Genomic DNA, 63,943 nt, shown 5'->3' with positions numbered 1-63,943 from the left:
TGCCTTGGGTGTGCCCATTGTTGTGTTAACGTAAAATCAACCCCAGCTGCCAAGTATGTCACCCCGTGCTAGATCAAGGTTTCAAATCTTTTCCCCATCCTTATTTCAGGTGGACCACACGATTGGAAACAGTATACATAGAAAGGTCCACCCTTTAAACTATTTCCCTTAATGTGGCCCGTATGAATAATGCATGGACCTGATTTTTGGGACCCAAGATTACTTCTGGTGTGATGGGTCGGTAAAAATCAAGGGTGGATGTTTCTTTCCTAATTATTCCCATAGGTGTGTCGCATCTGAATCACAGGTTGGCTTGATTTCTTAGCTATAAGCATAACACCGAATTACACATCTAACGGTGGAAGTCGATCTTACATACATGTTAGATTGTGTCGGTAAGAAAAAATCAGAGGGGAGTGTCTGTGTGACACGTGTTCCGAAAACTCTACCCTTTGGCGTAATTTAAGATGGTAATTAATGCACATAGCTGGCAGAGTAGTAGCATTATTTTGGTAATTAATCCTCATAATGTCCCAATCCATAGCTAAACTCACTTAGTGGAGATACCTCATTTCAACACTGGAGGTAACACGGAGCACTGACGTGGGCGTGTACTAACAAGCTAACTCAAAAAAGGAAAAAATCCTCGTACTATCTGTAGTGGATTGATTTATGCTCACTTTGGAAAAGAGTGGCCAGATTGAGTCAGCCCAACATGGTATTAATTTTAAATCTACTCCAAATATCTAGTGGGTCACCTCACAATACACCTAGGGCCCAAAAATCAGGCCCATCCATGCTTCAGGTGGACCACACGACTGGAAATAGTTGATAAAGAAAATCTCACCCTCTAAACTATTTATGTTGGTGTGGCCTCTTGAGATAAAGATGGTCCTGAATTTTGGGATGTAAGCCTAAGTTTTAGTGTGGCATCTAGTGATTGGAATGGATTTGGTATAATCTCCATGGTGGCCCTATAAAAATCAAAGGTTCACGTCTCTATTCCAACTATTTTCCTTGGTGTACCCCACCTGAATAAGAGGTAGGCTTGATTTTTGTGTTTTGTACCCAACATAAGATTATACATCTAATTGTTGGAGTGGATCACACATAAACATCAAGGTGAGCCCCATAAAAAACAAGATAGCGCATCCACTTTTTTTTTTTTAATTATTATAAAAAGTCCAAGTTCAGCCATTTAATGTCCAGCCAACACATGTCATCCAACCCTCTACGTAAATATGGCATCCAACCCGTCTAATAGGTTGGCCCATCACAAGCATTACCTTTTGTAAAACACCACAACAACCATATATACACGTCAGTAGGCCACACACAATTTGGATTATTTTAATGGTGGGACTTTCTATCTTAACTATTTACCATGGTGTAGCCCAATCGAGTGTTGAATCGGCCTTGTGGCCCACATGATGGACGGGGTGGATTTACTTCACCTGAACTCTTTCCTTCTAAGTCTAGGAAAGCAATGCTCCGAAGGTAATGCCAAGTTTATTTGAGGAGAAATATACAATTGTACGACCCATTTATGGCCCCTTTACCTGTTTAAGCCCACTTCTTTTTAGCTTTCAAGAATACTCCCCGAACGTAAGGATAGCTTTTCACATTACAAAAATGCCCCCGTTTCCCTATGGCTACGGATTATAACCATAGCCCTTCTTTTTCGATATGTCCTTCGATATGTATTGAAGGTCTTTTGATATGTACTTCGGTATGTATCGAAGGTATTTCGATATGATCGACAAAGGTCCAGAATTGTCCAGCGAGTTTGCCTAAAAAATCCTGCAATTTTCAATACATATCGAAGGGTATTTGATATGATCGAAGATATTTACCTATGGCTACGGATTATAACCGTAGTCGTAGCTGTATTGCCGTGGCAATATGTGCAATTTTTATTTTATTTTTACATGGAGAACTTTATTCTACCTACATTTTTCTCTAATACACATTTATATATATATATATATATATATCATTTCACAGTTAATTACCTTTACTTCACAGTCAATTCCTACGATTTCCCTTAACTTCACGGTCAATTCAATTCATTTCACGGTCAACTCCCTTTACTTCACAGTCAATTCAATTCATTTCATAGTCCATGTACTCGATTGAAATTCTGGACAGTTTTTTCACTTATAAGATCATATCGAATTTCATGAAATGCATGGAAATGACTGTGAAGTGAAGGGAATTGACCGTGAAGTAAAGGGTTTTAACCATGAAAGGCATGAAATTGACCGTGAAGTAAAGGGAATTGACCATGAAATACATGGAAATGACCGTGAAGTAAAGAGAATTGACCGTGAAGTGAAGGGAACTGACTGTGAAATGAATTAAATTGACCGTGAAATGAAGGGAATTGACTGTGAAATGAATTAAATTGACCGTGAAGTGAAGGGAAATCGCCAGAATTGATCGTGAAATGCATGAATTGACGTAAGTGAAGGGAATTGACCGTGATATGAATTGAATTGACCGTGAAGTGAAGGAAATTGACCGTGAAATGCACGGAATTGACCGTGAAGTGAAGGGAATTGACTGTGAAATGCATGGAATTGACCGTGAAGTGAAGGGGAATCGCCAGAATTTACCATAAAATGAATGGAAATGATCGTGAAGTGAAGGAAATTGACCGTGAAATGCATGAAAATGATCATGAAGTGAAGGGAATTGACCGTGAAGTGAAGGAAATTGACTGTGAAATGCATGGAATTGACCGTGAAGTGAAGCGAATTGACCGTGAAATCCATGGAATTGACCATGAAGGGAATTGACTATGAAATGCATGGAATTGACCCGAAGTGAAGTAAATTAACCGTGAAGTGAAAGGAATTGACCGTGAAATGAATTGAATTGACCATAAAGTGCAGGGGAATCGTCAGAATTGATCGTGAAATGCATGGAATTGACCATGAAATGAAGGGAATTGACCATGAAATGCACGGAATTGATCATGAAGTGAAGGGAATTGACTGTTAAATGCATTGAATTGACCATGAAGTGAAGGGGAATCGCCGGGATTGACTGTGAAATGCATGAAATTGACCATGAAGTGAAGGGAATTAACCATGAAATGATTGAAATTGACTGCGAAATGAATGAAATTGACCGCGAAGTTAATGAAATTCACCGCAAACTGATTGAAATTGACCGCGAAGTGAATGAAATTGACCGCGAACTGATTGAAATTGAACGTGAAGTGAATGAAAGGAATTTTCGACCATCGACTTGATGGAATCTTGGAAAATAACTAGGTTGGTTGGCTAAAGTAGCTTATCCTACCCCAAAATCATATACGGTACGTCAAGTAACTAATTTTGGTTTAAAAGATATTCTTGTTAAATGAATAAAGAAATAAATGAAAAAATCAGAGAATTTTTTTTTATATGCTTATATATACATATTTATATAAATATGTACTGAAGAAAAATGTATGTAGAATAAAGTTCTCCATGTAAGAGAGAGAGAGAGAGAGAGAGAGAGAGAGAGAGAGGTGCATAGATTGTCGTGGCACTACACTACGGTTATAATCCATAGCCATAGGGTGTTGGCTTCTTCTTCTTTTTTTCCAGTTGTAATCCCCACCGCTTTTTGTGGGTCCTATTATGAGGTATGTGTTATATCCAAACTGTCCATCTATTTGGTGAACTCGTATTAAGGCTTGAGATGAAAAATAAGACAAATCTAGCTATCAAGTGGACCACACTGTAAAGGGCAGTGAATGATTAAACGTTTACCATTGAAACCCTTTTAGGGGTCACAGAAGTTTTGGATCATTATGAAATTTGTTTTTCCTCTTCATTCAGGTCTTTGTGACCTTATGAATAGATTGGATGAAAAATAAATGTTATGGTGGGCCCTATAAAATTTTTAACGGTGAAAATCAATTTTCACACTGCTCTTTGTGGTGTGGTCCAGTTGATCTTTGGATATGATTTTTTTTTTATTTTTTTATTTTTTTTAAATGCTCTGAAATGATCTTGAAATATGGATGAACGTTGTGGATATAATAAATACATATCTGTGGGGCCCTTGTAACTTTGATCTCTTGAACCGTTCGTACAGCTCGGAGTTTGAGGAGCGTCAACGCTTGTCTTTGAGCACCAGCCGATCCTCTTGCAGAAGGAAATGCAGGGGCATTTTCGACCTTTGGCAGGTCATTCGTATGTATGGGGATTATTCTGGAGAGGTGAAAAGAAGTGGGCTTAAAAAGGTAAATGGGCCATAAATGGGTCGTACGTTTGTTAATTTCTCTTATTTCAGATATCTGGAAAGTGGAGACATGTGAAGGGAGAGTAAATGTATGATGGGCTACACACCTATTATAGATTTGGACCACCTAGCTTAAAATCAGATCTGTACATCAGATCGATTACATTGTCAACTTGTCAAGGACGAAAAAAGTTGATGATCTTATAATCAAGTATGTCAAATACTTATGAAAAGAGTAGGTTGTTAATAAAACAGTCCAATGATCCAGATTTAACATGCATACATACTTTCCTTAGAAGTGTAGTTTTTTAATTTCTAGCACAGAACTTCTTCTTAGTGGGTCTTAACTGATGAATGGCCTAGATCTTTGACACGTGTGTTACTTTACATAACTATGACACGTATTCTAAAATCCCTCAATATAAGTGTATGTATTGTATAAATTAAAGAGGAAATTTTCTCATTAAATGTACAAGTAGTTGGACAAAATTTTGTCCAACTAGTTGTATGTGAGTATATATATACATATATGGAAAAGGTTCTATGTGGTCGAGTTGTGTGGGCCCATTGTGATGCGTGTCGAACATTTAACCCATTAGTTAGAAGCACCATTCCATGGTGGGCCTAGGGCTTAAAAATCAAGTCAATCTGTGACTTGTGTGGGCCATACCACATACAAAAGTTGAGAGGGATTTCCCTCAATTAAAACATTCATAATCATTTGTTGGACCCACCGAGATGTGGTTCACAAATCCAGCCCATCCATTGTGTGTGTCCCACTTGGATGAGGGGTGAGACCAAGTTTCAGACGCATCCACATTCAATTGGGACCCACCAAGTGCCTTTATATGTTTTAGTCATGTATTCACATGATTTTAGATGGTATGGGCCACCTGAGTTCCATATATGGTTGATTTTTGGGATATCCCATAATTTAAATGGGATCCATCAAATGCATAGTGTTGATGTTCAACATACATCATGGTGGGACCCACACAGCTCGACCTCATGGGAAGTTCCCATGAGCTGGACTGCATAGAACTTTTTCATATATATATATATATAACAACAATAGTGTCTTTGCTTTCATTCGAGATAAGACTATTTCCCTGTGGATGCATACATTTACCCATCAATTAAAATATGTTATATAACACATGGGTATTAGTAACATGAGTTATAGAGTTCTTATATTATACCATTGAGAACTTTGATGCTTTTGTATACATCGGCACTTTCAATTGTATATAGCATTTTTGCATTATTTATTTAAGCCCATGCATATGGTGAATAATTGTGTGGGACACATTCTTGTTGATGAATAATCTTCTTTGACATAAGTATGTTGCATAAAAGCTTTTATTATCTTGAAGAGTATGATGAATTATAAATACATACTCATCAATTGTACACCAATCATATATGCAGCATACATATCGTTTATCTTGAACATAAAAGTATTGGTCCTAACCTTAGTCCAGCCCTAGCCTGACACTCTAATGTGAGGGCCAAGGTATATGGATTGCGATTGTGTGGTTGGGTTCGGGCCAACTTTGGCCTGACTCTAGTATTGCCTATTGCCACCCCTAGTTATAATGGTTCAACCAATTGAATACTAGTTTTAAGATTGGGCGACAGTAGGTTTTCTATCCCGCCTAAATGTTTTGTAGCTCCACTTTATATCGTAGCTGTTGCTTAGGGCTCGTTTGGATCCTAAGTTGCTTAAGGTAAGTTACTTATGCCATAAGTAACTTATCTTAGTTTCTACTTATTGAGAAGATAAATATATTTAGTAAACAACCTACTTATCAACGTCTCCTCTCTTTTGTCTCTCCTTTGCTTCTCTTCAATAACTAATGAAAAGTAAAAAAAGCTAATTTTTTTTTACTAAAATAATTAAATACTTTAAAGTCTTATAACTAATCACAAATCAAATTTATTTTATCTACTGCTGTAAACATAAGAGGTAACTTATTTGGTGGTATCCAAAATGGGCCTTTAATTTGATTTCCAATGTAATGCCGGCCATATAGAGAAGACATGTTAGTGATAATGTTTTAAAACTCACTGTGTGAGGAACTCTTTGGGATGAGGGATTTGGAGCAAGGATTCATCTAATTCACGGATTTCAAATTTCCACCATTTATTTTTTATTTGGGATTTCCTAAATCCATGATTTTTCCAACAACTCCATAAATATGTGGATTTGGGCAAATCTAAATTTTCAAAATTTAAAGACTAGATAAATTTTGAAAATGAAAGACTAATAAAAGCAAAATGCATAATTCTTTTGCATTGAATGCTTACCATTATACTAAATGCTTTCCATGTCTATAGATGTGTAGTTTGATCCCAAGTAAACTTTGAAATTTGTTAAACTTAAATCCAATGAAAATCCATGACTTTGATGAGTCTATAGAGTTATCAAATTCATATTCTTAATCTTCAATGAGTATTAATAAAATTATTTGGCTCTAATCTTGAACTTGAGACTTTTTCTAGTTAACAAGGGCCCATTTGAATACCACTAAATAAGTTAATTTTCTGCTTACAATAGTAGATAAGTGACTTATTTTAAATAAGTAAATTTGGTTTATGGTGGATTATAAGTAGTTTTTTTTTAAAATTAAAAGTACATAATTAATTTAATTATTTTTTTTTAGCTTTTTTACTTTTCATGAGTTGCTGAAGAGAGGCATTAAAAGATACGAAAGAGAGAAGAAGCTAATAAGTATTTTGTTTGCCAAACATATCATATTAATAAGTAGAACAAGTAGCTTATCTTAAGCAACTTAAGATCTAATCACCTCCTAAAAGATTTAATTACACCAACCAATTCTGCCTCAACATGACTGAAGACTTACAAAGTCGAGGGTGAATCATCTAGACAACTTGTGGTGTCAAATCATGGGTCAGTTGAATTTGAGATGACTTAGACAAGCTGTGGGCAACTTATTTGAGCCTTAAATCATGTGAGTTTTACTCGCCGAAACACAACTTCATGAAAGAAAAGTTGTATGGGCAAACGCTGTCTAGGTGGGTATTGTCTTGGATAAACTACACGTAATCTTGAGCAAAAGGCTCTCTAAGCAATGTCAAGTGATTGCAGATGGATTGTGGCATATTTGGATGTAACATGGATGAACCAATTTTACATCCATAGTGGGAAAATGCATAATTTAGGGTGAAGATTGGTAGATAACTTTGTTTATTCTCCAATAAAGAAGTGTGAAACTATGCTTTCCACACACATGCACTCACATTTTTTAAAGAAAAAGAAGAAGAAGAAGCAAACCTAAGGCTTAACAAATAAAGAAGCTTAATAGGAAATATATTTTCTTTTCATTTCTTTCCCTGAATCTAAATAGGCTTTCAAAGATTTTGCAGCTAGGATGTACATCCTGACTATTAGAAGGTGAAACATTGTTCCGACCTATAACTTAGTAGTCGATAGTGTGCGTTGTAACAATGAAGTTGGTAATCATCATCTGCATGTTTCATGCCTAATATTAGGTGTGATCAAGTGGGTGTGAAATTTCATTTGGTCATATGCAAATTTTATTAAATGTATAGAAATGGAAAAGATTGAATTAATTCCTCATCTGTAGCCAACAGTAAATACTATATGATTTTGGTAGATTTTGAAATCCATTGCATTGGTGAGCCTTACATTGATGCATGTGCTTTATTCATACCATCCATCCATAGGTAGCCTTTACATATCACATTAAAAGTGCATATTTGTATAGGTGAGCCGCATCAGTTTATGAATCTGGTATATTAATTACAATTTCACGGTCCATCAAATGCAGCCTTTCACACGTGTAATTACCATGTGAAGATGGTATTAAGTGCCGGTGGACTCACAGACATGGTATTTACCTGCGGTACATACGGGCCCTCCCTGTACTTATAGTCTGTACAGGTGGGGGTGGAGGTTCATTGATCCAAACCGTTGATATCATGGAAAGACCCAAACACTTCAATTGGTGGCTCATCATATGGAAGGTTAAGAACGAAAAAAAAGCCACCGCTGTCATTCAACCAAAGTAAAATGAATATTCTACGGTCAGGATCTTCTAATGAGTGAAAAGACAGGTAGAATATCAGACGTACAGGCGATCCCGGAAGGGGCCCATTGTATCAAACCTTAGATTACTGAGCCACGCAAACAGGAACGTACTGAACGATTCCCGCACTCCATTGAGAACGAAAGGGAAGCTTTTGTACTTTGGCAGAGTATGGTGGATGATACGCAGGCACTTATAAATTACTTAGAAATTGTAACGTGGAATAAAATTAGTTAAAGTAAACCGTCAAAAATCTGGCAACCAATGTATACATATCATGAACGAAAAAATAAGTTCATTTCATCACTATCGGTTTGGTGGGCATTTATTGGACGGTTGAAAAATATCCATAGGTCCTATTTGCATAAACGTCCACAACTCAGAGGTTAGGATTGTTCAGAAATCTTATATTGGGACTATGACTTGGAAACAATAATATACACAATCTAGACGGTATTTATATTGATTTAATATATTCCACGTGTACACTCTAGGGGTTGTTGCGTATCAAGCATCATTTACGTAGCCCGAGTATCATATACCTCTTCCAAACGAAATGGAATCCCAGTGCGTAATGCGCACAGGGCGTACGGGTGAAGCGACCACAATGAATGAGGTAACAGAGGCGCCAGCCACCCCAGAGTGTAAAATTACATTCTCCATCCTGAAATCAAAAGAGAATCTCGTTCGACTCAGAAGGGTGGAGGGGTAGTTCGGTCATAAAAAATGGAGGAAAGTTCGATGAAGCCTGGAGACTGGCTCCTGCTTAAAGTTCACGAGGAAAGTTCGATGCGGCCTGGAGAGTGGCTCCTTGCTTAAAGTTCACTTCAGGATCTAACTCATCAAACTCCTGCCCTAGCTTCGTTCTTCACATCTCCCGTTTCTGAGAAATCGTAAAACCAAGAACCCTCAATTAAAAAAACCCATTTCTCCTCCCCCTTTTTTTTTTTCGTTGATTTCGGTCCTTTTTCTCCTATTTCGATCGAAAGAAAAATCAGACAAGGGATCGTCTCTCTCTCTCTCTCTCTCTCTCTCTCTTCCTGAAGTAGAGGGCAAATTTTAGGTATGAGTAGCGGGGATCTTCTCAACATCCATCCTACAGAGCTCAAATTCCCTTGTAAGTTCTCTCTCTCTCTCTCTCTCTCTCTCTCTCTCTGCTGTTTTCTTCCTCTTTTTTTTTTTTTTTTCAATTATGTGTTTTATTTACTACTTTCTCACGAATTACGTGTACTGTAGACCAATCATCCTTCGCCCGAGGATGACTGGTGGGAATTCCAACACACATTTCAAAAATAGGATGCAAAAATCCTTATTTTGAAATATGAGAGGGACGAGTCGTGCCTGCTATGCGCGTGACACACATTAAACTAATTTTGAATCGTTTCAAATCGTGGTGTCCCTTGTTGATTGGTCTTGCTCTGGAGAGCACTGCTGATGAAGCCAACTGTTCGATTGGAGCCGATAAAATGGATGGTTGAAATGAGATAAAAGGTCATTTTGTTTGAATTTGACGAACAGATGTCCATTAATTGGAGGTCAGGTTGCCTGATCTTTACCTGGTTTTGGGTATGTGGTCCATCTGCAGCGGCCCACAGCTCGGAGAGTTTGGATTGATGCACGTGCATGCCATGTGGATGGTATTTGTTCGTGTGCTTTTGGGTTGTAATACTTTGACAGTATCAGTGATTTGTTCATTTTTGAAATGCTTGTTGGAATACTGCATGCTGTCCTTGGACTGTGGGTGATTAAACGTACACTGAAGTCAGGCTCTTCTTTTTTCTCTGTCTGTATTTCACTTCTGATTATTTTTTCGTGGACTGTGTTGTATGGGTCGAGAAGTTGAATTGAAGAAGCAAAGCACATGTTCTCTGCAATTGACCAACAAGACAGATCAGTATGTGGCTTTTAAGGTAACTACTCCTCTACCCCTGCACTCCCCGCTCTCTCTCTCTCTCTCTCTCTCTCTCTCTCTCTCTCTCTCTCTCTTCATCCGTGCTTGATTTCACATTCAAGAAGTTTACATTATTTTCTTTCATTTCGCATTACAGAGTGGTAATATATAGACATGGAAGGTTACATTTTATTTATTAATTTATTAATTATTATTATTATTATTTTTTGTGCCTTATTGTTTTCAGGTTAAAACAACCAATCCAAAGAAATACTGCGTGCGTCCTAACACAGGCATTGTTTTGCCTGGGACGACATGCAACATTACAGGTGATCCTCTAGTTTTAGTTGTTGAATAGTCGCTCTTTTCCATGTTTGATTTTTGAATATTTATGTTGTTTTTTGGCTAATCAAATTGCTTCTGGTCTTTGTTTTGATTTTAATAGTTACAATGCAAGCCCAAAAAGAAGCTCCGCCTGATATGCAATGCAAAGACAAGTTCCTCCTTCAGAGTGTCATTGCGAGTCATGGTGCAACCACAAAGGACATAACTTCAGAAATGGTGGGACCTTGTATTTTCTCTTCTTATATTGACTTCTTGTTATGATTTGTGTTGCTTGGGAATAAAGACTGACATGCATGGTTCTGAATATTGGTATTGGCGAGTGTATTGGCCTGGCCAAAAACCGATACTATACACACCTTTTATTGGCTTGTATCACACCATATGGATATAATTTTTTTTGAGAAAAAATACAGAAATATTAGAAAAAAAGGAAAAATGAGATATCCAAGAATCCGTGTGTATTTTTTTAGTGGTTTGAATATGTATTCAGTGGTGTATGTATCCATTCTTTGGTAAGAATGCTGTATGCTAGGTTGACTTACAGTAGGTTCTGATGTTGAAGTCTTTTGGTTATAAATTGTCGATGTATGTCAGAAATTGATATGATATATTATTAATATGGCTATCTGTCAAGTATTGGACTATCAAATCACAATAGTGAAACACATATAACATATACATTATCATGTGTCAAAGGCTAAGTCCCAGTGTTTTACCTTGTACTACTGAAATGATCACTGAGGCGTCTCAGCACTGTCATCCTTGTCAACGTTGTTGTATTGTCCATATCCATATTGACCATATTAAAAAGGATAGTTGAATATGTGACTACATGTCTCGGCAGCAGATGTTGGTTATGGTTGTGGTTGTGGTTGCTGCAAATAATCCCTGTATCGATTGTATGTGTATGGGTCATGGTGCCGCCAAGTTCATAAAATTTCCCTCACCATTATAATTTCCCTGTCTAAGCCTTCTCCTAACTCAACGTCTTCATCATCACTGACGTCCTGCTCATGAACACCAAATAGCTTTGTTCAATATGCATCAAGGGTGACCTTCTTCCCCTTTTCCCTCATCGCCGATTTTCATTTAATTTATTCTAAGATTTTTATTCCTCTCATTTGCTCGGTTACTTCTTTAGGGGCACTTGAACATCTATAAACTTGACCCTTTTTATGGGCCAAGTGTTGTTTTAACTGAGTTATGCCCCTGCTCATACTCTTATTACAGTATTTGCCCATAATTTGCTGTCTACTCACTTCTATTCTTACCTTGTGATGTACTCCAATCTCAACAACTCCCAAGCCTAAGCACAACCCCGAATCTCTAACCCAAAAAGTTGGTAACAAGTCCACACTTCACTCGACAAGTGCCCTAAGTGCCCACCACACCAGTACACCCCAGCCTAGTAGCCCATTGCAAGTCTACAGGATAGTTTCTACAATCAACAATCCACTCTGCAAAAACACCAAGAAAAGGAGAATGTGTGTTACAAACTTTCTTAATAAACTAATAAACTAAACAGATGAACTCATAAAGCAACTGAAATTCAATAAAAAGCAATAATATAAATGCAATGATAACATCCTACTATAATAAAAGTGATAAAACCACAAAAAATTATAAAAAATATAAAAGACAAAAAGAAGTGAAATGAATTATTCATTTACCATTATGTCCATATGTTCATTTTCTCAAATTGGTTTTTGAGAAAAAAAATACAATTTTTTTTGAAGATAGTTGAAAATGCATAAAAAACAAAATTGCAGCCCATAGACGGTAGTTCTATGTTCAAACAACACAGATCTATGTTCAAACAACAAGAATTTTTCATTTCCACAAACTGATTTTGAAAACAATAAAAATTCTTTGAAAATTGCCCAAAAAAAGTTGAAAATACATTTTAAAAAATTTACCGCACATAGGATGGTAGATCTATGTTCAAAGAACATAGATCTAAGTTCAAAAAACATAAAATTATTATTTTCCTAAACCGATTTAAAAATAAAAACATTTTGAAAATGGCAAAAAAGCAGTGGAAAATGTGTTAAAAATAAAATTGTAGAATAAATGTTTAAGCAACATAAATCTATCACTCCAAAGAAATTTTGGTAAAAAATGAAAAAAAGAAAAATGCCTATAAATGGCAAAAAGGCCTGAAAATATACGTATTTAAAATCCAGCAGTGAATGGTAGATCTATGTAAAAAAAAGCGACATAGATTTATCTAGATTTGTCATTCGATTCATTCACCTACACTTATTTCGGGAAAAATGAAAATTTAGAAAAAAGCCCAAAAATGTCCTGAAAATATAAAAACTGAGGTAAAAATTTTATTTTAGCAATGCATGTGTAGAATCTATAGATCTATGGTAGAAATGTTGTCTTCATGCAGCATTACAAAAATTACTTGAGGAAAAAAAAAGCAAGAAGAAATTGCTGAAATTGTCAAAAAAAAAAACAAAAAAAAAACAACGGAAATCAAAAAACAAAAAGGTATGCAAATATCCAAATCGAGCACAAATCAAGCATGTTTTGACCGATTTGGGGTTATTATGTTGATTTGACATGATTACAATAAGATTCAAAAAAAGGTTTTCTTTACTATGTTTTTATTTTAACCTAATTGGCCACCCAACATTTTTTCCTTAGAATTGAGCTCAAAATACTTGTTTTCATCTTCGAAACAAGAATAGATCTGGTCGGAATTGGGCATAGAACAAAATCATAAGGAGAAGGAAAAGATGAGAGGAAAAAAGTGGAAAAGAGGACATGATGGTGACTTTTATATGTTTATGTGTACGAGTTATCAATCCCAATACAAGCCGATACAAACCGCTTTTTCCAAGATGGGCTGATACAGACCTGTCACCTGTATCGTGCATCATATCATGCTGATACTGATATGATACAGCCGTATCGGCTGATATGATACCGATATTTGGAACTATGTTGAAATGACATGAATCTATTTTTTGCAGTTCAATAAAGAAGCTGGAAAGGTTGTTGAGGAGTTCAAATTGAGGGTGGTTTACATTCTTGCTAACCCCCCATCACCAGTCCCTGAAGGATCAGAAGAAGGATCTTCTCCCCGGGCTTCTCTGCTGGACAATGGAAATTCAAATGCTTCCTTGTTTGATACTGTAAGCATTCTCATTTCTCGAATTTGAACCTATCAAGTGCCCTTCACAGGTTTTCACAATTTTGGTTATGGGAAGTTGTTCCCCAATTTGTTTCGACTGAAGATAAAATATACTTATCCCGTGGACTAAAAAATTTCAGGTATCAAGACCTTATGAAGAACATAAAGAGAAGTCTGCGGAGGTAATTTTTTCCCCTTTCACCAGCACTTTTGATATTATTTTATCTCGTTTGAGTACTATTGGAACCATTGCTTTTAATCAAACATCTATTTCAGAATCTTTTGTTTCCATTTGTAGAAGTGTTGGGGAGTTTTGCACTTCTTTGTTATTAAATACATGGTTGGAGGAAGCTATTTGAGCCTACATACAAATACATGACTGGAGGATGTTATCTCAGTTCAAACTTCTAATACAGTCATTCATCTTTAAATCATTGGTGCATGAGTACTCCATGAGATATCAACAAGGACACATAGATACAGGCGCTTACTACATATTGGTGTTTTGAAAGTCATCCTGCTTGGGATCCAGTTTTAATTGATTTGTTGAATTTTAGCGTGTGCTAGAAATAGAACACTTGGAAAGGAGTAATCAAGAAAAATAAGATAAATTATGAAATGTCAGGAGGAGTCACATCATCATCATCATCATCATCATCATCATCATAAGCCTTGTCTCATCTATCTAGACTCGGCTTCATAAGTAATCAATTAGTTGAATTTAAGTGTGTGCTAGAAATAGAACACTTGGAAAGGAGTAATCAAGAAAAATAAGATAAATTATGAAATGTCAGGAAGAGTCACATCATCATCATTATCATAAGCCTTGTCTCATCTATCTAGACTTGGCCTCGTAAGTACTAGTTCTCCAATTTTGGAACATTAATTCTCATGATTATTTGGCTGATGTTTTATGACTGGCTTGGTTGCCCAACTAAGATCAACTTTGCACTCAGGACCACTTGGTGCTTCACTACCAGGTGTGGTTCATCAGGACATAGGAAGAATTAATCATGTTCTTTAGGCCTTTGGTTTTTTTGAGTAGAACCTTTGAAAGTGCCCCACTATTCTTTATTGAAATCATTTTGGACACAATTGGCACATTTCAAAATTTTTATTGCTCAGACATCTTTTACCTTAAAGCCATCAACCTCCTTTGGATTTTGGATTGACTCAAGAGCCCTTTTAAAGATAATCTTTGGACAAGTCTACTATTTTCTATACATTAGGGTAAATGCCATGCCCTTGATAATGACTAAAAGGAATCCGAACACCTTTGCAGTAATCTTGAGAGTGGGATGGTGATATATATATATATATATATATATATATATATATATATATATATATATATATGGGCACGTTCAGGCCACACCTATTGCTTCAGACAGACATCGTGCTTTTGATGCTGGAGAAATAGGGAATAGGGTAGTCCGAACCTTACTCTTAAAACGCATGATGTCCCGTCCGTTGTAGTAGAGTTGAATGGTGGTTTTATTGAGGGTAGTTATTCTTTTTTATTTTTTATTTTTCAATGGCAATGGGCAATTTTTTAATTAAAAATTTAGAGCAGAAGGAGAAATCATCATCTAAGCCTTATCCCAATTAATAAGGGTTGGCTACATGAATCCTATTCCACCCATTCTGATGGGGACATCAGAGGACCTACTTGGATATACCAGAGACGGAGACGACCATTCACATTAGCGCAACTTTCTTTGTGGATGGGTGAAGAGTTCCAGATGGGGCCCGTCAGGCCATTTTGAAGACCTCACATGCATTGGACATGCATCAAGAAGACCCCACCTTGGGATGATGCATGTGGGCTGCTTAGGAGATCATTTTAGTTATATGATTTCTATTTCGTGTCGATTCAACTGTTGGATTTTGTCGATCAGGCCATCGGGCCACCAAATCTTTAAGATCTGGGCCCCTTGGACTCTGATCTTGCTTTCTTTATGTTTTTTGTTATTTTTAGGAGTTATTTGATGGTTGATATTGATGATATATGTTTTAGTTTTCTTATTTTGGATGATGGGCCACTTAAGTGAGTTGCATAGTTGTAATTATGCTGGATTTTAATTCCGAATTTTTAATTATAAAAGCATAAAGGGGGTGGAATTCCTACCCTAGCAGTGTTATTGAGAAAAAAAAGAAAGAAGAAGAGTGAAGCTCTTTTGTGTGAAGGAATTTTCCTCCTTATTTTTTAGGATTTTTTTTTTTTAAATTAAAAAAAACCTTCCATTCCAATTAAATTGTGGAAGGGTAGAAGCTTGTTTGGTGGTGGATTCCCCAAGGTATTCTTCGTCTTACTTCCTTCATCTATCTTGTTCGAAAGGTATTATTATTTTTCTCTTATCTTCCTCTTTTCCCCTTCCATTACAATCTTCTAAACCCTAGATCTTCAATTTTCTATTTTCCTCAATTTCTAAAAACCCTAACTCCAAAATTCTCAATTCTCATGAACCTTAATTTTCCTAATTTTAGATTTTTCCCTTTCCTAACTCTAGTCATAAAACCTACAAATTTGTCCATTAAGTGTGGAACATGCCTATGCTAAATTGGAAGTTCTATCCTTCCATCGGTTCTAGTTTTAATTGATTTATGTGATTTGTTAGCATGCGGGTATGCGATTTGGGTTAAATCAGATTTTATTTCCTATTGTTTACTCTTAATTAATTGGTAGGTTAGCATTTTTTGTTAATTGAATTACTTTATGGACTCTTTCATAATAGTCACGTTGCATGCTAGCATTAAATCATGTGTCCTACATCATATTCCACTATATCAATGGCAATTCTTTCAGTTAGAGCATAGGAACGAGTAATGTTTATGCGTGCAAGAGCCTTAAGACTATGGAAATAGTGTTATAAGTTCATCTTTTTTTTTTCCTAAAAAATCCATGAGCTCATTAAGTCCATTAATCAAATCTTAATGGTGTTCTAACCTAGCTAAAACCATCATTATTTAGTCTTAATAAAGGTAAAGAGATTTTTTTTTCATGAAAATCCAAGAATTCCGTCATTTAAGGAGAGAGACCGTTCGCATATTTTAGAAAATTATTAAGTTTTAATAAATTATGCTTAAGGACCCTAATACATACATTAAATGGTGTAAAGATGGTTTTATTTATCTCAATAAAGTGACATTAACCAAAAGTCAACAAAATCCTTTAATTCAAGAGATGTTTGCCAACACACCATTTCTAGAAACTTTTAAACCCTAATCCAAGCATGATTAAAACTCCTTAAGGATGCTTAATTACTCTAAAACTATACTTAAATCAAGGCTAATAAAGAGAGTGCACCAAAGTCAATATTATTTCCTTAAATCAAGTGGGGCCAAGTGTTTTGTCCCTCACTTTTCAAGAAAAGGAATCCTATATATGATTAAGGAATAATTAAGCTCCTTGACCTTTGATTATGTGGGACAAACCACCATTGAAATAAGGTGGTGCTTCTACTTATGCATTAATCTAGAACCATCTCTTTAATTACTTTCCAATTCTATATATAGCCTTCCTCAACACAAAATTTGGGCACTTAAGTGCCCAAATTCCACGCTGAGAGAGAGAGAGAGAGAGAGAGAGAGAGAGAGAGAGAGAGAGAGGTGGTGGACCACCCATCAAGGAGATCCAACCCATCTAACCCTTTCATCAAGGTGAGTACACCCCCTTCCACTTAGCTTCTTGTTTTATGAATGATGATGATAGTGGTGGTGTGGGCCCCACTGACGTGGGCCTCACTATGGTATTTGTGTGTTATCCAGCCCTTGATAGGGCTGCACATACATGGTTGTGGAAAATGCAATCATCTTGAACCAAAACTTGGGGTGGGCCCCACCATGATGTTTATTAGGCATCCAACATGTTGGCAAGGCCACATAGACATATATGCAAGGATTAAATTGCTTCAGCATTGATGCAATCATCCCACATCCCATGCGCATCCTCCGCATGTGTGTAAAGAAAAGGACCACCTTCCTTTTTTTTAGCCCATTGCTACCTTCCTTTTTCTTTCAAATATCTAGATTAGGAAATTTCCTCTCTCTCATATCTTATTTTAGGTAGGGAATAATTTTAGATATTTTCTTATTTAAGTATCTTCTTATTTTAGGCATTTTCTTAATTAGAATGTTTTGTTATTTATATGCTTTTTTATTTTCACAGATTTTTATATTTTATAGCCTTTATTATAGATTGTAAGATTTGATTATAAATAGGGCCTATGGCCTATGAAATTAGACAAGTTGATTAATATTCTTTTTATTATTATTATTATTATTATTATTATTATTATTATTATTATATGAAATTCTCTTATTTTCTTTGCGGTGGTCGTTGAAGGTAGGGGAGTAGTTTCTAGTTCAAGACTAGAGGACTGTTGAGCTTGCTCAGAGTCTTGCATTTGTGATCTCTTCAATCTGGACCATCCAAAGATTGGACACCATTGGTCAGTCAGGCTCTACACACATGCATAAAAATGCAATGGGGTCATCATAGTATTGATGAAGCGTCTTGGGAGCGGGAGGCTGAGATTCGCGAGCGCTATCCCCATCTTTTTGAGGTTTGATTACATCGGCATGATTTTGTGACTAGTATTTGTATTTAGTGATGTGTTTCCTTATACGAGCTTTGCCTGGTTTAGTGCAAATTTCGAGAATGAAATTTTTGTTAGGGAGGAGAGCTGTGAGACAATATCTTGAAATATTGTCCGTACACCTACTTTCTAGTATTGACATGTTTCGAATAGACTGGATTAATGAGTTCCGATTGGACGCTCTATTTTAGTACCTTAATGACCTGAGACCTATACCCAAACAACTACGCAGACGCTGTGATTCCAATGCCACATGGCACGCCCCATTTTGACGGCTAGATCGAAAGACATATTCCCCATAAGAATCAGCACATGGCACACATCATACACATACGCACACGTAACGTGGGGCGCACTTGGTATAAAATATCTGGAATAGTAAAACATCACTTTAAAACGTAAAAGTGAAATACATTTACCAAAGCCGCCTCAACCCATACCAAGCCATTCCTCTCCCACGTTTTCTCACCCATCTTTTCAACGATGGCCATACCATCCTCGCCCATTTAACCTGCTTTCATCCATCTCGCCAACTCTACTATACTCCTGCATGAAAGAAATCAACCTGAGAAGGAAAGAAATAATACAAAGAAAGAAAAGATAGATTAAGGAAAGGAGTTAAGTGAGAGTTAGAGGAAATTAGGGAGGAAGAGAGGCGATCTCAATCATTCGTGTGTATCTCGTCTCTAAATCAACCGTTGAGGTGAGTGCGTGGGTTGTTTACCCATTGTTTTGATGCCAGGCCCATCAAATGGACTCCATCTTAACGCATATGTTGATATCCATGTCATCTTTCCGTTTTTCCAGAATGTGGAACCCACCTGTTCACGTTGTCTAGTGTGGTCATTGTGTGGTCCACCTTGATGTGCATAAGATTCGTGTATATGAGCCCCATAGTGACAGAAGCCCATTCGATGGACAAAATCCCCTTGTTTTCTTTTCCCTTTCCATTTCTCTCTTTTCTTTGATTTCGATGGATATGCGAAGCTCATTAGCTCCATTATGAGCTGGCCAACCTCATGGATGGAGTCGATCACCCATGTGGGACATCACCTATGCATTTAGAATAAAAACAAAATGGGAAGTCACCGTCAAAGACACTGCATGCAGAGAGACGCTGTCCACGTTAATAGGGGCGAGTGAGGTTTTTTTACTCTTAAACCTACCTTGAAGCATGTGGTTAATCTACGCTGTCCATCCTCCTTGTCAGATCATTTTATGGCCAAGGGTCAAATATGAGGTTGATTTCGACCTCAGGTGGGCCACATTGTAGGAAATAGTGGTGACGGTGACGCCCACCATTGAAACTTTCCTAAAGCCATAGCATGTCATTTAATCAATTAATAAGGTCATGCAGACCTGTGTAAAGTGAAAACACAAATATTTGGTTGATAGCAGACTACTGTGGATCCACCGTTTTGTGAGAATCCACACCGTCTATCCATTTTGCCATTCCATTTTAGGCCTTGGTCCCAAAATAATCTGAAGAAACATATGAACAGATTGGATTTAACACAAACCTCAAGGTGCGTCTCATGAGTGGGCCACATGTTGTTTGTGTTTTTCTTTACGTCAACAGTTTGGGTGCTTGGTTAGAAAGAACAAGGCGCTTACGGTTGATAATTTGAAGAGGAGATGGATGATCCTCCCTAATGTTTGCCTATGTTGCATGGCTGAAGAAGAAACGACCAACCATCTGTTCGTGCACTGTCCATATATCAACCAGATTTGGCTACATATCTTAACTTCTTCAGGAATTTCTTGGCGTTTTTCGAACTCAACTGGTAGGCTCTTGAAGGCGTGGCACAGTGTTAGTCTTGGTGACCAAAGATCCCCCATTTGGAGAATAGCCCTCATGACTGTTTGGTGGGCTGTGTGGGAAGAGAGAAATGGCTGATGTTTTAGAGATGACTCTAAATTGGCGGAGTCCCTTGTGCGCAGAGTTAAGCAGTTTATTGTAGAGGGGGCTGCCAATGTAGACAAACTTAAGGGTTGTAATCAAGGTGTTCTATAACGGTAATGGTGGACGTAACGGCCACCACCGTTACCTTTACGATATGGGTTGCCATAATGGCTGTTACAGTCTTTTTTATTATTTTATTATTTTTTATTATTGATTTCTTTTTTTCTTCTTCTGAAAAACCTATATTTGCCCCGCTGCCCTGTTTTTCTTGTTCCTGTTTTTCTTCTTCTGAAAAATCTTCTTTTCCTCGGAGTGTAGATGGTCCGCTACCTTAGCGGCCCTGCTGCCCTGTTTTTCTTGTTCCTGTTTCGTTTCCTTTTAATATAAATTTCGTGACTCAAAAAAAAAAAAAAAAAAACAAAGAAACAGTTTGGGTGGCAATAAATGCTATTGTATGTTTTCAAGAAGATTTCAATGGTGAGCATTATTGTCCCCACCATTTCCTACAGTTTGACCCACTTGAGGTCCGAATCTACCATATAATTTGGCTACCGAGCATAAAATGATCCAGCAAAGAGGATGGACAGTGTGGATTAACCACATGCTTTAAGGTAAGTTGACGAGTGAAAAACCCTACTCACCTCTGTTGACCTAGACAACGTCTCTTTGCATGTAGTGTCTTTGACGATGACTTTCCATTTTGTTTTTATTCTAAATACATAGGTGATGTCCCACATGGGTGATCGACTCCATCCATGAGGTTGGCTAGCTCATGGTGGACCTAATAAGCTTCACATATCCATCGAAACCAAAGAAAAGAGAGAAATGGAAAGGGAAAAGAAAACAGAGGATTTTGGCCACATACATGAATCAATTGCACATCAAGGTGGACTACACACTAACTACGCTGGACACGTAGACAGGTGGGTTCCACCTTTTGGCAAAATGGCAAGATGACATGTATATCAACATATATGTCAAGATGGAGTTCATTTCATGGGTTCGGTATCAAGATAATGGGTAAACGACCTGTGCACTCACCTCAACGGTTGATTTGGAGATGAGGTGCACACGAACGATTGAGATTGCCTCTCCTCCTCCCCAATCTCCTTTAACTGTCACTTAAATCCCTTAATCTATCTTTTCTAACGGTTGAGATTGCCTCTCCTCCTCAATCTCTTTTAACTCTCACTTAATTCCCTTAAATCTATCTTTTCTTTATTTGTATTCTTTCTTTCCTTCTGATGTTGATTTCTTTCATGCAGGAGTGTAGTAGAGTTGGTGAGATGGATGAGAGCGGGTTAAATGGGCTAGGACGATATGGCCATTGTTGAAAAGAGAGGCGAGAAAATGTGGGAGAGGAATGACTTGGTATGGGTTGAGGCGGTTTTGGTAAATGCGTTTTATTTTTAGGTTTGAAAGTGATAATTTACTATTCCAAATATTTTATACTAAGTGGGCCCAACGTTATGTGTGCGTACATGCATGATGCGTGCTATGTGTTGATTCTGATGGGGTGCACATCTTTCGATCTGGCCATCGAAATGGGGTGTACCGCACGGCATTGAAATCACAGCGTTCGCGTGGTCGTTTGGTTATATGTATCTGGTTGTTAAGGTACTAAAATAGAGTGTCCAATTGAAACCCATTGATCCAGTCTATCCGGAACGTGTCGATATCGGAAACTAGGTGTACGAACAGTCTTTCGGGATATGGTTCTCACATGTAGCCCTATCAAGGGCTGGATAAAACACAAAAACTGTAGTGAGGCCCGCGCCAGTGTGGCCCACATCATTATCATCATTCATAAAACAAGAGGCTAAGTAGAAGGAAGTACTCGCCTTGATGAAAGGGTTGGATTTCCTTGATGAAAGGTTTGGATTTCCTTGATGGGTGGTCCACCACCATTCTCTCTCTCTCTCTCTCTCTCTCTCTCTCCCCCCCCCCCCTCGTTTTAGGGTTGGAATTTGGGCACTTGAGTGCCCAAATTTTGTATTAGAGAATCTTATATATAGAGTTGAAAGGTAATTAGAGAGATGATTGTACATTAATGCATAGGTTAATGAGCTTAATTACTCCCTAATTATGCATGGGATTCCTTTTGTAGAAAAGTGAGGGATAAAACACTTCGCCTCCCTTGATTTAAGGAAAGAATGTTGTCTTTGGTGCATTATCTTTATTAGCCTTGATTTAAGCATAACTTTAGGTTATTTAAGCATACTTAATGTGTCTTAATCATGCTTGGATTAGGCTTTAGAAGTTTTTAGAAATGGTGTGTTGGAAAATATCTCTTAAATTAAGGGATTTTATTGACTTTTGGTTAATGTGATTTTATTAAGGTAAATAAAATCATCTTTACACTATTTAATGCATGTATTAGGGTCCTTGAGCATAGTTTATTAAAACTTAATCATTTTTTAGAATATGTGAGGGGTCTGTCTCTCCTTAAATCAAGGAAATTCTGACTTTTATTGAAAAAATATCTCTTACCTTTATTAAGACTAAAGAATGATGGTTTATGCTAAGTTAGGGCACCATTAAGATTTGATTAATGGACTTAATGAGCTCATGGATTTTTTGGAAAAAAGAGATGAACTTATAGCATTATTTCCATGGTCTTAGGGCTGCTGGCGCACATGAATATTACCTGTTCTTTTCGCGATATCTCGGGTTCGGGTGCACGCCTCGGCATGCGAGGGGTACCGTTGGGTTCATAGCAACGGTGCGTTCGTGCTGGCGTAGGCTTCAGGTTCTTGGAGTTATGTTACCTCGGGTGCGTACTTGTGTGCTCAATTCGGGTCCCGTCAGAAACGTCGGACGAGCCGCGGAAGGTATCGGAGGTGTATGGTTCAGCTAGGATCAAATTATGAGTCTTACATCGGACACCGATCACATGTGCTCAGAAGGACACTCGAAGGGACGGGGTGTTATAGTCTTCCACCCATGCATCCTCCTAAAATCCAACTTGATGTCGCCATTGCATGAGTGATGCCTTCCATAATTTTTTTTTGATATAACCTTGTTATCACCTTCCATATGCATGAAGACCTATATAGGGAAGAGTTGTGAGTACTCTGGCTACCCTGTGCCGTAACATATTTAGATGAGATGATTTTCTTCAAAAAATGATCACATTCCATTCTGAATCCCCACAATGACTTCCCTGGAAGTGATTGTTCATCATGACAATATCCTTCATTCGCACGCCTTTGTTGTCTCGTGGTGAGCACATTGTTTTCCACCAATGCCAGATGAATCTTTTTGCCTTTTCTCCTCCACAGGGAATCTCTTTGATTTCTTTCAATTCATCGGATCACACTTTGGGGCATTGAAATAAAGACATAAAATACATCGGCATGTTTGATAATGCAGCTTTTATCAGAGATCCTAGGAGATAAATATTTTCTCTTTCAAGTTCCAACCTGATATTTTCTTCTCGATCCTCTCAATCACCGGGTGCCATAGACGTTTCGTGGGTTGGCAGGTAAGCCAAGATAGGTCATAGGAAAGCTTTCCTCTTGCATCCGAGCTTCGTAGCAGGATTCCTAACCACCTCATTTGAGACATGGATTCCGAACATTTCCCTTTTTCCTGCATTAACTTTTTGACCCGAGACAATTTTGAAACATCTAAAGACATGGTGAAGATCTACAACTTGCTCTTTATTCACCTCACATAATAGCAGGGTATCATCTGCATATTGGAGATGGGAAATCTACATTTCATCTCTCCCTAACAAAAGATCACTGATCATTCATACTTCTGCCACTTCAGAAATCATCTTGCTGAGAGCTTCTGTTACAACTAAAAACAGAAGGGGGGTTGACGGGATCCCTTTGCCCATTACCTTTGGACCTTGACTTCGAAACAATCCTTAGGGGACCCCATTCACAGTAACTGAATAACGTGTTGTGTGTCGTCTAAAGGCACACTGCTATCCACTGCCTCTGTTTTGTACCAAAGTGCAATCTGTGCAACATGTACTGCACCCTATCTTTCTTTTTGATAGGTAAGTTGGACTTGAGCCTGAGAAGTCAATGTGGAAATGCACCCTGTCTAACATCGAGCTACAGGTTTGAACACTGAAACCTTCTTGATATGGGTTCAGGTGAATTTTGATGGGAAAATAATTGTTTTTCATAGAATTCTTACACTACTATTTCGTTGAAGGGTATCTTATTTTTCTCAATTACATGCAGAGGCCATGCTCTTGCGTGTTTATTATGACTTGAGACCTTCCCTTTTAGTCACCATAGCTCCTGACTGTGCTGCCAATTGCTGACCTAAATTAACAGTAATTTGCAAAATTCACTATCAAGAAGCTAGTTAATGGGCTGCTAGTCCCCCATGAAATGACTTAACACCACCCCTTTTGTCACCATAGTGCCGTCCGTGTCACCAGTTGTTGATAGCTTTCACTAACCCCCGTTTAAAAAGAAAGGAAGGGGTTTCTTCTGTATTTGACCCTACAGGTTTCCTTTCCTACACTATGATGAATACGATTTTCCAATTGAAGCCCTTTTTTTGGGTAGGCGTGAAACAGACCAGCAAGCCTGCAAGAAAATCCCAAAGTCTGGGTAAGGGCCTTTTTGATGGGGAAGTGAGGGGTGAGGTACTTCCTTTGCCTATTTAATGAACACTCTTTACTTTGTGGGAGATAAGTATTCAGAACTGTCTTTAAATCATAAAAGAAAAATAAAGGAGGTAGAAGATGAGATTAGGATTGCAAGAAAAGAATGAAAATTATGGTGAGTCTTTTGCTGGCAATTCTGCCTTAAACGTATCTTGCTCGACCTGAAGGAGGGTCTTGGCTAGCAATGTTCTTTGAATCATCATCTAAGCCTTATCCTAACTAATCAGGGTTAGCTACACGGATCTTATTCTGCCATCCTACTCTATGAAGGACTATATCCTCAGTTAAATCATAGGTTTGTCAAGTCTCTTCTTACTACCTCAAGCCACGGCCTTTTGGGCCTTCTCATTGCCCTTTTGGAGTCTTCATCTAGAGCCAACTCACTCCTAATCGGTGCAGTTCTTGATTGCTGTTGCACATGGCCAAACCATCTTAGTCTACTTTCTCTCATCTTATTACCTATTGATGCTACTCCTAAGTTCCCTCAAATTCATTCATTTCTCATTCTACCCCTTGTCTTGCCACTCATCCATTTCAACGTTGTCATTTCAGCTTATGCTCATACTATGAGCATGTTGTTCCTCCATTGCTAAATAACATTTTCAATAGTGTCCGCGGCGTAGCTATAATGATGGTATTAAAAAATGGTTATGTTGCGGCCGTTAAGTAATGGTAATGGTGGTGACCATCACACGATATGAGGCCATAATGCCCAATTCCATAATGGGCTGATACAGGCTCATAATGGGCTAACACAGGGCTGATGCATTTTTTTTTTCCCCTTCAAAATAATTTTGAATATTACAAGGCCGTGCATAACAGCCGTCATGGCCCATATCATAACAGCCATGAGGCTGGCCATTACAGCCACTGTTACTGTTATACCTTGCCTATAACACTATGTAGCGCATGCAAGTAGCGTAAATCCTATTTAGCGCACGCTATATAGTGGGTAGCGTATGCTATACATAGCGTGGTGTGTAGCGTAAATAGCTAAGCTATGGTGTATATTTTTTTTTTTTTTTTTTTTTTTAAAGCTTCATATTCTTCAGATTTTTGTCACTGATTTTTTATGTTAATTCAGCATGTATTTGAAATGATGGTGACATCCTCCTCAGGCATGGCACTGAAATACGTCTATCTAGACCATCCAAATTGTGGTCCTATTATGAATGGAACATATCTCTGGAGCTACACCTATCAGACAATCTGAACCATCAGTGTGTGTGAGCATGCCAAGTGTAAGGCTAAAGATTTACCACCATTTTATAAATGGTATAAAACTCACAACAGAACCTAGCTTTATAAACGAAAGGGCTTTTAAAAGCCCTAAGATTCAACCACAAATACATCTCTGGCCCCCAAAAAACTGCCAATTCGATTCTCTCAATCTAGAGAACTGTTTGAGATGAAAATCCAAGGATTGATCGGTCCTATGAGAAGATCCTTCGACTAAATTTTCATGGGCATTGGAGCCCAAACAAAGGAGAAGTTTGAGATTCCCTCATTTCACATCCGTGTGGCTGTGGAGGTCAAGATTTGGATTTTTTGGTTGATTTAAAGCTAAATAGAGGTGTGCTTCTGATTCTTAATATCAGTTAATTAGTTTTATTTTATTTTGATTAATTTAATGATTGTCTTAGCATATTTTTTTGACATTTTCCCCCCAATTTTTTTCCTTTTTGGGTAGCCACCCTGTGAAATATTGTAGAATTAGCTGGTTCCACAACCATTTGTTTGGGGCTTAATTGTGGTGCGTCGCATGGCATTTAAGCCGTCCAATCCATTATGTGTGGTACCATGTTACACTGGTGGTTTTTGAGTAGCTGTGCATTGTTTTCTATGGTGTGGCCCAACTGATGATTGGATATCCCTGATTTCTTCTTCTCTAATGTGGATGTTCATTGTTTTCTATTTATTGGCCCAATATTGAACTCGTACAGTCCAGCATGGTTGATCCAATCATCGTGGGTGTCACCATGCTGCAGTGGAGGGTGACCATCCATTGTTTTCTGTGGTGTGGTCCACGTGATGATTGAATAGATCTAATTTTTGCGACATCCCATCATCAAAACTGGGCTTACTTGATGTGTGGGTTGGATGGCATCATGGCAATGACATACACAATAACACATGGTGGGCCCCACAGTCAATTGCGTAACATTTACATGTTTTCAACATGCTTTTACTTGAAAAATTAAGCTTTTTTTTTTTTTTTTTTTTTTTGTGAAATGAGAAATGAAGCATATTCCTTGCCTTATATATATATATATATATATATATATATATATATATATATATATATATATTATATTTACTATCTATTTTTTCCCTATTATTTTAATTAAAAACAAAAAGTAGTGTAGCTTATGCTACATGCTATGTAGCTTATGCTACACGCTGTGGAGGGATGAACGTTTTGCTATAGGCTACATGCCGTTTAAAACACTTCTGCCCAACATTTTGTTTCATAAGCATGGCTAGTCTTATAGCTATACTAGAAAATGCATCCTTCAGTTTCATTTGGTATTACGACAATTGTATAGAACTCTAGAGACATCTCCCGTTCGTCCACCTGGCTCTGATTCTATGAGCAACATCCTTCTCAATTCTTTGCTCTCATGAATTATTGACCGATGTTCTTTCGATGAAAGTAGGATTAGGAGCCTTGGGAAGGAATAAAATGACTTGAATCCTCCCTTTGCAGTGGTTGCCAGTGCCGTTTCTTGAAACATGAGTGGGTTGAGTTATTCTCCTTGAGTTCTTAGTTCTCATCACCATTTGTCCATGTAATACTCTCTTTGTAGGGAATTATGAGAGATGGGTTGAGGGTAGAGAGGAGATGGAAGCGAAGAAGAAGATTTGTAGAGAATGAGAACCAAAGACCTCTTTCTTAGAGAGGGGAGTTCTATTTATAGATTTTGAGAAGGTTTAGCTGTGATTTTGGTGAACTTTGGGAGCATTTTGAAACGTGGGAGATATGCACGATTAGAGAAGTAATAAGGGAGTAAAAACCGCCACATAGGATGCTTAAGAAGGTCAAATGGGTTATTGTGAAGAAATCACAGAAATTAGGGTGCCATGCCTGCGAGTTTGAAATCGAGGAATTGAATTCTCAGGGGGTGGAAATCCATTTTTTTAAAAAAAGATAATGGAAATTTTATCAGGAAAGACTGAAAGCACTAAAAATCAACTAAAGAAAAGAGGAAAAAAAAGAGGAATAGACATCCCCAAGGAGTGACAGTTACGTCCTTTGAGCTTTGGCACAGTGGAAACCCATTCAATCATCATTCGCTTGGCTCTTTGGGAAATTCCTTTGGACGACTTGCTTTCGTTCTTAAAACATCTAGCGTTCCTTTCCTCCCATAGCCCACCAAACTGCTAGCAAAGCTATTCGCCAAAGCATCTTTCGCTCCTTTCCGATGCTCACTTTGTGCCAAGCATGATGCAGAACATGAAATTTAAATATGATATGCAAGAATTTAGGCTTAGATTAGACTAATGCAGAATGATCACATAATAATTCCACATCTCACACAAAAGTTCAAACATTCAAGTAAAGGGGAATTTGCGCAGGTTCAGGCCTACACAGGCTAGGATTGGATTAGTAAAATTATGGACCAAACAATGCTCAAAGGGAAGTAGAAATCAACCACACATGCATGACAATCAATCCCTAATCCAAGGAATTCTCCAATTTCAAATCAAGGAACCCTAGGGGTGAGAAAATGGGCAAATAAATTAAGAATAATGCAATCTAGGGTTAGGGTTTATGAAAAACTAGTATGAGAGGGTAAAATCAGAAGAAAACTTGAACCAAAAGACAGTTCCCGTGAGCGGACAGCAACAATGGCCCAGATGCACGTGCGTGTGATCACGGCCGCACGTGTTTGGGGCCCACTATTCAGAAAAAGGCCACCTTGGCCCTGGTTGGCCAGGGATGGACTCCAAAACTCCCAAATCTCAGCTCGATCCGATGCACAGTTTGTGCGTGGTGCTCTGCCGAAGTTTCAGCCCTCCTTCAGGGCCATAATATGGAATTCTGTTGTAGAGAGGAAAACTGCTGCAATAAAGAACGGATTTGAATCGTGGATAATTGTACGAGATGAGAAGTATGGATGGTAGAAGATGGAGGCGAATCGGGATACATGTGGCTTCGCACCACAGTAGTTAGCCCTTCGATGAAGGGAGTGCTTCGCACCCAATTGAATTTCTAGAACTCAAGAACTCAGATGAGTAGAAAAGCGTAGAATTTTTATTAAACTTCAATGAATAAAAAAACCTACAAGGGGTGCCTATTTATAGGAAAACCCTATACCCCCAAAACTCGCGCCATGTGCGCAACTTATTACTTGGCGATGAAGTAAACAAAAATAAAAACCAAACAAAGAAATCTAAAGCGTTTATAATGTTCTAAATAATATAAATAAGCAAAACCTAAAGTATGAACTTAATCCGACTAGTGGGCCCCGATCATGAGATCCCATAATGGGCTTTACTTGATTATCGGGTCTACTCTAATGAATCAAAACTCCGTTTTCTAACTAGGAGGCCCTCTCTGGACGTCGTCATCGAGCCAGATCGATGGTGGGGCCCTCCCTCTCCTTCCGTACGTCTGTAGGGGCGGCATGCGTGCGCGTGTGCGCGTGATGTCCCCATCAAAGCAGTTAAGAGATCTACCACCGATCGTGGGAAGGACCAAGAAACTTGGAAGCGGCTCAAGATGTCTGCACATATCTTCCCCACAAAGGGGTAATGAATAAAGAGTTGATCCACCATCTCCTCATCACGCATGCAAAGGAGGTAGATATTTGGAAGAATCATTGATCTCTTTCGCAAGTTGTCTAAGGTGAGGACTTTATCCCTGCCAACCAACCATCTGAAGGTAACAACCTTAGGAGGAGCTTTATAGTGCCCAAGGAATTCTGTATGCTGAACCTCATCTTGTCTGTTGCCTATGCAAATGAGGGAGTAGAAGGAGCGAACTGAGAATGAGCCTGAAAGGTTAGCTCTCGAAAGCATTCTATTCGAGTCCGAGATGTATGGGTGGTGAAAATGGATATGCTCCAAAAGCTCTACAAACTCAGTTACCTCTTCGTCACTAAGATATCTTCTATAATGATGTTCCCACACAACAACCTCCCCTAGGAAGGAGAAGCAATCAACCACATTTGTGGAGAGATTCGGGGCCGGACGATTTTTTTTTTTTTTTTTCTGGGAAGTCGACTTTTAGAGGAGAGGGTCTTGCCCAAATGTCTTCCCAAAATCTGATTTTTTTGCCATTTCCCAAGGAATATCCCACCCCTTTCATGAAAGCTTGCGTCACGGAGATGATTCATTTCCATAAAGCTGAGGGTCTGTAAATGGAGGAATCTCGGTCACCACTTCGTCGGAACACCCATACTTGCATCAAATTACTTCTTTCCATAGAGCCCCATTCTCCTCCCTGAATTTCCAAAGCCATTTACCATGCAAGGCTTCATTCATGACTTCAAGATCTCTAATGCCTGGACCTCCTCCTTCATAAGCTTTGCAAACCTCGTCCCACCCCATTAAAAGGAACTTCTTTTCGTCTGCTCCTCGCCATAAGAAGTCACGTTGGAGTTTCTCTAACCTTGAGATGATCGCACTTGAATATTGACATGGAATAAAGGGGAGGATTTGAAAGAGCGGCTTTGATGATGGTGATGTGCCTGCCAAGAGAAAGGTAGTGGCTCTTCCATTTATCTAACATCTTCTCAAATCTTACCACCACGTTGTTCCAAAGATGTTTTGGTGGTTTCCCGACACAGAGGGAGACCAACAAAAGTTGTGGGGAGCTCCTTAACCACACATTCAAGGAGGGTTAGCAAAGAGTTGAACTTCTTCTGCTTCCATTCTCACACCAAACAACTTGCTTTTGGCAATATTTGACCTTCAACCCGGAAACCACTTCGAAGCATCGTTTAAAGGAGCATCACAAAAATGCATCATCTGCATATTGAAGGTGGGAGATGGGAGAAGGCATGCCTTCCGCATCGAAACCATGAATAAAGCCTTCTTCCCGTCCCTTTGATAGCATCCTCCCAAGAGCTTCAATGACAATTATAAATAGGAGGGGAGAGGGTATCCCCTTGGCAAAGAGCCCTAGAACTTTTGAAAAACCTTTGGGTGAGTCATTGAGAAGGACTGAAAAGTGTGTGAAAGACACACAAGCTTGGATCCAAGAGTGCCATTTTCTCCACATCCAATCCGGGATAACATGTAGTTGAGAAGCCCCAATTTATGTGATCAAAAGCTTTCTCCAGGTCCAGCTTACATATAATACCCTTTAGAATCTCCTCTATTTTTTGGAATCGATTCTTGAACAATTAAAGCTCCATCAAGGAACTGATGTCCTGGGACGAAAGCGTTCTGATTCTTAGCAATAACACTGCTTATAACCCGTTGCAAACAAGTCACCAAGACTTTAGCCAAAATCTTATAAGGCCCTCCAATTAGGCTAATAGGACTAAAGCCTCGAAGCGAGTTGGCACCTGGAGATTTAGAGATAATTGTGACAAAGGAAGCATCGAGATCACTAGAAAACTGACCCCTGATGAAGAATTTGAGCATAAAGGTCATTACATCTTCTTTAACCACCTCCCAAAAAGTTCCGTAGAAGGCTATGGGAAAGCCATCCGGGCCCCAGGCTTTGTCACTCGCTAGGGAGTTGACCACCCTTTTCACCTCGTCCTTGGAAAAGGGGATTTCCAGCAACCAAGCATCCTCAACTGAGAGGCGATTAAACAACAAGTTGTCTAACCTTGGCCGCCGCCATTTCTCCTCTGATATCAAGTGCTTGTAAGACTAAACTACTTCTTCCAAAAGGCGGTCTTTATCCTCAACCCAGGTTCCGTTAACTAAGTTGCTGATCTTATTAAATCTGGCTTGCACACTTGCAATGTTGTGAAAAAACTGTGTTTTTGTCCCCCTCCCCGATCCAGCTTTCCCTTGAGCATTGTTTCCTTTTTTATTTCGTCTTCTTTTACCTTGGAAGAGTAGTCTTGAATAAGTTTTATTCTCTTAGTTTTATCTTCTAGAGATAGCCCTCTTCCGCCAAAACACCTAGAGACTGAAGTTCTGATAGGATGGTAGCAGTTTTTGCTTCCTTGTTGCAGAGAGCATTCCTTTTCCAGCTCTTGATATTTTCTTTAAGCAGCTTGAGCTTACGACATAACTTGAAGCCAGCAAAACCTTTGACAATAAAGGAGTGCCACCATTCCTTAGCTAATTGGGGAAAACCGTCCACCTCAAGCCAAGAGAGTTTGAAACGGAAAGGCTTTGTGCCCCAATTATCCTTGTCTGCACACGACAGTAGAGGGTAATACTTTGAAGAAGGCTTGGGCAAAGCGTGCTGAGAGACGAGAGGGAACTTTTCCAACCAACTCGGGCTGAGAAGAAAATGATCCAATCTTGACATTGACGGTTCCAACCAACTCGGGCTGAGAAGAAAATGATCCAATCTTGACATTGACAGTTGCTGTTTCCCATTAGACCATGTGAATTTGCTTCCTTGCATGGGGATATCAGCAAGCTCATGGCTCTCCACCTTGTCTGAAAAGGCTTGCATGCTGTTGGTAATTCTGCCCTCATTCGATCTTTCTGAGGGATATTGGGTGATGTTAAAATCTTCCCCACGGCCTGCTGAATCTGCTTGGGCAGCAGAAAGCTCATCCTAGAAATCAGCCCATCCTGTCTTCCTAGTTTGGTCTGTAGACTGAGGTTAACATCCAGGTGAAATCCGAGGAGGGATCCTTCAACACTATCGAAAGAGGGAAGTTGCCACCTCACAAGTCTTCTTTGGACCACAGAGACATCCCAGGCAATGACAATACGCCTGGACCTACTAGAGGCATCTGAGGCAACCCAATCCGCACCTTTGATGTCTCAGAGAGTTTCTAACAGTCTCTTGTTGAAATTCTGCACCTTGGTTTCTTGGAACGAGGCTATCTGGGCTTTGAATCTTTTGCACACGCCTTTAATTTGTCTCCTTTTGTGCCTACACCCCACCCCCTTGACATTTCATGAGATGATCTACATTCAGGAATGGACTTACCCCTTCTTCCCTTTCTTGGTTTTCCGGACGAGCTTCCAGCTTCGTAATTGAAACCAAAGGTTAAGCTACCAACTCCTTGTTGCTTGTGGAGGGTCTAATGGATTTTCTAGCTCGGCCTCTTTCCTTTACAAACTGGAATAGGGCGTGGTAATCTTTTGCATGGTTGCCAAATGAGAGGCCAATCAGACGTACTACAGGACGATCCACCGTTTTCCTTTAACCACCTCCATCAGCTTTGCCCAGCTAGGCGACGCATCTTCCTCAAGAATGTATCGGTTTCCTTCTACGGGTTGAATAGGAGACAAGGGTGCAACCTCTTGAAGAGGGGCGATTTTGAGAACTTCCTTATCCCTTGCCATCGAAGCAACTCGGCTCTAGAGAAATTAGGCTCGGGAGAGAGAAATGAGTGCTTGCCCCTCAACTCCTGTTGCATCGCACTGAGAAGAGGTTGAAGCCCGATCAGGAGGAGGATGGTAGTCCGTAGTCGATGGAGGGAGGAGTTGAGGCGTCGTCTGGAGCCCTGAAAATAGGATCTCGGGGAATACCAAGGGCTCTCGGTTAGGAAACCCGGATTTGCATGTGTTTCGTATTAAGGGATAGAGCACACAAGCCCCTGTAGAGGGTAGGAATCCTCGCGTGCAGGGATGTCCCACGTGTAGGTGGTTCCAAAAATTAAAAAGTAGGGCACTGAAACTGAAATTGGATTCTGTACCCTAAAAAATGCAAAAAAATTGCTGAAGGGGGGTGTGGGCGCCAGGCTTGGCAAGGCTGAATCCTATAGCCCTATCAATTTAGGGCAACATTTGTATTTTTTAGTCTTGGATGGTTTTAGGATTGGATAGAATGGGTCCAGCAAAGCTGGAGTTTATGTGCAAGACTGTCCCAACTTATGTTTGATTCTATTGGATGATCTGGACAACTTGCATTTAGGTTGGGTGGCTACAGTAGGTTATTTTGCTTGAACTCGAGACAGCAATTTTGAAATGAGTGCCAACCATTGAGCTTCGGGATTGAGAACTACAGCGATCACTTTCAACTGCAATATCATATTGCAGTTGAATGTTGGCAGTTATGATCATGTAATTTTACTTGTATTGATTGGCATTTTCAACTCTAATAATCTTTCGAATGTTGAATCACATAAGAAAAAGCACCCGTTCTACAAATTGTGCAATCACTTTTATGCTTTCATCTCTTCAGGATTCTATGGATCTATGGGATTTAATGATGTCTGCCAGTTTTAGAGATGATTAAAGGGTGAAGTCAGTTTGCCAAAAATGAAGGGATAAAAGTGATGAAAGGAAGAAAAATCTAACAATTTCACATGAAAACCTGATTTTTCTAGTAAGGAGGCAAAAGCTCTCTGTGGAGTTGAAGCTTTTTACAACTAATTTAGAATAACTTTATCCTTCTGGTATCAACTTATTTCTTGCTAATCATCACATCATCATGTAAGCATTATACCAAGTAATTGGGGTCAACTACACGAATCTTATTCCGCCATTTCACTCTATCACGGACCATATCCTCAACTAAACCATGAGTCCTCAAGTCAAGTCTTTTCTTACTACCTCCACCCACGTCCTCTTAGACCTTCCCCTTGCCCTTTTAGGGCCCCCAACTTGAATCAGCCTACTCGTAATCCATAGAAAATGTTTCTTGCGAATCCTTATTTTAATCTTCTTTGTTTGTCGGCTTGTTTTATTTGTTATCTAAGCAGCATTGATTTGTTTCTTATTATTATTATTTTTTTCCTTTTGCTTTGTTTATGCTATAGTTGTGATTTGTGAATGATTGGCATTCTTTTGAATGACTGACTGACTGGGGTGTTTAATCATTCATGAGGAATTGATTCAACTAGAACACTCTTAAAGAATCTGAAAAGATTTTTATTTATTTATTTTTATTTTATTTAATTTTTTAATTTTATTTTGTTATCGTACTCTTGAAATTAGCAAATTATAATTCCAAATATCTGGATCTCCACTGGGTTATTAATTTCTTTGCATATCAGTGTGCTAATAACTTGTAGTTGAGCAGGCATTGTCTCTGATTTCCAAGTTAACAGAGGAGAAAACCTTGGCCATTGAACGAAGTCAGAAACTCCATCAAGAACTGGTATGGTTTTAATGTTCCTCTGGCATTTTGTCTTTACTGGCTTTTATTGGTCTAATAACATTAGAAGTCTCTTATCATCTTGTTTCCTTTTTGTTGCAGCTATCTGTGAAATTTGGGATATTGTTGACTGCCCTATTCAATCTTTCTTCTGCATGCTTTCTTATTAGCCCGGACACTTCATATTTGATGTCATTTTTAAAAATAAAAAATAAAAAATAAAAAATTATGCCTGCATAATGTTACTATACATGCATGTGGTATTTGTCACCAATGGTCTTTCACATGCCGGTTTCGTCGTTGCCCTAAACAGGTGGATATGTATGATGGACATATTCATTGCACTCTCTTGCCAGCCACTGCATATCCATGTAACTTCATTCTTATAATCTCTGTAGCTTGTGGAATCACTTGTCTTTAGTTATAAGTAGTGTTTGAAATATCGGTATCGCATTACATATCGCATTCTTGGGATACGGATACGTATCGGTTATCGCATGGGATGTATTGGTTGTATTGCGTAATGTACCGATGTTGTTGGAAACATTGGGAAATTTGTCGAATTTTTCAATGAAACTTTAGCGATTGTTACAAAAAGACAGCAATACACTTATAAATCAAAATATAAAAAAAAACAAGTGCACATAATAGGTTTTCTTTATATGGACTCCTAATCCATGCGTTGTCGAACTGAGTTGATGCAAGTATATTCAAAGTATATTCATTTAATTTATAAATGTAAGAAAATGTGTGATACATTCAAAAACGAAAGAAGAATCACTCGATTTGGTTACCTACATGTTTGAATTTATGTTTGGACACAGATTGCAATCGATTTGCGGGAAATTGAGATTTTTTTTTTTTTTTTTTCCAGTTTCCCACAATCGGGCCCATCTCCTCCAAATCTCGAAATCGAAGCTTCGAATCTATGATTTTTCATACAAAATATGACTAAAAAAGAGGATTTTTAACAATTTGACACTGATTTAACATGATTTATTGAAAAAAGGATTGAAAATTGAAAATGCTCACTGGATGAAACATGTGGGATATATCGCACTACTTGTGCATTTCGTATTGCACAGGTGGTATATAAGGTATATCGTGGGATATATCGGCCGATATCGTCGATATTTAAAACACTGGTTATAAGGGCATGACTCGGTGGACATGTGCACCAAATCATCATCTCTTTGTGCACATAGGTATCTCCCAAAATCCGAAAATGGTTGCCGGGAATCCAGCAAACATTTCAAAATGTGATATCCAAAACCGATTTTGAAATATAATGAGATACTTGCTCCCTGTCTTTGAATTGTGGAGATCATTGGATGGTGCCATTAAAAAAAAAAAAAAAAAGAAAAAGAAAAAAAAGAAAGAAAAAAAAGAAAGAAAAAAGAAGGATATCATTGGATTCTGTACACCAACTCCTAGTGCACACTGTTATGTACTCCATAATGGGATTCACCACTGCTTGCAGTTCCCTTTGTGGCAACATGATTACTGCGACATAAATTTGTCATTGGGATGCCAGTTTTAAGTGTTCCTGAAGTTGGAGAACTCCAATAATACAAAAGTAAATGTATGTGAACATCCAAAAAACTTGGCAAGCCGATCCCTATGCATCTGAGAACTACTATCCAGTTTTTTTTTATCAGCCAATAATTAGGGTTGTTAATCACTAATTGTCCAATTCTGGATATGTCATAAACTCATAATAGCCATGTAGATTGGGTGTGGAATCGAGAAATGGAGTCATATCATCTATGAAAGAATAGATGCATCATGAACATGTGGAGTTAACAATATAGCAACCAAATAATTCAGTGCCATATTGTATTTTAGTGTACAAAGTATATACAAAACCTTACATGGCTGCTTGTGCATGCACTCTTTTGGTTGAACAGGTGAGTGCGGGTCCACAGTTTACGTCCATTCCTTGTGTGAGCAGAGCCAACCTTCTAAAAAGCGTGAGATTGAGTATGCATAGGGCTCGTTTTACATTCTTATGTATGGGTAAAATTCAATGATGACCATTGTTGTCAAAATTGTCATTGTATCACAAATTGTAGTAGGGTTGAATCGTATTGAATAGCAAACCGTAAGATATTTTTAAAAAAAAATGATTTTCTTAAAAATAAAAATATCTGAAAAATATAAATAAATTAGACAAATAAAAAACTAAAATAAAAATATCCATTCCCTATTGATATGTGTTCACACCCCAAGTATAGGGTTGTGATGTAGTAATAATCTTGGTAAGACCGAGGTCGAATCCACAGGGACTGAACCTTGTACGTAATCTAAAAGTAACTTGAACTAGAACTAGACAAAGATGTAATCTAAACTAAAGGATTTTTAAGAGAGTAATGGTGAATTATTAACTAAAACTTGGAAAATCTAAAGGTGGGAAACTAGGGATTCAGAGGATCCACTTGTAGAGATCAGGGAGATCTACGCTTGATTCAAGAACACAACTGGATTTAGAGTCTTATCTTCATCTAGTTGGAAGATAAACCATTAAAACACAAATATGAACTTCCTTTTGATCTAGTTATCAAATAGAAGATAGGTATGAGAATTAGAATTGATTCCATCACAAAATCATGCCCATGAGACAAAGCAAACAACAAAATTTAGCTAATCCACAACCAATCTAAGAGATTTATGAACGTTAGGAAAGATTCCGTCATCCAACCATGCCCAAGAGACGATGGTGAACAATAGGGTTTCCAAATTCATAAACCCTATAATGCTAAGAACATGCTCAAAGCTATCGCAGATCCATTGTAATTTAAAACCATTAAAAACTGAAAGCATTCCTATTAATCAAACTGGAATAAAAAAAGAGTTCAATTAAAACATGAATCCAAGCCATAGGCACAACTCATCACGCTACAAGCTTCACCTCTTAGCCCTAGTTAAGAGGTTTAGGCGATCATAGTCATGATTAGCCAAAATCCCTTAAACAAAAACATAAAAACAACACGAGCAAACCAACCGATCCTTCTCTCTCTCTTTCTTGCGTATCTTCCTCCACATGCGGATGCCTCCACGGCTGCCCTTGATCCACACGTCCTTAGATCTCCTGCTCACGCCCTCTCTCTCTCTCTCTCTCTCTCTCTCTCTATAGCATAAGAAGGTCGGCTGGGAGTCGGTGGAGCAGCTTTACGCACAGCAGCATTGCCTTTACGCATCCAGAAAATGCAAACCGCAAGAGAGTCTTGCATTTGGATACGTTTTTGGGACCAAGGTATCCCGTATTGGTATTGGTTGGCGTAACGGTGCCTTCCGATACCGATACAGATACGGGGGTGTAACAGCGATACGGAGGCGTAACGGCTCGTAACGGTGCAAATTTTTTTTTTTTAAACCAAAAAAATATGAAAAAATATGGATTAAATCCGGAATATTCCAAGTATTCCAAATATGTATTCATTTATAAATTGGAACATGTTTATGGTGGTGTAATGATCCACTCTTTGGTGAGAAGTTGTATCGGACTGTCTGATGAATTTATGAACCAGATAACTTGAATTTGACTACAAAATTCATGTATTTAATTTTATAAATATCTAATTTATGTACTTAACAATTTGATATCATTTCTCCCAATAGTTCTTTAAAAAAATGAAATTAAATTCAGGTAGATGGCGTTGCCAATTTAGGGCTGTCTTGGAGGACCAATCCATGCCCCAAATCAGCCTTAAATTCATGCAATTTATTGGCATTATCCCACTTATGAATTGGTGGACATTTATTGGATAATGAATCATGAAAAAAATATAATCAAAAGACACTATTTTAAAAATTAAGCGTCCATAAATTAACAATTAAAACTATTCAAACAATTTGATTTTGGCATTGTGAGTTAGCAATTACAGTCCATAATTTAATTGGTAAATTTTAAGTTAATACATGTCTCGTGTACAATTTTTTAAGAGCCCGAATTAGGCGAGACCCGAATTGTGAAGTGTAGCAAACGAGTGTCAAAGTTTTTTGGGCCCCACCCGTGATGAATGTGTTATATCCACACTGTCCATCCATTTTGCCAAATAATTTTAGGGCATGAGCCCAAAAATGAGGCAGATCCAAAGCTCAGGTGGACTGCACCATAAGAAACAACAATAATTAAACGTCCACCATTAAAATTTATTGGGGGCTACAAAAGTTTTAAATCAACCTGACATGTGTGTTTTCCCTTCATCCACGTCAATGTGACCCAATTAGCAGGTTAGATGAAAAATAAACATTACAGTGGACCCTAAGAAATTTTTAATGGTGAGCATTCTATAACCACTGTTTCCTATAGTGTGGTCCACCTGAGATTTGTATCTTACTAATTTTTTGGATCATGACCTAAAATGATATGGTAAAATGGATGGACGGCGTGGATAAAATGTATACATTATGGTGGGGCCACGCGGCACGTGTACAAAAGCGTGCTGCGTTACTCCAGAGAGTCCGATTTCTTTGGAAGCCTGGTGTACCTATGTGTATTGACGTCAGTAAGTCCTATGGGTCTGATCATGAGGTATGTGTTATATCTAAACTGTCCATTCATTTGTCGAGATCGTCTTAAGGCTTGACACAAAAAATAATACAGATCTAATTATCATGTGGACCACACTGCAAAAAGCAGTGGGGGATTAAACGTCTACCATTGAAACCCTTTTTGGGATCACAAAACTTTTGGATCAATATGAAATTTGTTTTTCCTCTTCATTCAGGTCCGGTGAAAATCATCATCTCTGCTGCTATTTTTGGTGTGGTCCAGACGATCTTTGGATACGATTCATTTTTTGGGTAATGCTCTAAAATGATATTTAAAAATAGATGAACGGTGTAGATATAATAAATACATCACTGTGGAGCCCATGTAACTTTGATCTCCTTTGAATTGTTCGTACAACTCGGAGCTCGGGGAGTGTTAGCGCTCGTCTTAGCATGACACGTACCTACAACAGCTATACTGGTGTGTGGTACACCAATCAATCCCACTTGCTAGACGGTCTGGATCACCCACACATGGGCCAACAAACCAGAAAGAGAGAGAGAGAGAGAGAGAGAGAGAGAGAGAGAGAGAGAGAGAGAGAGAGAGAGAGAGAGAGAAGGAAGAGGCTCGGGCTGCAGTAGGGTGAGAAGAAGAAGAAGAAGAAAACAGGTATGCTTTTTTTTTTTCCCCCTATTTTCTAGGCCCGTAACAGCCGTTACGAGACCGTAACGGCCGTTACAGTCACAAAATCGGGGGGGTGGGGTGCCTGTTTTGACCCTGTATCGCGTAACGGTGTCGGCCATTACCGTTACGTTACGGCCGTATCGTAACAGATACGGGACACCCTGTTTGGGACATTGAATGCCTCAACTGGGAAATCTGACTTCATGAGAAGGGTCAAGACCCACTTCTCCATCATTTGAACGGTCTGGATCATCGATCTGATCTTGATTAGAGTCACACAACGGCCCACGGAGGGCCGGACGTGCAAACGCACGTCCTTGCGGAAAATAGGGTACGCTGAGATGCTCGGTGGGTCTCACATTGGTGTTTTCGGAGAAATCCGACCTGTTCATTGGATTCTTGGTGAGATTTCAGTCGGGAAGGAGTGGTTTTTATCGGGTTTTGGTGCGGTCCACTGTATAAAATTAATTCGCCGTCCATCCTGCGTTTTTCGATGATCCACGTGTGTATGTATGTATGGGGCCAAAAGGATACCTAGGCGAGGGTCAAGCCCCCCCTCTGGTCACATTGGACGGTTCAGATCTTCCATTTGGATGATGGGTGTGCCCCACTACTAAAAAACGGCTAGCCGTGGTGTGTCCGCTGGACGCTTTCTTGAATTGGAAGAGAAGAGTCCATCAGCGTGCGTTGACCGACTTTGGGAGATACGGTGCACGGCCGGTGCGTGCACAATGTGCATGCACACCTTCTTGAGTGGGGTCCACTGTAATGTAAATAAGAAATCCGCTCTGTCCATCCGCTTCCTCATCTAATTTAAGGGGTTGAAACCAAAATTTAAGCATATCCAGATATCAGGTAGGCCCCAGATCGATGATTCATGGGCTGATCTGACTGTTGGGCCACTTCCACAAGGATCCAATGGATGAAATTCGACGTGTACGGTTAATTTATGGTCCTCAGGCCAGATATAAAGTTTCGAGCTGAATGGATGGTGGGAACCTTGTGATCTTGCATTCTGGACGATTTTCGAGCCCGTTTAACATGGGTGGCTTGATTTTCTCGGATTTCTGGCGTGTAATTTCTTCGATCTCGGTTCCTTGGGGTCTGTCCCTTGCCTTGGTGACTTCAGAGCGTTAAATCCATGCTTTTAGTACCCTTTTCCAGTCTAGGCTCCTAAATATACCCTGCATCACAAACACGATTAAAATTGGGCGTTAAATGGTATCATGTTCGTAAAAGCAGGTAATAACTGGGGTCTAATATGCAATATTCGACCCTCAACAATATGCACCAAGAAAAGTAATATATTATGATATTTGCATTTCGGAACTTGTATATGGTGTACATATCTTGGTATAAATCTTTTTTGTTTTTTCTTTTCTTTTTTGTCTTTCAAGAAATTTACCTTAGAAAACAGACAAGTGTCCTTTAAGAGTTTATGCTTTAAAAAAAAGAAGAAAAAACCTTTCGTAAGTGTAGAATCAGCTTTGGAAAAAGTGGCAGTCGACTTTGTTGATTGACTAAAAAGATTTCAGTTTCTTTGTTTTGGGTTTATTCCTGTGCTTCAGTGGTAGTAAGAGTGTGTTTCAACATTGAGGTCTTGGGTTTGAGCCCATACTTACCTCACGAAAGAACGAAAGAAAAAAAATAAAATCAAAATCTGCCAATCTCCTCTCTCCCTCTCTCAAAAGACAAAAATGAGAATTTTTAATAGGGGAGGGCCTTTTACATGTTTTAAAAGCAAAAGGGTAAAAAGTAAAAAAGAAGAAGAAGAGAAGGTGTATAAAAATGAAAAATAATTCAACAGTTGCCACTTCAGTTGTTAGATTCGAAAACCCAAAAGACTATATGAGATTGTTTATTCACTTGTTATTGTTAGAATGTTGGCAGCACTGGATTATGCCATTTTGCTTCAGTGGAGCAATCCCTGGGTCCTTTATTTTTGTTCTTCTTTTTTGGGTGGGGGTATAGTCAACCAACCTCCTTCGTTCTTTGCTTACCAACTCCCATCTTTCTCTCTCTCTCTCTCTCTCTCTCTCTCTCTCTCTCTGATGGGGACATCACGCGCACTCACGCCGCCCCCCCTACGCACGTACATACGTAGAAGGAGGACCCCACCATCGATCCGGCTCGATGATGACGTCCAGGGAGGGCCTCCTAGCTAGAAGTCAAGTTTTGGTTCAGAAAAGTGGCCCGATAGTCAAGAAAAGCCCACCATGGGATCTCATGATCGTGGCCCACTCGTCGGATTGGTTTTATATTTTAGGTTTTGCTTATTGTTATTATTTAAAACATCATGAACGCTTTAGATTTCCTTGTTTGGTTTTTATTTTAGTTTACTTCATCGCCAAGTAATAGGTGTCGCACATGGTGCGAGTTTTTGGGTATAGGGTTCTCCCTATAAATAGGCACCCCTTGTAGTTCTTTTCATTCATTGAAGATTAATAAAAATTCTGCGTTTTCGTACTCTCTGAGTTGTGAAGCCTAATTGGGTGCGAAGCCCTCCCTTCATCGAAGGGTTAACTACCATGGTGCGAAGCCACATCTATCCCAATTCGCCCCCAACTACTGCCATCTCTACTACCCATCTTCTACCATCCCTTCTTCTCATCTCACCTCATCATCTACACTTCGAATCAATCATCTATTGCAGCAATTCTCCTCTCCACATCAGAATTTCAGAATCTGGCCCTACAGGAGGGCTGAAACTTCGACGAAGCACCACGCACAAACCGTACATCGGATCAAGCTGAGATTTGGGGATTTTGGAGTCCATCCCTAGCCGATCAGGGCCAAGGTGGCCTTTTTCTGAATAGTGGGCCCCACACACGTGTGGCCGTGATCACACGCACGTCCGTCTGGGCCATTGTTGCTGTCCACAGGCGGGATCATCTTTTGGCTCAGGTTTTTATCCTCTTTTATCCTCTCATAGCCGTTTTTCATGAATCCTAACCCTAGATTACATGATCCCTAATTGATTTGCCCCTTTTTATCACCTAAGGATTCCTTGAATTGAAATTAGGGATTCCCTTGGATTAGGGACTGATTTTTATGCATGAGTAGTTGATTTTATTTCCCTTTGACATCGTTTGGTTTATAATTTTTATTGGTCCAGTCCTAGCCTGTGTCGGCTTGGACCCGCATAGATTCCCCTTTTTAATTGAATGTTTGGATTTTCATGTGGGACGTGGAATTTGTGTGATTGTTTCTGAATTGGTAGGATCTAAGCCTGAAATCTTGCATATCATATTTAATTTTCCATGTCCTGCATCACTCTCTCTCTCTCTCTCACACACACACACACACACAGAGCTCTTTTTTATTGTGTTAATTCTATAAGAAGATGGCTCTAGGCACCTGCCAGGCTTTGGACCCATCAGCTTGGTCAGGAGCTTATATAAGATCCTGCCAGGCTTTAGACCCATCATCTTGGTCGGCAGGGTATTGTACTTACAATTTCCATATTACAAAGTGCATTTTTCAGGGGATGGGAATTGCTTGTGAGTCAGATACAATGAAGGTGAATGATGTGGTGATTTTAGAATATATGTTAGGGAAAATGGGTTATGGTGTCAGGAGGCATTGGATGGGGGAATGTATAACATCAACAAAGTTATGAGTGCTTATAATGGTTCTCCGAAAGGTTTACTTAAAAGGGATCAAGGGGATTTAGGTAAGTGGTATCTGCTGTCCCAAATCTTTTTCGTAATAGCCACTGAAGCGCTAACCAAGATGTTGGATGAGGCAAGAGGAAGGCGTGATTGGGAGTTTCTGGGTGGTATGCATCATGTTTGTCACCCATAGTTTGTAGAAGTAACTTTGATTTTGTGTGATGCGAGTGGAGAGCAATTTTGTATTTGAGGGGTATCTCAAGGTGTATTGAGCCTCTGTGTTTGTGGATGTTGAATGGTTTTCATTTGTTATCATCAGCATGCATATATTTTTTGGGCTAGTTCTTGGGTTTGAATTCATATGTGCCACTCTCTTGGTGTCGGATGTTTTCTCTTTGTTTGTGCATTCATTGGAAAATGGCTTCTCCCTTTGTTTGTGCATTCATATGTCACAATATGTCTTTGGTTAAGCCAGTGTAACTTCCAAGGGTTTTGAGCATTTCTCTTCATGCGTGTGCATGCCTCATGCACAGAGGTATGTCTGGCAATTGGCCCTCCATGACGCCAGGCAGGCGAGGCGCACATATAAGTTGAGCTAGGGGTAAGTACTTGGTGAGATCTTGCTCGCATGCAAATGTGGTCAATGTGGGCCTTTGCCATGACCGGTTTCAGTGCCTGGGTAAAAGTAGAAGATTGATATCTGTCAGCTGATCATAAAGCTTTTGCCAGTCTACTATTTAAAAGCCGATAAAGGCTGAGAAGGTAATTATGATTTTTATTACTATCGGCATCTGTTTGGGATGGGCAAGATTCCCAATTCTTTGGATTGGTAACAAGTTAAAAGTGCGCCTATTTCCAACTCATTTCCTTTCATCTCCTGTTCATTAAAACGGATAGAGGTATCGTACTCGATTTCTGCATGGCTGTGAGGATGTTACATGTTTCCATATGTAGGTTCTACAGCATTATAAATTGTGACATGTATGGTATGGTCTCTCGATTTTGTAGTAGTTTCCTGATAGAAAAGCTTCATTAGCACCACACATGATGCAAAGCATTTTCTACTCTGTTCAGCATTGGGCAAGATTATCTACATATGTTTCACTTGTCTTTTCATGAATGCCTTGGTTTAGGAGCTGCTAAGAAGAGAAGTCAGTAAAAGCCGCAGCAGCGGCTTCTCCTTTATTCTTGTTGTGCTGATTGGTCTCCTGGGCATCTTGGTCGGGTACTTCATAAAGAATACATGAGGAAGATGAGTGCTTGCAATCAGTAAGTTGGTCAGCCATTCAATCTGTGCTGTTGTTTGTTGTTTCCGGTAGCATTGAACTCAACTTAAAGGAACCTCTTCTTGTAACAGTGTAAAAAAATGATAATATTTCGTTCTCTATGTGCATTTTAATGTTTGTTCGTCCTGTCTGAAAACTGGACTGCTGTGATTTATTGATGACAAAACACTCAAGCAAATGACTAATTCATCATTTGTGAGAACAAGTCTCTGTAGTTTATCCTGATCCCTGCTGGCTGCTAAGAAGCCAATGGTGGCTACAAGTAGCTGTTTGTATGAAAGGAGAAAAACTAAGGCTCTGTTTGGGTGCCACTTAAAATGAGTTCACGTTGAAATAGAGTAGAGTTGATGTTGAAATAGATATGTATTAGAGATCTTGGTTAAGGATTAAAAATAATCTTGATAACCAATAATCTATAGTCAAAATATGATTTCTAATACAGAATTACTGTTAAAATGAGGTGAAATCATTTTTGAGTGTCATTCAAATAGGGTCTAAGGAATTGACGTTTTCATGGAAATGAAGATGGGAAAAGAAATGGAGGTTAAGGCTGTGAATGGTTGCGCCAAGTTTCATGAAATTTCATGAAAATTTGCACCCAAATTAAACTCTGATTAATCATGAAATTTCGTGATATTCTGTACAACCAATCGCACCCATGAGTAAAGGACGGAATTTGGAGAGTCAGCAGATTGATATTTTAAGAATGCTCGCCTGTCTGGTGGGCTCCATTTTGAACTGAAATGTCTATAGAGTTGGCTCCTCTGTGGATGGGTTCTATAGGCACAGTTTAACCAAGGTGCATCCATTTTGGGGCCCACAAAGTCAATTGGCCTTCTTGTATCTTGTCCAATGGGGATTTGGCATGATGCTATTGTGGCCTCATAGCTGTTTCCCTTTTGGAAGATTTTGAGAGGCTCTAGAGAAATCTACACTTTTGAGGTGGGGCACAGAGTTCTCGTTTCTTTTTTATTTTTTAAGGGTTGCACAGAGTTGTCATTTTTTGGTAAATTGCAAAAGTTGCAACTTTGTCTATGATTTTAATTGAATTATTAGCAGTTTCTTTGTTCTTTTGCTACCCCACCCTGTTTTTTTTTTTTTTTTTTTTTTTAAATCTGACAAATCTCATTCAAATATGATTTTTGTTGTTGTTAATTAAAACCATACGTAACGGCAGAAACAACACATCTCAAAGCCAAGATTGTCTTCATGGAAAGTGAAAACAACTTGGTCGTCATAAATCATAGAGAACTGATCGCCTGTAGCTGATTGAGCTTTCTTTTCCAAAGCATTTGTCAAAGATGCATGGCATAGACCCATGCGAAATGTGGGGCCCACCATGGTGATCACTTGCCTTGAAAATCAAGCTGATCAACTCATTAGGTGGAAGGGTGAGATGCCTGTTTGCCGAGAAACGGTTGGATGCCCATTTATTTCTTCAATCTGGGCCGCCTGATTAGTGGATGAATGAACCGACGTGATTTTTGTGCCGGGCGATCTGCATGGTGGGGCACACTGCATGCGGCTGTAGGCGGTCAGTTGTCAATATCTTACAGATTCACCATGAACTCATGGTGGGACTTCTGAGTCGTGCAAAAAGGTGGGCAGACCACATTGAGATTTGGCATGAAACTCAGGCCAGCCACTCATTACATGGGCTGCACCAGTGCATTGCTGTCCGTTAATTTTAGCAGTGTGGCCCACCCACTGAGTGAAGCAAACTAATTTTCACAGCAGGTGGTCTTCATGGCGTGCCCCTTTAAGACTACTAAACTGTGGAAATTACTGTTGCCAAGTCACCGTCACGAAATCATATTGAAAAGAGGCAAATTTTATAGATCTCCTCGCGGGTTTATGGTCAATTCGGAGAGAGGAATGGTAGATTCTTCGGATACGAAAGCAAAAGCGTGGCTTCAGTCAGTGGCTACGAGTGTGTGGCTTTCTGCTAGCAAATGGGCTGGGGCTATGGGTTGGTGGGAAATGTTGTAATTTTCTTTTGTTCTTTTGCCTTGTTGGCTTCAAATATGTTTCTCTTTGGGGCCACCTCATTGTCCTTTAATAAATTTTATTCTTGTTATCTTAAGAGGGGTAAAAAATAAAATAAAAAAATAACCCTAATACACGTTGAAAACCATTAGATCTTTTAAGGATAAATGGTCTCACACGCACATCCCTGTTAATTCCTGATAAGGGTTGGATGAGATCTGCACACCAATCCTAGTTGTTCCCCATGGGGTGGGCTACGTGAGTTGTGGATTGGGGTTTTTTTGGCCGTACGTCCTAGCATCAAGGAGTATGCTTGATGATGTGATAAATGTGGCCAATGGAATGCAAGTCAAGAATGTTTATCACATCGACCGTATTGTGGATGGCTCACCGTTTAAGAAAAGATATTAATTCATTCGTAAAATTAATCACAAATCTTAAAATTTCTTTTTTTTTTTTCGTCATGAATGTCAACCATCAATAACTAACCATTAGATATCCATATGCGACATTCTACATGGTCCAGATTAGCTTTATCAATGCGGTGTATCTCGCGCTACTCTCATTAACTCTTAGGGCCTTTTTGGATATCACTAAGGACCCATTTGGATAACACCAAATAAGTTACTTTTCCACTTACGGCAGTAGACTTATTTCAGATAAGTTAGTTTGGTTTATGATTATTTATAAGTAACTTTTTTACTTTAAGTACTTGATCACTTTAGCTTCTTTTATTATTATTATTATTATTATTTATAGCTTTTCCACTTTTCATTAGTTAGAAGAGAAGCATAAGGAGTGACAAAAGAGAAGAGAAGCCGATAAGCATGTTATTTACCAAGCGTACTTATCTTCTTGATAAGTAGAAACTAAGATAAGCTACTTGTGGCATAAGTAGCTTATCTTAAGCATCTTAAGATCCAAATGCCCTCTAAATAAGTAGCTTTTTTAGCTTATGTAAGTTAATAGGCTACTTTAAAAAAATTAATTTGGTTATTAAACTTAAATAAGCTACTTAGCAAAGTTACTTCTTTCCTTTATTTATTTATTTATTTTTATTTTTATAAAAACTTTTCAACTTATAAAAAAGCTACTGAAGATGGGTGTAAGTGTGTGGTGAAAAACCATTGTAGCCAGAGTGTGTGGGTGTGTGAGAGGTGTGCATTAGTGTGTGTTATAAAAAAAAAGAAATTGAAGACAGGGGGCTGGAGCATCTCCAACAAACACTCTTCACTAATTGAGTGTGGGATGTTTCAACTAATCTGAATCCTTGGAAGATGATGCATTTATGGTGGTCCCTTTTGTATCCTATTTTTGGCCATTCCCGAAATAGCCAATTAGGGAATGGCACGTGTTGTTGCATACAGAGGATATAGCACACAGAAAGATCTTAAAAGACATTTGAAGGAATTTTTATGGAAGTACAACTGGTGTTGAGCTGCATAGTACATGTCATTTGATGATGAGGCACGACCGAGAAGCTCAATGGACAGAAATCAGTCAAGAGAAGATGATCGGTTAGAAGAATGCAAAGATAAAGAAGAATATGAACGACCGACGTGACAACAATTCACTTGTTGTAATTGTTAAAGTAAATAATAGAAACAGATGTAGAGTATCTGTATAACAGAGAAGCTTATAAATAGAAGGAGATATCAGCAGGACAAATGGTTTCACACCAACCTAACAAACAAGTCAATCTATCTTTCCTTATTATAGCTTTAGCTCTATTTTAGGAGTAGCGATAATCTCTAGTTATAATCCAAGTTTATGCTCTCACGCTAGACTACTTTCGTTTCTATACAAATAGTTATTCATTCAGAAAGGCTCATTGCAGTCCCGCCTTGCAGTGGATTATGAGTATTCATTTTTATATGTGATTGTTTCTAATTGCCTTGTATACCAAAAATCATTTCATACGGAAGACAAAGTGTAACGCGTCTTCGGAGGAAGAACTCCATCATTCGACAAGTTGCCTGATCATCTTGAAACAATCTTGTGCAAGTGGCTGAATAGGTGACCGATCTTTTCAGGTCTTAATCATATATGATTGCATTTAACATATGTGCCTATCTTGGTGCTTGGGGTCAAAGTTGTTTGGTTTAAATCGAGCTGTACAATCAATTTTGGTACACCCACATACATCACACGTGACAAAAAATAATCTGAGAGACAACAATACCGTAATATGGACAATTCAATTTGAGTTATCATATGCCTTTTGTACAAATAAAATATGTATGGTTCGAGTGCTTGAAGAGACTTGATGGGTAGTTTTTTCATTTGATTGGAGATACTATTGTTGGCGATGCTATTATTGCCAATATCATGATAGACTCCAGTATAATATACCACAAGCGATTGGGTCACATGAGTAAGCGATGATTAAAGGTGCTTATAGATTAAAATTTACTCCTGATTTAAAATATATTAATTTAAATTTTTATGAGGATTGTTTATTTGAAAAGATCTATAGAACTCGTTTTCTCTCTTTCATTATTAGAAGTACGAATGTCTTAAATCTAATTCATTTTAACACTTGGTAAGTCTCCTATCGAATTATTGGAAGGTTTAAAGTATTTATTTATTTGATTGATGATTTCTTAGGAATGTATGCCTTTACATGCTTAATAAAAAAAGAGATGCTTTTACTTGTTTCATTAAGTTTAAAGCATCGGTTAAAATTAGAAAAGAAAGAAGATTAAGTGTCTGCATGCTAACAGTGAAGTGTCAACTGACAGTGGGGTGTACTAACAAGTTGACAAAAAAAAAAGTGTTCGCATGCTTATGAATCGTGCTGAGTTCTGCTTGACTCAAGTAGCGTTTTTGGGTGGAAGCCGTTATCACGCCAAGTTATTTGGTGAATTGTTCTCTTACGATTGCACAAGATTGTAAGATCGTTGAAGATGTATAGTCTGAAAAAATTGTTACTTGTTTGTTCATTTACACTTTTTGTTAAGATGCTTATATGTGGATTCCTAAAGAGCAGATGACTAAGATAAATGTGAGTTCTAAAAAGTGTATTTTTCTTTGCTATGTATATAAAATAAAGGGGTACAAATTGTGGGACCTTACTGTTAACAATTTGGTGATTAGCCATGATGTTATATTTTAATGAAGTTTTGATGTAGAAAAATAGGAAATTGTTAAACTTGGAGTTGTCAGGGATAATTGAATTGAAAATTTGAAACAATCTTCAAAGTGATTAAGGTCGGTTGAATAGAGTTATAAAACATTTTGTTTGATTAAAGAATTATGTTAAGGCTAATGTGTTTTGTTTTGGAAGTTTATTTATTTAATTTTTTTAGGCCAATTGTTATTAAAAGTATTTTTTGAACTATTCAAGAATTATGTTAAGGCTAATGTGTTTTGTTTTGGAATTTTTTTTTTTTTTTTGTAAGGCCAATTGTTATTAGAAGTATTTTTTGAACTATTTAAAAAATTAATCTTAAAGTGTGAGAATGTTGAGGTAATACCTTTAAGCATACTTACATATTAGATGCTTCCATTAATTAAACATCTCCTCATCCTCCTCTTTATGTATAGGCATAAACGTATGAAGCTTATTATATTTAGGCTTCAATGTACTGTCTCTCTATCTTTCTTGTGGGTATCTCTTACATAAAGAGAGCACACATGGAGTAGATATTATTCTTCAAAAGTATTTCGTAGTGAGAAAGTTCTTGTCTAGAGGGAGAGTGAAAGAGAAATAAGCCTTTTATTTTATATTTTTATATCTTTTGTTTTAATTGGGAAGAAAACTCTATCTTGGGGCATGTAGGCATCGATATATTGTCAAACTATGTAAGTCTTTATCCCTCTCATCTTTTGTTTTTTGCATTGCCTTTCAAATTTGTTTTTTCTTTTTTTAATCTTTGGGAAATTGACCATACTAACCTCAATGTATGGTCAAATTTCCTAAAAAGATTAAACCTTTCAAATATTCCAAGGGTGGCCTTTTGACAAGTTTCTGAAAATTACTTGGACCAAAATGCCTTTTGTCCTTGGTTCAGTAGTTGTACGATTTTTCAGTGAATAAGAAGTAACGTCATATTTAATGACATGTATAGGACCCTTTTTCGTGGGTGTGGCAAGGCCAAACTCGTGGGGCCCACATTGATGTATATGTATAATCCATGCCACCCATTTTTCTAGCCATGTCATTTTAGGTCTAAGGCCCAAATATCTACTTGATTTAGTGCTCGTGTGGCCCACATAATAGAAAATAATGGTGATTGTTGAAACATTTTAGATTCACTGTGATGTTTATTAGAAGTGGACATTGCCGAAGTTCAGACTTTTTGGGCCCACGGCAAGCTGCCCAACAAGCTGGATAAATCGGATCACCACATTGTGGGCCTTAGGATATGATACTAATGACCAGGTAGTAAAAGAAGTTAACACGTTCAAAACCATGATCCATACAACATGACAACTATGACTCATATAACATGACAACTACGACCCATGAGAACCACGAACCATATGGGCCCACATTGATGTATGTGTATAATCCATGCCGCCATCCGTTTTGCCATGTTATTTTAGGGGTAAGGCCCAAATATCAGTCTGATCCAGCGCTCGTGTGGGCCACAAAATAGAAAATAATGATGACTGTTGAAACTTTTCAAGCTCACTGTGATGTTTGTTATAAGTAGACACTGCCCAAGTTAGGACTTTTTGGGTCCACGTCAAGCTAGCCGACAAAGTGAATGTATTAGATCACCCCATTGTGGGCCTTAAGTTATGATACAATGGTTTAGCAGAAAAGGAAGTGAACACATTGAAAACCACGGTCCATATGTATAACATGAAAACCACGACCAATATAACATGGCAACTACAACCCATGCAAACCACGATCAATACAACATGACAAGCATGACTCATATAACATGATAACTACGACCCATGAAAACCACGATCCATATAACATGACAACCACAACCTATATAACATGACAACTATGACATATGCAAACCACAATCCATACAACATGCAAACCACAATCCATATAACATGACAACCACGACCCATATAACATGACAACTACGACGCAAATGGGCCCACATTGATGTATTTGTATAATCCATGCCGCCCATCCTTTTTGCTGTGTCATTTTGTATGGATCATGGTTTGCATGGGTCGTGGTTTTTATGTTATATGGATTGTGGTTTGCATGTTGTATGGATCGTGGTTTACATGGGTCGTAGTTGTCATGTTATATGGGTCGTGGTTGTTATGTTGTGTGGATCGTGATTTGCATGTTGTATGGATCATGGTTTACATGGGTTGTAGTTGCTATGTTATATGGGTTGTGGTTGTCATGTTGTATGGATCGTGGTTTTCAACGTGTTCACTTCGTTTTCTACCAAACCATTGGTATCAGAGCTTAAGGCCCACAATAGGGTGATCCGATCCACCACCTTATCGGCTAGCTCACCATGGGCCCAAAAATTCCTAACTTGGGCAGTATCCACTTCTAACAAACATCACAGTGAGCATGAAAAGTTTCAACAGTCACCATTATTTTCTATTTTGTGGCCCACATGAGTGCTGGATCAGGTTGATATTTGGGCCTTACTCTTAAAATGACATGGCAAAAAGGATGGGCGGTGTGGATTATACACATACATGAATGTGGGCCCTTTTGGGTCGTGGTTTGCATGGGTCGTAGTTGCTATGTTATATGGGTCATGGTTGTCATGTTGTATGGATCGTGGTTCAACGTGTTCAATTCCTTTACTACCTAACCATTGGTACCATATCTTAAGGCTCACAATGGGGTGATTCGATCCATCCACCTTGTCGGATAGCTTGTTGTGGGTCCAAAAAGTCCTGTCATGGGTAATGTCCACTTCTAACAAACATCACAGTGACCCTAGAAAGTTTCAACAATTACCATTATTTTCTATTTTATGGGCTGCACGAGCGTTGAATCAGGCTGATATTTGGGCCTTACCCCTAAAATGACATGACAAAAAGGATGGGCGGCATGGATTATACACATACATCAATGTGGGCCCATATGGGTTGTGGTTCTCATGGGTCGTAGTTGCCATGTTATATGGGCCGTGGTTGTCATGTTCCATGGATCGTGGTTGTAGTTTTCAACGTGTTTACTTCATTTTCTACCAAACCATTAGTACTATAGCTTAAGGCCCACAATAGGGTGATCTGATCCATCCACCTTGTCGACCAGCTTGTCATGGGCTCAAAAAGTCCTATCTTGGGCACTGTCCACTTCGAATAAACATCACAATGAGCTTGAAAAGTTTCAATAGTCACCATTATTTTATATTTTGTGGCCCATACAAGTGCTGGATCAAGTTAATATTTGGGCCCTACCCCTAAAATGACACGGCAAAAAGGATGGGTGAGATGGATTATACACATACATCAATGTGGGCCCATTTAGTTCGTGGTTTGCATGGGTCAGAGTTACTATGTTATATGGGTCGTGGTTGTCATGTTGTCTAGATAGTAGTTTTCAACGTGTTTACTTCCTTTTTTACCAAACCATTGGTACCATAGCTTAAGGCCCACAATGGGGTGATCCGATCCATCCACCTTGTCGGCCAGCTTACCGTGGGTCCAAAAAGTTCTAACTTGGGCAGTGTCCACTTCTAATAAACATTACAGTGAGTGTGAAAAGTTTTAACAGTCACCAGTATTTTCTATTTCGTGGCCTACATGAGCACTGGATTAGGCTGATATTTGGTCCCTAGCCCTAAAATGACACGACAAAAAAGATGGGTGGCATACATATACATCAATGTGGGCCCATATGGGTCGTGGTTTGCATGGGTGGTAGTTGTCATGTTATATGGACCGTGGTTGTCATGTTGTATGGCTCATGGTTTGCACATGTTCACTTCCTTTACTACTCAGCCATTGGTATCATAGCCTAAGATCTAGAATGGGGTGATTCGATACATTCACCGTGTCGGCCAGCTCGCTATGGGCCCAAAAAGTCCTGACTTGGGCAGTGTCTACTTCTAACAAACATCACAGTGAGCTTGAAAAGTTTCAACAGTCACCATCATTTTTTATTTTGTGGCCCACATGAGCAGTGGATCAGGGTAATATTTGGTCCCTAGCCCTAAAATGACACAACACAAAGGATGGGCGGCATGGATTATATACACATACATCAATGTGGGCCCATATGGGTCGTAGTTGTCATGTTATATGGGTTGTGGTTGTCATGTTAAATGGATCGTGGTTTGCACGTGTTCACTTCCTTTACTAACCAGCCATTGGTACCATAGCCTAAGGCCTAGAATGGGGTGATTCGATCCATTCACCGTGTCGACTAGCTCGTTGTGGGCCTAAAAAGTCCTAACTTGTGGTCTCCACTTCTAACAAACATCACAATGAGCTTGGAAAGTTTCAACAATCACTAATATTTTCTATTTTGTGGCCCACATGAGCATGGATCAGGGTGATATTTGGTCCTTAGCCCTAAAATGACATGACAAAAAGGATAGGCGGTATGGATTATACACATACATCAATCTGGGCCCATATGGGTCGTGGTTTGCATGGGTTGTAGTTTCCATGTTATATGGGTCGTGGTTGTCTCGTGGTTGTGGTTTTCAACATGTTCACTTCCTTTTCTACCAAACCATTAGTACCATAGCTTAAGTTCTATAATGGGATGATTTGATCCATCCACCTTGTCAGCCAGGTTGTTGTGGGCCTAAAAAGTCCTGTCTTGGGCAGTGTCCACTTCTAATAAACATCACAGTGAGCCTGAAAAGTTTCAATAATCACCATTATTTTCTATTTTGTGGCTCACATGAGTGCTGGATCAGGCTGATATTTGGTCCCTAGCTCTAAAATGACATGACAAAAAGGATGGGTGGCATGGATTATACACATACATCAATGTGGGCCCATGGGTAGTGGTTTGCATGGTTCCTAGTTGTCATGTTATATGGATCGTGGTTTTCACGTGTTCGGTTCCTTTACTACCCAGCCATTGGTACCATAGCCTAAGGTCCACAATGGGGTGATTTGTTCCATCCACCTTGTCAGTCAGCTCACTGTGGGCCCAAAAAATCCCGCCTTGTGCGATGTCTACTTTTAACAAACATCGCAGTGAGCTTGAAAAGTATCAACAACGGGTGACACTATCACCATTATTTTCTATTATTTGGCCCACACTAGCTCTGGATTAGGCTGATATTTGGGCCCTAGCTCTAAAATGACATGGCAAGAAGGATAGGCGGAATGGATTATACACATACATCAGTATGGGCCCAACGAGTTGGACCTTACGCACGCCCAAAAAAAGGGTTCCGTACACATCATTAAATACGAAGTAACTTCTTATTCACTTGAAAAGCCGCACAACTACTTAACCAAGGACAAAGGGCATTTTGGTCCAAGTAATTTTCGAAAGCTTGTCAGGAGGCCAACCATCATAATATGTGAAAGGTTGAATCTCTTTAGGAAATTTGACCATACATTGAGGCTAATACGGCCAATTTAATGTTTTATGGTTTTGCATTGCTTGCGTCAATCCTGTGCCGGTGTTTTTCCGCAAAATATTGAGTGCATATCATCACTTGTCGACTTATTTCGTTGGTGTAGCCCACCTGATGGATGGACTGTCCTGGCTTCTATGCAATGCCAGGTGATCTTCACGGTGAGACCTACTATTTGAATGGTATGGATTTCCGATACAAAATGGCAATTTGGTGGAAACAATTTGGCATGACATGCTATAATGCTTTCAAGATTTCATACTACAAGGTAGAAGCAATTCCAAAAAAATCATACTGCTATATATAATATTTAATAAACTGAAAATAATCAATAATCTCAATACAAATATAAACCACATTTGATCCAAAACCATTGTCGAAGTCTGAATAGCGGAAACAAAAAAGAGTGCCCACATGGCATCGATGACTCTTAAGTCGGAATGAGAAAACCCCTCTGTGGCTGAGAAAAACTACCCCCAGTAAAAAAATCTTGCAGTCACCATTCCCACCACCACAACGAATATCACCACAACCATTATCCTAAAGCTCTTAACGACCCTGAATCTCCAATCCTTCTCACTCTCATCTTCCTTGTCAACAACAACAACTGTTGGCAGTACTGCCTTTGGCGTTGTTGGCGACGTTTCCTCCTCGCATTCGGAACAAGAAACCTACTTTGGGTTTTCGTTGTCGTCGAGTGGAGACGCAAGGTCAGACGTTGTCCCACCGCTTTCATCATTGAGATAGGAATAAGTGCATGAGCATGTCGAAAGGGTGTGAAGACAATCGACAGGTGGCGATGAACGGGAGTCGGCCCAATCATGAAAGACGGTCTCGAGGTGGGCCAGGCTTTGAGTGATGGGATGCAGGCGATGTGGGGTGCGAGGGTGAGAACCAATCTCGGCCGAGAGAAGGCTATTGAGGAAGAGAATTTTTTGGTTGATGGCTTGGAAAGGAGATGGTGGTATGGTAAGGTGGTTTCCATGGAATCATTGAACAGTTTGGATTGAAGTTCTTGAAACTTTTTTCTGTAACACTGCGTATCTTTTGTCCATATCTCTCTCTTTCTCTCTCTCTCTCTGTCTTTTTCGTTTTTCGGTATGTGGAAAGACGCTCCTCCTCTGTTGCCGTTATATCGATTCTAGAAAGGTGTGATCCATCTTCCCGTTTGGGAAGACGGTTATTACTGGACTGGACTCTGTAGTGATCACACAGGTACCGAGATCTTGGTACTGGTCGGAGCTGTGGGCTCCATGATGTAGAGCGGGTCGTGGACAGTTACATGGCTAAGATGGATCAGAAAAGGCCTGACGACATAAGTAATCCAAACCATCAGACCTTAAGTCGGGCGTATCTCGCAATCCGGAATGAGTTATCTAATGTAAAATATATGATTTTGGGAGTAGAACGAGCTACTTTAGCCAACTAACCTTGCTACGCTGGGTTACCCAAGCTGGATTTGCGAAATACCGCCAGATCGACGGTCGTTTCCTTATTTTAATTTCATTTTTACTATAAATAGTAAGTTTTAGTTTGTTTATAACTCTTCATCCGTTGGGCTTTAGGAGTTGCGTCCAACGTGAAAAGTGCTTAGAAAAATTAGGAGAATGGTTTGGTGAAGCCAAATAGGACGCTTACTATTTTTGGCCGAAAACCTTGCTCACTAGTAGACATCATGACCATCTATAAATAGTAAGTTTATTATTTATAGTAAGTCGCGAATTCTAGGAGTTTTAGTTGTAGTTTGATTCTGATTTCTTTGCCATTACTTGGTACCCCTATTTAAAAGGTTCTAAACTCGTTTTTATTTATTCATTAATCAATTTCGAATTTATTAGAATTTATTTCTATTTCCTGTTTTCTTTCCTCGTGGATTCGAGAAGTCTCTGTGAGGAGTCCAAAGAAGTTCCGTGGATTCAAAATAGTTATCCTCTTCAGGAAGACGGTGCTCGACCTCACGTCGTCCCCTACATCAATTTGGTATCAAAGCGAGGTTTTTCCTCGGATAGATGGCTTCTAACAACGGGTCAGGCAACAATCTTAGGGGCGGTGCTTTAGGAAATTTACCTTTAATGGCCACAGCTTTCGAAGTAGCACAACAAGAGAATCGACAAGCCATGCAAGGGCTGTAGGCTTCCATCGACCGCATAGCGGATCTCTTGGCGGAAACCCTAGGGTAACTCCGTGTTCCTAGTGGTAATCCTCCCCCGCCAATTGCTGAAACTCGTAATTGCCCTGATCGCAGGATAGTACCGGCAGTGCATCCAAGGGTCATTCCTTAGGAAGGGGGATCTAGTGAGGAGAAAATCGACGTCATAATCTTCCAACACCCCAGCAAGGCGACAATTGAGTAGATTGGACAGATCGAGAATTTAAGATGTGGGTTGATATTCCTAACTTCAATGACCAACTACACATTGAGGATTTTCTCGATTGACTTTCTGAAGTTGAGCGATTTTTTGAATATATGGACATCCCTGAAGCAAAAAAGGTTAAGCTCGTGGCCTATAAGTTAAAAGGCAGAGCTTCAGCTTGGTGGGAATAACTGCAATTCGCACGAACCAGGTAGATGAAAGCACCAATCCGCACATGGCAGCGGATGAAATATCTACTATATGCCGATTACTCCCTAGCGATTACGATAAAGTATTATTCCAACAATACTAAAATTGTCGACAGGGTAGTCGGTCGGTGAGAGAATACACAGAAGAATTTTACCGCATGGCGGTGCGTAACGATTTGGTTGAGATTGAATCGCAGCAAGTTGCCCGATTCAATGGTGGATTGCGTATGACTATCTAGGATGAGGTCCAAATGCAGTTTGTCTGGACAATGAATGATGCGATCAAGTTGGCTACTCGTGTGGAAGCGCAACTTAAACGTCCTAACACACGGACTTATCCCACCGCAAGGATCCCTGTGGTAAGTCCACCCCAGGGAGCTCCACACCCTAAGGGGAAGGAGCTCGTAGGAGCACGCACTCAACCTCCTACGTCTGAAAACCGAGATCAGGGGAGCAGGTAAGTTAGACCCCAAAGGGGCGTATCGATTGCTGCTGGTCCAAGTAGAATCCCGAACCCCTATACTCGGCTAAGGCCTGATAACTGCTATCGTTGTGGCCAACCGGACTACCTATCAAATACTTGTCCCCAGCGAAAAGTGGCAAGCCTCGCCATCAATGATGGTAGTGCTGATAACACCTATAAAGATCTAGATGTTGAAGAATAGGAGTATAACACTGAGGATGAGGCAGATGATTCAGGTTGGGTTCAGCAAGATCACGACGAGTTGCTCGTCGTGAAGCGACTATTATATGCGCTAAGAAAAGAAGTGCATTCACAGCGGCATAACATCTTCCGCACTAGGTATACGGTGAATCGAAAGGTTTGTGACGTGATCATTGACAATGGAAGGAGTGAGAACATCGTCTCTAAAGTCATGATGAAAAAATTGTAACTGAAAACAGAGCGTCATCCCTCCCCATATACAATTGGTTGGATCAAGAAGGTCAGCGAAACAAATGTAACTGAACGGTACACCATATCCTTTTCAATTGACAAACATTATAATGATGAAGTAGTATGCGATGTTGTTAATATGGAAGCATCTTACATACTACTTGGTCGACCCTGGCAATCTGACCGTGACGCTACTCATAAAGGGCGAGATAACATATATATCTTCGTCAAGAATGACTGGAAGACCATATTAGCTCCTATGGATCTAGAGGGACCACCTGAAACTTTTAAAGTGGAGGGTCGTTTTCTCTTAACCATACGGGACTTTGTGGAAGAATCCAAAGAAACAAGATAGGCTTATGCATTAATTGTAAAAGGGGAAGAACTCGAACCTACCATCATCCTTGAAAGACTAAGGCCCTTGTTACATGAATTCAAAGAAATCTGGCCCGATGACCTTCCCGATGGGTTAACCCCCATGTGGGATATTCAACACCATATTGAATTTGTCCCTGGGTCCAGTTTACCTAATCGTCCTCATTATCGAATGAGTCCGAATGAGTGCGAGATTTTGCAGGGACAAGTGGAGGAACTGATCCGTAAGGGTCTTATTCGAGAAAGCATGGGCCCATGTGTTGTACCAGCTTTATTAACTCCAAAGAAAGATGAGAGTTGGCGCATGTGTGTCGACAGCCGGGCCATCAACAAAATCACGATAAAATACAGGTTTCCTATACCACGGTTGGACGATATGTTGGACATGATAGAGGGCGCAAAAATATTTTCTAAATTGGACCTAAGGAGCGGCTACCATTAGATTCGAATACGGCCGGGTGATGAGTGGAAAATGGCCTTTAAGACCAAGGAAGGATTGTACGAATGGATGGTCATGCCCTTCGATCTTTCGAATGCGCCTAGCACATTTATGAGATTGATGAACCAAGTTCTGAAACCTTTCATTGGGCGGTTTATTGTGGTTTATTTCGATGATATTTTGATATACAGTCAAGACGAAACCACCCATATGGAATACCTCAAGAAGGTCCTTCAAGTGCTCACTAAAAATAAACTATATCTCAATTTAAAAAAGTACAGCTTCATAACTAATTGCCTATTGTTTCTGAGTTTTGTGGTTACATCCACGGGCATTCGAGTGGATGAGAAAAAGGTAAAGGCAATCAGAGAATGGCCGGTTCTCACAAATATTCACAAAGTGCGAAGTTTTCATGGACTGAAGACATTCTATCATCGGTTCGTGAAAAATTTCAGTACCATTGTGTCACCAATCACAGATTGCATGAAGAAAGGACAGTTTCAGTGGACTAATAAAGCTGATAGGAGCTTTGCCGAAATCAAGCGTAGATTATCCACGACCCCGGTTCTTGTACTTTCCAACTTCGACAAACTTTTTGAAGTCGAATGTGATGCCTCATATGTCGGGATTGAGAGAATTTTGTCTCAAGAAGGTAAGCCGATAGCCTTCTAAGTGAAAAACTTAGCGATGCACGCAAGAAGTGGTCTACATATGAGATCGAGTTGTACGCGGTGGTCCAGGCACTACGACACTTACAACATTATTTGATTTAAAGGGAATTCATACTTTACATGGACCATCAAGCTCTCAAATTCATTAATAGCCGAGCTAACATTAACTGTGTGTATGCTAGATGGATCTCGTTTTTGTAGAAATTCACGTTCGTGCTAAAATATAAGTCAGGGCAAAAGAACAAAGTAGCCGATGCGCTGAGTTGCTGTGTAACTTTGTTAGTCACTATGAGCAATGAGGTTATCGGGTTCAAGCGCCTCAAAAATACATATGCCAACGACGACGACTTCAAGGATGCATGGGTTAGATGCCAAGAAGGTCACCCCGACGACTTACATATGCAAGACGGGTTCCTTTTCAAGGAAAATCGACTGTGCATCCCGAACAGTTTGCTAACGGAACAGATAATCCAAGAGCTACATGGAGGTGGCCTCAGTGGACACCTGGGGCGAGACAAGATGCAAGCTCTTGTTGAAGAATGATATTACTGCTTGTAATTAGTACATGATGTGGGAAAGACAGTCCAACGTTGTTATATTTGTCAGACCTCCAAGGGGCAATCTCATATACGGGCCTCTATACCCCGTTACCCGTGCCTGATGGCCCTTGGGAGGATTTATTTATGGACTTCATGCTTGGTCTTCCACAAACATAACGCGGCATGGATTTGGTGTTCGTGGTAGTAGATCATTTCTTTAAGATGACACACTTTATTCCATGCAAGAAGACTCTCAATGTAACACACGTGGTGAATCTATTCTTTAGACAAATTGTGCGGCTACACGGGGTTCCCAAGACTATTACTTCTGACCGTGACACGAAGTTCATAAGCTACTTTTGGCAGATTTTGTGGACTCAATTCAATACACGACTTTAGTTTAGCAGCATCTACCACTCACAGACTGACGAACAAACTGAGGTTGTGAATCGCACGTTGAGAAACCTCCTTCGATGTATTTCAGGAGAAAAATCGAAGCAGTGAGATTTGGCTTTATCTCAAGGGGAGTTTGCATTCAACAACATGATGAACCGCTCGACAGGAAAATCTCCGTTCCAAGTTATTTACAAATGAGTACCTCGCCACATACTAGACTTGCTCCCTCTGCCCAAGTTTCCAGGCAAGAACATTGCAGCAGAACATATGGCAGACAAGATCATGGGCATTCGTGTGGAGGTACAGACCAAACTACATGCCTCGAACGAAAAGTACAAGCAGCAAGCGGACAAGTATCGACGACAAAAAGTGTTCGAGGTGGGCGACCAAGTAATGGTCTATCTGCCCAAAGAAAGATTTCCGACCGGAACGTATAACAAATTGAAAAATAAAAAGATTGGACTGGTACCAATCATCCAAAAGATCAATGAAAACGCTTATGTTGTTGATCTTCCAGATGACATGGTGATCTCACGAACTTTCAACGTCGCGGACATGACCGAGTATTATGAACCAGAGCATGACGAAAACTCGAGGACGAGTTCTTTTGAAGTGGAGGAGACTGATGTAGAGTAGGTCGCGGACAGTTACATGGCCAAGATGGATCAGAAAAGGCCTGGTCGACGGCAGAAGTGATCCGGACCATCAGACCTTAAATCGGGCATATCTCGCAATTCGGAATGAGTTATCTGACGTAAAATATATAATTTTGGGGTAGAACAAGCTATTTTAACCAACCAACCCTGCTACACCAGGTTGCCCAAGCCAGATTTGTGAAATACCACTAGATCGACGGTCGTTTCCCTATTTTAATTTCATTTTTACTATAAATAGTAAGTTTTAGTTTGATTATAACTCTTCATCAGTTGGACTATAGGAGTTGCGTCCAACGTGAAAAGAGCTTAGGAAAATTAGGAGAATGGTTTTGTGAAGCTAAATAGGACACTTACTATTTTTGGCCAAAAACCTTGCGCACTAGTAGACATCACAACCGTCTATAAATAGTAAGTTTACTATTTATAGTAAGTCGTGAATTCTAGGAGTTTTAGTTGTAGTTTGGTTATGATTTCTTTCCCATTGCTTGGTACTCCTATTTAAACTCATTTTTATTCATTCATTAATTAATTTTGAATTTATTTGAATTTATTTCTATTTCCTGCTTTCTTTCCCTGTGGATTCGAGAAGTCTCTGTGAGGAGTCCAGAGAAGTTCTGTGGATTTGGAATAGTTATCCTCTTGAGGAAGACGGTGCTTGACCTCACGTCCTCCCCTGCGTCACCCCACCATGATGAATACGTTTTATCCACTTTATCCATCCTTTGTTACAGATTATTTTATGACATAAGCCTAAAAATGATGCAGATATCAAGTGGAATATATACTGTTCTTGACACATAACACCTGTTTATATGCTAGGATCGAGTATGATGAAATATGTGAGGTGTTACAACCAGATAAATAAATGAAAGAAAACTAAACTAGAATAAATACCTGACTTGTTTACCAGAACAAATGATCAAGGTAAGTGGTCAGTAAGACGTGACCAGATTGGTATGAACAATTAAATCAGAATTTAATTGAACATGATCCTACAACTTAATGTTGAGGATATCTACTCCCCTTTTTTTTTGGGGTTAGCTTGTTAGTACACACCCATGTTAGTATACACACTCCATGTTAGCCACCCCTACTAGGGATTAATGCCAAGACCTGAGGATATCTACTCCTACTCCTAAGGTATTGTAGTGGGAACCGCGATGTAGTAGCTACTTATGTTAAGCTAAACTAAGGAAAGATAAACAAAAAGTAGATAAATGTGTTTGGCGTGAGGCCTCGAGATCTTCTTCATGTGCTCCTTTTATAATTTGTTAAGGGAGTGAAAACCCATCGCTAACTTATTGCTTCTGGATCCTTCGCGATCTCTCGTAGTTCTGGATATGAGAATCCCTTTAATTTCTCTGGAACTGGTGATTTGAATTGGGAAAACAGACCCCAGTCAGATCCGAATTCGCTGGCTTCTCCGATCTCATTTTCATAGCCGATCTGTCATGGAGATGTTCGCGGTTCATTAAATACTAGACTTGGATATGTCAAGATTCCTTTAATCAAGACAACCAAGTTAAGGGATGGATTCAGATCAATCCTGGCCACTCAACGTTTCTGTTGATGACATACCTTGTCCACTTTGTGGTGTTGGATAGTCTAGATCAGATATCCTCTAGCATTTTCGCCATTCACTGTAAGATGGTTTAGAGTGCTAGAAAATGTAGATGGATAGGATTCATCACATCCTAATCTTCTGAACTCTTGATCTCGATCGAAGTTCGACCTTGGAGGTGTTTCAGTGATCTCTTTGTCTCTTCCAATCTCCTTATTGTTGGGCAGAATGGATTTATTCGATATATTATCATTGCACAAATTAACCTTTTCATCCAGCTCTCT

At 39.2% G+C, this 63,943-nt stretch overlaps 1 protein-coding gene across 1 annotated transcript; it reads left to right on the top strand.

The window, feature by feature from the left end:
- Window positions 1-8,944: 8,944 nt before the first annotated feature.
- LOC131248329 (vesicle-associated protein 1-3-like) lies at window positions 8,945-45,200 on the top strand. The gene is made up of 8 exons (XM_058248577.1): window positions 8,945-9,423; window positions 10,146-10,216; window positions 10,445-10,526; window positions 10,643-10,758; window positions 13,524-13,685; window positions 13,825-13,866; window positions 34,936-35,013; window positions 44,934-45,200. Exons 1-8 carry the CDS (start codon window positions 9,372-9,374, stop codon window positions 45,045-45,047), a joined length of 717 nt encoding a protein of 238 aa, XP_058104560.1. The 5' UTR covers window positions 8,945-9,371; the 3' UTR covers window positions 45,048-45,200.
- Window positions 45,201-63,943: the final 18,743 nt, after the last annotated feature.

Source organism: Magnolia sinica, chromosome 6 (genome assembly GCF_029962835.1).
Source record: "Magnolia sinica isolate HGM2019 chromosome 6, MsV1, whole genome shotgun sequence".
NCBI lineage: Eukaryota > Viridiplantae > Streptophyta > Magnoliopsida > Magnoliales > Magnoliaceae > Magnolia > Magnolia sinica.
Note: the sequence above shows the minus strand (reverse complement) of the source record. Positions and strands in the feature narration are given on the sequence as shown.

Excerpts from the sequence above, each read along its gene's own strand:
- LOC131248329 (XM_058248577.1), top strand. The coding sequence starts at position 9,372 with ATGAGTAGCGGGGATCTTCTCAACATCCATCCTACAGAGCTCAAATTC. Across the intron at positions 10,759-13,523 it reads AGGACATAACTTCAGAAATG|TTCAATAAAGAAGCTGGAAA; the intron begins GTGGGACCTTGT and ends TATTTTTTGCAG. Across the intron at positions 13,686-13,824 it reads ATGCTTCCTTGTTTGATACT|GTATCAAGACCTTATGAAGA; the intron begins GTAAGCATTCTC and ends AAAAAATTTCAG.